This window comes from Daucus carota, chromosome 9, assembly GCF_001625215.2.
Source record: "Daucus carota subsp. sativus chromosome 9, DH1 v3.0, whole genome shotgun sequence".
Taxonomy (NCBI): domain Eukaryota; kingdom Viridiplantae; phylum Streptophyta; class Magnoliopsida; order Apiales; family Apiaceae; genus Daucus; species Daucus carota.
Genome location: NC_030389.2, coordinates 23,425,895 through 23,497,983, shown reverse-complemented (window position 1 = coordinate 23,497,983; position 72,089 = coordinate 23,425,895). Strand labels below are relative to the sequence as shown.

Genomic DNA, 72,089 nt, shown 5'->3' with positions numbered 1-72,089 from the left:
AATACCATGCATAACTCCGTACGTGTTGACACTTAGTGCACTGGTCTGGTTCACAAGCGACTAACACTGAAGTCAAACATTGTACCTTCTTTGTCAGCAAACATTGATCAGTCGGTTCCGGGTTAGTTTATGCTTCATTTTGTTGATTATAAATAATCAACCAAGATATCCTGAAATATCTTGCTTCAGGGGTTGCTTTGAAATCTTTCGAGTACTTGGACAACATCTTCATTGCTTCCACAATCTTGAATACTTCAATCTTTATTCAATCTTTATTCTTCACTGAGGCATGAACATATTAATGAACTTCTTCCAGTGAACTTATTCCTTCAAGACTGTAGATGACTTCTTCAACCTTTGTCTTCGTATCTTCCGATTCCGGTGCAGGCGTAGTGTTATTTACTTGTCCTGTTCTATTGTTGAGTTATCATCCCTATGTAACAGATAGGGTTGTCTTTACATTTAGACTTACAAATTTCATCAAACACCTTACCTACATCTCCTTTTTCATCCTTTTTACAGCAAAATGACGACCAGTGCTTTTGATTTCGATGGCGCTCGGTTTGTAACAAATAACTATGCTGCTATCCTGGATAATGATGAAGCTCCAAGCGAGTTTCATCTCATTCAAGACTTCCTGGCTCACAGTGAGCTAATGCACGCTAGAGCTCAGCTTCTCACTTTCTGGAGAACAGCAAACTATAATGACGGCGATGAACATGGCTCTCCTTCTCTCACTTGCCAGTATGTGGGTCAGGAGTATTTTGTATATCCTGAGACAATACACAAAGCTCTTCATCTCACAGAACACAACAAGTTCAATGCATCTGTTTCCACTCAAACTCTGAGAGATATGATGAACTTCTTCGGCTATTCTGGCAGTACAGAAAGAATGGGGGATCTCAAACGCCCAAATCTCTGTAAAGAATGGAGTTTCTTCTATGACTGCATTACCAGAGCCTTCGGGAACAAGTGCAGTAATTTTGATGCTGTTCCTCTCTTTAGCCAGAAAATCGGGTACTCTCTCATTCACAATCTCAAATTTGACATTGCAACACCTGTTTTGAGAATTATTGGTGAGCGAAGGAAAGAGATCAGGAATATAGTATATTATGCTAGATTCTGCCAGGTTATATTCTCTTATTGTTTTCCTAATGTTCCATTGCCTGAAGATAATACTGACCTACCTTATAAAATCACTAAAAGGGCATTCACTGATTTAATTAAAAAGGATAGCAAGAAACCCCAACTTCCTGTATTTGCAATTCCTGTCACAGTACTGGACAAGTTGAAACTGGCCTTACCAGAGAAATATGGTCCCTTATTCTCTGATGAGAATATCCCACAACCTTCATCCTCTACTCCACATGATGTGCCAACCTCTAGTCCTTCCCAACAAGGGCCAGTTGTAAAATCTGACCTCCCTTCTCCAAAGAGTACCTTTAGATCCTCTAAGACCTCACCACAACCTTCTCTTTCAACACAGCCTAGAAGAAAGAGGAGTTTTCTTCAACCTCTTTCTGACTCTGATGATGAAGATATACCACCTCCATCACCTCCACCAGTCAAAAACCCAAGAAAGAAAGTCATGGCCACAACTATCACTGATCTGACTGTTGACCCGCCTCAATCAGAAGATACTCTTCAGGCCTTGGTTCCATTCTCTGATCAACCACAGGCTACAGATCCTGTACTGGTTGAACCAATCTCTGCCATGCCACTTGAGGAGCCTGGTACTACAGCTGCCATTCCTATGTTAGAGACTACTCCTGATTTATCACATAAATTAGATGATCTTCCAGCAGCAACTCCAACTCTTAATCAGGATACTCTGGTTGAAGCAGAAGTTCAGGAAAAACCCATCTTGCACTTGAATCAGGAATCTCTGATTCAAGTTGAAGAACATGATGCAGCTCATGTTCAGGAGATCTCTTATGCTGCAAATTCTGATGCAGCCACAGAAACTCTGCCTTCTCAAACTCTGAGCATTTTAGCAGTTGATGATGATGAGGCTGAGGAAGTCACTTCTATTCAGACTCCAGTCCAAGTCCCAAGCTCTGATCCTCCTCAACCCGCAGCACAGCCTTCAATATCTGAACTTCTCAAAATCTCTGCCAAAGTTAAAATCTGCCAAGTTGCATATCATCATGGTATGTGCAGAGATGTGCCTCCATCTCTTGAAACTAGGGTTGCTGGTATTGAAGCAACTCAAGCTTCTATGCTCCACACTTTATCTGAGCTCAACTCTTCTGTTGCACAGTTAGTTGCTCTTCTCACCCCTGCTGATGTCAAAAAGGGGGAAAAAATATAAAAAGACAAATGCTCTAAGGAACAACACTTGTCAAAGAAGAAGCCAGATGATGACAAGGATGGAAAGGGAGTTGATGATGGAAACTCTGAAAAACAAGTTGTTGTTTTGAAATATACTCAGGCTGAGGGAAGTAGGAGTAATAAGGATGGAAAATCTGAAGCAGTCTATAAATCAAAGCAAGTTTTTAAGGAATTGACTATAGGTGATCCTTTAATGCCTATAGTTGAACAACAAGGAGAAAATCTGATCTCTGAATCAGATAAATTAATTGAAGCTGGAGATCCAGAATCTCAGAAATTCTGTCAAACTCTGAAGTTCAGAGGAAGAGAAACAACCCTGTTCTACAAATCTCCATATCTTCAAGCCATAGATGAAGCTGTTGCCAGGAAAATCTTTGAAAAGGAGAATCCAGGAGTAGACATTGAAGCCATCAGACAAGAAGAAGAGAGATTAGCAGCTGAGAAGATGAAGATCAGCAAGCTAAAGTCTGATAAGAAGCAACCAATCTCTGATTCCTCAAGGAAACAATCAAGACCAAAAGAAAAAGGGATTGTGATTGGAGAAATTAATTATTCTGATATCAACAGACCCAGAACCAGAGCTCAAGCAAAGTCTGAGATTGAGTCTAAAGATAAAGGGAAGAAAGCTGTTGATGGTGTTCCTATCACAAATAAGACTTCAATTGTCAAGACTGCAACAGAAGCTCCTTCTCAAAGACTGGTACAGTTAAGCAAAGCTACAAAGATAATCTCTGATGTGTCTGGTATAGTTGAAGAAGAAGAAGAAGTTGGACTGACCAGGAAAAGGAAGATTTCAGAAACAGTGGTCAAATCAGCTTCTGACCTAAACTTAACATCTGACATTGCTCAAGTTAAGGTTCAAGAAGTAAAAGAAAAATCTGATAAGTCAGAGCCTGTAGAGACAAAAGCTTCATGGCTAAAGTCAAGTTCTGATGAATCTCAAGATCAGAACAAGAAGAAAAGCCTCTTTGGAAGTCTTGGAACCAGTCTATACAAAGAAAGCTCAATGCTGACCAGAATAAGACTTCATGGAACCAGAGGAAAAGAAGCATATGACACAACTGGATTGGTTCATTGGAAAGAAAAGCTGAAAACCAGCTCAGCTGTCAACTTCAGAGATCCATATCCTCTGACTGACAGAGTTGGTGAAGTTGTAACCCAGAAGGATCTTGACAAGATAGAATCAGTACAAATTCTGATGGATACTCATGATGGTACATGAGAAAAAGAAAAGATAGCAATCTTTCTCAACACTGGCAGAGTATACAGAATTTCAGAAGCTGATTTATTGCTGAAATCTCTAAGGGAACTTGAGCATATTCACTATATGCTTGAGATAAAGAATGAAGCAACCCAGAGATGGTCTGTTCTGATGAAAAGGACTATTGTTGAAAAGAGAAGATTGTATGGAATAAGACCTGATGAAGAGTACATTCCCAAGATATCTCAAGATGATGGTTCTGAGATTGAAATGCAGAAAAATAGCTCTGTTATGGAGACTATAGCTAATACCAGAATCTTGTGGTACAATAATGATGCAGATAGACAAAGGGTAATTCAGCTGGGAGAAGCAATGAGAAGAAGCAAGGCAAATGCCTTGAGATCAGATATATACCAAACTGGGGAAGACACTGAAGAGCTCAGTAATGTTAAAGCCCAGATGATACAAGCTCTGAAGCAGACAAAAGCTTCATGGCTAAAGTCAAGTTCTGATGAATCTCAAGATCAGAACAAGAAGAAAAGCCTCTTTGGAAGTCTTGGAACCAGTCTATACAAAGAAAGCTCAATGCTGACCAGAATCAGACTTCATGGAACCAGAGGAAAAGAAGCATATGACACAACTGGATTGGGTCATTGGAAAGGAAAGCTGGAAACCAGCTCAGCTGTCAACTTCAGAGATCCATATCCAATGACTGACAAAGTTGGTGAAGCTGTAACCCAGAAGGATCTTGACAAGATAGAATCAGTACAAATTCTGATGGATACTCATGATGGTACATGAGATAAAGAAAAGATAGCAATCTTTCTCAACACTGGCAGAGTATACAGAATTTCAGAAGCTGATTTATTGCTGAAATCTCTAAGGGAACTTGAGCATATTCACTATATGCTTGAGATAAAGAATGAAGCAACCCAGAGATGGACTGATCTGATGAAAAGGACCATTGTTGAAAAGAGAAGATTCTATGGAATAAGTCCTGATGAAGAGTACATTCCCAAGATATCTCAAGATGATGGTTCCGAGATTGAAATGCAGAAAAATAGCTCTGTTATGGAGACTATAGCTAATACCAGAATCTTGGGGTACAATAATGATGCAGATAGACCAAGGGTAATTCAGCTGGGAGAAGCAATGAGAAGAAGCAAGGCAAATGCGTTGAGATCATCTATATACCAAACTGGGGAAGACACTGAAGAGCTCAGTACTGTTAAAGCCCAGATGATACAAGCTCTGAAGCAGATAGAAGAAGATCTAATAAATCAGTTTGTCAGAGAAAGCTATGGATATAGACTGATTGCATAAGTAGTAACTGCTGGTTTTGTAAGTTGAAATTAGTTCTGTGAATTAATTGTTAATGCATTTGTCCTTAGTTATTTTTGACATCATCAGTATATATATAAAGTAACTTGTTCATTCTGTCTAATGTATAAGTTGGGGGAGATTGTTACATATTTGATGATGTCACTGGTATCTAACTTGTTTAGTGTGCAGAAATGAAGATCAGAGTTTAACCAGAAATCAGAGTTTATCGACTGCCAGTTGGATCAGAGTTTAGCTATGATTAGAGTTTGCAGGCGGCTGATTTCTAGGAGAAGATCTGGATAAGCAAGAAAGATAAAGATTAAGGAAGATTGTGCAGATCAAGACAGCAGAAGGATAGCTACTGATTAGATTATTTTAGGAAGTAGATAATTATAAAATCAATCAGTAGATATCATGTAACTGTGTATATAAACACAGCTTAGGGTTTACTCTAGATGAGTTGAATATCGAGCATTATTCTTGTAACCCAGCAGCTCTTAGTGATAAGTTATAAATCACTAAGAGAGTATTTGTAAGCTACTGTGTTTTGTGAATAAGAGTTTAGTTAATTTATTCTCTTATTCGTGTGTTTTGTCTTGATTGTGTTCACTATATACAATAATATAGTGGTTTTATTCGGCCTAACATAAGACCAACAAGGAAAAAGAAATTTTTTGCTCGGTGTTGAAGAATTTCAAACTCCCATATAGTTGTGCTTCTAATATTAGCAGGTACGTGCACTCAAGTGAGAGAAAGATCACCGGGTATAAGAGCCATGACGCACATTTTATACTTCACTATTTGTTGCCATTTTGTGTGAAGAAAACATTGAAGCCAGAGGTTGTGTTGCCATTAATTAGATTAAGTCACTACACCATATTTGGCCTGTTGCAACGGCAAAAGTCAAAAATGTTGCTAAAAATGTTGCTATAGGGAAAAAGTAGCTATGCTGTTGCAACATTTTCTGAAAATGTTATCTAAAACTGAAAAGTGTTGCACGCATGGTAATTTTTTCACAGATTTTAAAATTGTGATACCAATTGTAACATTTTTTATTAACGTTACAATAGTTTGCAACATTTTGGTGAAATTGGTACCAAAAAAATAGGCCGGCTCTTTAATTTTATGTTCGCGGGTACAATGAAATAAACCCCCAAAATAAACCCCCAAAATTACAATTTCACTCCACTCCACTTTCCTCTCTTAGTGTGCTCTCCTCACTCACCGCGCTCTTTCCACTCGCTCTCTCCACTCTCCTCACTCACCGCGCTCTCTCCACTCTCGCCGGGCTCCTCTCCTCTCTCACGCTGCTCTCTCCTCTCCTCTCTCACACTGCTCTCTCCTCGCTCAGGCTGCAAATCTTCAAATCAATCAGGTAATATTCATATTTTTGTCCTAATGCTTGTCTTAATATTTCGATTAGAGCTTTGTGTTGATATTTTGTGTCTTAAAATTCGTTTCTTTTGAGGGTTTTTTATCTTGGTTTGTGTTCTTCTCTGTGTTCTGATTTTATATCTTAATTTGTTTGATTAGGGGTAGGTTGGAGATTTATCAATGTTGTTGTGTATCTAATATGTTTTTTTGTTCGATTTTGTGTCTTATTTATGCTGCTATGTATCTACTATGTTGCTCTGTTCGATTGTGTATTTGATTGAAACTTTAAATTTTGTGCCCTTTTTTTGCCTCTGTTTATGCTTCTGTATAGTGCTCTGTATTTTGTTAAGTATTTTCCTATGTTTCTCTGTATTTGAATATGTATTGGGTGTTATTAATGAATTATGTATTTAAAAAAATATGTAGAAAATGGATGTTGAAGGAAGTAAATGGGTAACTCTACCCAAGTACAGTGATGGATATAGGAAAGGGGTGGGAGATTTTATTACAAATGCATTTAGGAAATATGCATTAGGCAATGAGTTGAAATGCCCTTGTAAAAAATGTGGTAATCGGTATTGGACGAATGAAAAGGCTATACATGAGCATTTGATTTGCAACGGTCCTAGTGTTCAATCTATAGAATGGATTTATGAAGTATCAAACTTTAAAATAATAGAAGAAGATGAGATGGACACTGATATAGGTGTGGGTTTAGGAGGTGATTTTGAGGCAATGATACGTAACACGTATAGGAATACAGATGAATATGATCCACCAGTTAGAAAAGGACTGAACGATTATGCAAGGAATTTTTACAAGCGTGTTGAGGAGGGTCGACAACCTTTACATCCAGATTCGAAAAAATTTACCCACTTAAGTTTCATTGTGAGGCTTTACCATCTGAAGTGCATCCATGGTTTTAGTGAGTCGGCATTCACTGATTTACTTGCGTTGATAAAGGAGGTCTTTCCTAATGTCAACATACCCGTAACCTTCAATCATGCAAAAAATATGATTAGAGACTTACGCCTCGATTACCAAAAGATCCATGCTTGTCCAAAAGATTGTATGTTATTCTGGGCTGAAAATGAGAAATTGGAGTCTTGTAAAACTTGTGGAACTTCACGCTGGAAGGTAGTGGATAATAAGAACACTTCAGTTGAGAATAGGGATAGCTCAAAAGAATATAAAATCCCAGCAAAAGTGTTGAGATATTTTCCCTTAAAACCGAGGCTGGAAAGAATGTTCTTATGCAGTGATTTCTCTAAGTCAATGGTATGGCATGCTTTAGCACGAAATAAAGATGGCCGGTTAAGGCATCCATCTGATGCCCAAGGCTGGAAGTCCATGGACGCTAATTATCCACAATTTGCATCTGAAATCCGAAACATTAGACTAGGCTTAGCTTCAGATGGATTTAATCCCTACCGTTCCATGAATATATCTCACAGCACCTGGCTAGTTGTGCTACTAAATTACAACCTTCCCCCATGGTTAATTATGAAGCCGGAAAATTTGATACTTTCAATTATAGTTTCTGGCCCCATTGCTCCTGGTAAAGAAATCGATGTATACATGCAGCCACTGATTTCAGAGTTGAAGGAATTGTGGAATGTTGGAGTTCAGACTTACGATGCTAGAGTTGATAGCACATTTAAGCTACATGCAAGTCTCTTATGGACGATAAACGACTTTCCGGGATATGGTGTTTTATCAGGATGGAGTACCAAAGGTAAACTAGCATGTCCTTCGTGTCATTATCAAACCTCATCACAATATTTAAAATATAGCAAGAAGGTTGTCTATCTTAACCATAGAAAATTTCTGCCTCTCTCTCACAAGTGGAGGTCTGATAAGAAGAGGTTTAATGGTGAAATAGAAGTGGAAGAAAGCCCTGAATTGTTGACTGGAGTGGAGGTTGAGGAGCTACTACATGGTTTTCAGAATAATTTTGGGAAGCAAAAGAAGAAGACTAAGGGCTGCTCATCATCAAATTGCCCTTGGAAGAAAAAATCTATTTTTTTTGAATTGCCATATTGGAGTAGTAGTATGGTTAGGCATAACCTTGATGTTATGCATATAGAGAACAACATTGTCGATAAAATTTTGGGGACTTTGTTAAATATTGGCGGGAAGACAAAAGATCATCTTAATGCACGTAGAGATTTAGAAGAAATGGGGATACGAAAGACTCTTCATCCTATCAATACTGGTGATGACAAACACTTGGAGATTACGGCTGCCAGCTTTGATATGACAAAACAAGAAAAAGAAACCTTCTGTTCAGTTTTAATGAATGCAAAATTACCATATGGGACAGTATCTAATATCAGTTGTTGTGTCCATATGAAGGAGCGGAAGATTTCTTGTTATAAAAGTCATGACGCGCATTACATTCTCCAATGTCTATTACAATTTGCTGCTGCAAAAACACTAAAGCCAGAGGTAGCAATACCTCTTATCAGGTTAGGTGCTTTCTTCCGGGGTATTTGTGGTAAAGTGATCGAGTTAGATGAAGTTGGGAAGTTGCAAGAAGAAATTATCGAGATACTTTGTCAACTTGAAATGATTTCCCCCCCCCCCCCGGCATTTTTTGATATAATGGTTCATTTACCGATCCACTTGTGTAAAGAAATTGAATGGGGGGGGACCGGTGCACTTGAGGTGGATGTATGGAATAGAAAGATATCTGTGCAAACTCAAATCTTACGTTCGAAACAGGGCCAGACCAGAAGGATGTATCGCAGAAGGCTACCTGGCAGAGGAGTGTTTGACATTTTGTTCAAAATTTTTAAGTGTTCATGATAAAAATAAAATTGATGAGGACTGTTGTCAAGGAGCTGGATATCCTATCGGAACTCGAAAAAACAAAGATGGAACATCAATACAGTTGGACAATGAAACTTGGACAAATGCTCATCGAAACATATTATTCAATTGTGACAATATGGAAGTCGAGAATCTAAGAAAGTAAGTCGTTATATATGTATAATATATATATATATATATATATATATATTACTAGTTGATGCTTATATAATTAACTATGCTAATTATGTATTATCGTGAGTGCAGTGAACACCATAATTTGGTTGAAAAGGATGCAAAGTTAAAGAGATTTAAAAGAGAAAGAACGCACACAACTGAATTTCATAAGTGGTTGAAAGAGGTGGTGGGAATGAAAGATAATGTTTCATCAGAATTGTCCTCCTTGGCAAAAGGTCCTCATCGAGCAGCTAAGAGGTTCACTAGTTACATGGTGAATGGATTTAGATTTCACACAAAACGCAGAGATGATAGGTGTACATCACAGAACAGTGGAGTCTTTGTCACAGCTTTAACCACTAGTTATGCGAGTGTGAAAGACAATAATCCTATAGTTGGGGATGTAGGTTATTATGGTGCAATTGAAGACATTGTTGAAGTCCATTACTGGGGTGCATTGACTGTTGTTTTATTTAAATGCTGTTGGTATCAAAAAGAAAAGGATTGCTATGGGTTAACACGAGTAAACTTCAATAGGTTGTGTCATAAGAATGATCCATTTGTTCTCGCCACCCAAGTGCAACAGGTTTTTTATATCGAAGATCCTACTGTAAGGGATGTTCATTTTGTTGTCAAGAAAATGGCCAAGGATCAATTCTCAGAAGTAGAAGATAAATTGAGTGCGGTTGATGATGTTAGTGACACAGGTTATTTGGCAAGAGGAGAAATACCAACTGTAAATGATATAAGTTGGTCTAGAGATGACATTCCTATGAAAACAATTCTTGTATCACCTGATGAAGAATGATAAAATTTTAATTTGAGTAATCAATTTTACTTTGTAAAATTCTTGTATTATTTGAAGAAATTCTTGTATTATTTGAAAAAATTCCATGGTTTGTATTATTTTACTTTGTGTTAATAGGTTTTGACACTCTATTTTTGCATTGTTACCTCTGATTCATTAGAATTTGTAGTTGTGTTCTGATATTTTTGTGGCTTTATTTTGGACAGGATGGCTGAAAAAGATTATGTCCTAAAGTTCTATCATAAGGGAGAATTTATGAAAACAACATATGTAGGAGGGACAACCTCGGAGGTACCTGAGTTTGTTGATGCTAATAAGATGTCCTACTCTATTGTCATGGAGTATGTGAAGGAGCTGGAATACACTGAAATTGGTGGACTTTATGTGAAGATGGTGCCACATGGTTGGTATCTAATATCCAACGATAACGATCTAATTCGGTTCATTGATGGAGTTAAAGGGGATAAATTGGAATTTTATATTGATACTGTGGTTGACAAATCCATACAACCACGCGAAGAAATGCAACCACATGTTATCGTGCGGCCAAGAACACAATTTTTTAAAGGTAATTTATTTTATTTGTTTCTTATTTCCATGTTAAGCAAATTTACACTAACGACTGATTGCACAAACAGGTTTAGCATCAAAGCGTACGTTTGTGACCATACAAGGGCTACAAAAAGGGAGGAAAAAGGGAAAATTGGCCAGTGAAAAAGCAAGTCCAGAAATTGAACCTTGGGACCAAGAGAAAATGCTTCCAAGGGTCAGTAATTACTGTAAATTGATTTTTTACAGTAAATATATGAGATTTTTTTGGCAAATTGAGATGTGCTAAATGATATATATATATATATATATATATATATATATATATATATATATATATATATATACATACCAGATCACAGCGTACGAACGAGAAAGATTGTTGCAAATTCAGGAAAACAAAAAGAAGGTAGATGAGCTTGGATTAAGGGAGATAGCACATGGCCTTAATTTTGTGACAGGGAAAACAGTGAGTAATGAAAAAGAAGAGGATGACTTGCATTTGGATAAAGAGTATGTTCTGGAGGATGATGGCTTGTCAGAGGAGGAAGAGGAGGCTGAAAATGTCAAGCCAAAGAAAGATACAAAAAAGAAGGAGTTGAAGCGAAAGAAGGGGGACAAGCCACCGACTAATCCTGCAAGACCGAGAACTCGTTCAACAGCTCCTCTGACTAAGGTTTGACTATGGGAGTTTTTTTAATTTTGTAGTAATAAAATTTCAATATACATACATATTTTGCATCATGCATCATAATACTTTCTAATAATGTTGGTAATATTTTGATTGGATGTTAGACTCAAGATGCACCTCCTGCAACTCAAGATGCACCTCAGCCCCCGATAAATAAAACTGTATCCCCTGTCCAAACTGAGATCTTACCACCACCCCCTCCCTTGCCTAAAAATTTCCCACCCCATCTTCTGACAACTGTGTCTACTAACAATGATGGAGTTGGTACGATGGAAGCTTATGTAGAGATGCGACGTCGTCAAAAGGCCCAAGAGGTTGAAAATAACCAAGTGCATGATGTTGGTCAACCATCTAATGATGAGACACTTGAAACTGATGAAGGTATCTAATTATGTCAATTAATTACTTGGTATTGTTAATTACTTGCTTGGTGTTGTCCTTACTGAAATCTAATTTTATTTAGGTGAACCAACAAATAAAAAGCGTAGAGGACCAACATTGATGAATGATGTGTACACAAGGCAGGAGAAGAAGGTGATTAAGCTGAACGAACATCTGCAGGCTATAGCGGATGATGATAAGGTTCTTTCTGAATTTACAAACTTCTTAGGGACATTGGCTAGGTAGTCGGTACCACTTACTTACGTAAGTTGGCATAAATTTCCCGATGAACGGAAAACTGAGTTATGGGAATTTATTAAGGTAAATAGATTATATTATAACTCTAATAACTACGTGGTTAAGTTGATTTTCATGCATCTAATCTTTTTTATATATTGTATAACTAGACAAAATATGTCATCCCTGAGGAAGGAAAAACCTTTGCATTACGGACTGTGTGTGATTTGTGGAGGATATACAAAAGTCGGGTGAAGAAAGAACATTATAACCGTTATGATGATGATGAGGAGAGGCTAAAAAACAAGCCGGAAACAATTTCAGTCGAGGAATTCAAGGTCCTACTGAACTACTGGGGGGATGATGAAATCAAGGTACATAGGCATTTATATATATATATATCACTCACTTATTTGCACCTTCACTTCTGAATATTCTAATTTTAAATTTTCTTGATTCATGACTATATGCTATTTTCACTTCACTGAATTGTTAGAGAAAAGCCAAGACAAATTCGGAGAGTCGGCAAATTATTGTAGAAACTCACACTGCTGGCCGTAAGAGTTTTGCACAAATTGGCAAAAAAATCGTAAGTCATATTAATGCAAGGCCTATAAGTTTTATTTTCTGTTATGGTTGTAGTATACTTTTGTGTACTTGCTATGTTTCTCTTGAATTTTGTTTGCAGAATGTTGAAAATAACATTGCAGCTGAAAAAGCCTTTCCAAAGGATGAAGTTTATTTGGTAACTCGTAAAAGAAATCCAGGACGTAAATACAAGGTATATCATCTTAAATAATTATATGTATTTTTTTTCGTGTTTATTGGCCTTTGTTAACATATTCGCCATCAATATATGTAGATTCCAGTTGGTAAAGAGGATGATGATGGGGCAAATAACGATGATGCAAATAACGGTGATGCAAATAATGGTGATGCAAAGAACGGTGATGCTGAGGCAAATAATGGTGATGCAGATAAGAATGATGCTGATACTATTGTCGAGAAAATTAAAAAACCAGCCCATGGACCAAATTGGCTTCTTGGCAGATCAGGAATATCCAGAAAAAGAAAGAAGGAACATTTGAATTTGGAGAATGCTCAGAGTACTGCTGATCATACTGGTTTAAAAAAGGCTATACGAGATGAACTTTTAGCTGAAATGGAGGAGATGATCGAGAAAAAGGTTCGTGATAAGGTGACAAAGGTATTTTGCAAATTGGGAGAGGTAGATCCTTATTTCAATGACATTGATCTTGAAGCAGTGTTGCGTGCTTCCGATGATGAACTTGATGACAAGGAGGATGGAAATGTAGCTGCTGAACATGGTGATAAATGAGGATTTTTAGTCTCTTTTGTGATGAACTTTTATGCTTTTGGATTAACTTTTGTATGGATGGTTCCTAACTTAGTACCTTAGACTGGTTTCTTTTTTATCTATCAAGTTGATGACTCAGATTGTACTTTGAATTCTACTTAATTTGGTCATTTTTCAAGTTAAGAAATTTTCAGAGTATTGCATATGTATATAGTATTACCATAGATCAGGCCCACCAGTTTAAAAGCGTTACAATACACACGAAACTGTTGCAGAATTGTGTTGCTAAAACAATGAAAAGTATTGCAATTGGTTTAATATTGTTGCACAAAAGTGTTACAACAAAATTTCAAAATATTGGCATGCAACAGTTTTTAAGTACATAGTGTTACAAAGAAATGTTACAATAAATTTATTGTAACACTATAAAATTGTTACCAAAGGCCTCGAAAATGTTACAACAGATTACAATTGAAAGTCTATTGCAATACGTCAAAAATGTTGCAAGAAACTAAATTTCTGTTGCAACAGGGGTCTATTGCAACGGCAGCAAATGCAACACCGAATTTTGGCAAAAATGTTACCAAATGGTGTACTGTAACAGTTTTAGGCCCTAAGGCCACATTTTTTAGCCGTTGCAACAGGTGAAATATGGTGTAGTGCATTTCATAGAGGTTTACGGAACAAAGGCAATCAACTTAGAAGATATCAAGGGGCTGCAACAAGAAATTGTTGAGATTCTTTGTGTTAGGTCCTGGAACGATTGTAGAAGGGGGGGTTGAATACAATCGTCACTTAAAAATAATCGCGGCGGAATAAATCTGATTGGAATGTAACTTGTTAATTAGATTAAGATTAATTAATACAACAATGTTTTAAGTCGTTATATAATTAATATGGTTCATTTTAATGTCCACTAGTTCGTAGAATAAATTTGACAGAAAGTATTCTAAGTCAGCGGAACAAAACAACCGAATGATCAAAGCACAGTAAACTGTGGTTTTAACGAATAGCAACTTTAGCACAACTTGAAAGCTTACAAGCACTTTGAACACTTTGAAATGAAGGAGAATGAGCCATATTTATAGGCAAATCTCAAGAACTAGGCAAGACAATGGTGGCAAAGACAATCTAGAGGTTGCTATGACAATTTGGCACTTTGTCTTGCTGAAAAACATAAGGTAAGACAATCATAAGCATTGTCTATAGCTTAGTAAGACAATCAGAAGTGGTAAGACAATCTCTGGGAAGCGGTAAGACAATCTGGGACACAGTAAGACAATCTGTAGGATTGTCTTACACTCCAAACGGTAAGACAATCATCCTGATTGTCATTGTAGCCACACGGTAAGACAATCAGAATGATTGTCTTGCCAACCATGCGGTAAGACATTTGAAGGGCACGGTAAGACAATCTGTGGGATTGTCTTACCGTGTGTTGGAGGAGGGAAAAGGCACGGTAAGACAATCTGTTTGATTGTCTTACCTTGTTATTTCTTAAGACAATCAAGGAAATTGTCTTTCCTTTTGATTCCAACAAGACAAATGCATATTTCTCTTTAATTAATTAACCAATTAACATCCACTTAATTATATTAAATGCATAAATTCATAAATTAAATTAATTCGAGATAGAATTAATTTAATAAATAAATTACACATCATATATAATTATTTTGAGAAGTGAATTAAATAATTAGATAATCAATTATCCCTTTTCTTCTTCTTCAGAGTCTCCAGTCTTCTGTAGACAATTAAGATCTTCGACTTGAGTGAACTGCCACTTTCTTTTGACGTAGAATATTTAATCAGATGAGCTGATACACAAATGTACTGTCTGGTTCATCTGTAACTAGCTTAATTAAATATTCCTTGTCATTTAAACAGTTAAGCTGTGACTTGTTCGTCGATCCTTCGTCTTCTTAGTTCTTCTTCATTTGTAGACACAATGATGGAATCTTCTGAAGAAATAAAGTATTGAAACTTTATACCTTCTGATCTTCTGGACGTGCTACAAAAGATTATTTGTACACTGAGGCCTGATCATATTAATGAACTTCTTCCAGTGGTTTGCAGCAGCATCCTGAATTTCTTCTGACATAAAATCTTCAATAAATCATTTGACGTTCTTCGTACGGATTCCGGATAACAGTACTTGCTATTTACTTGCTTTCTTATCAGAGTTGAGTTGATTCCTCTGAATTACAAATAGGCTTAACATATGCCTTTCAATCTCCCCCTATTTGTTTGTTAACATAACATTCAAATTATCGAGAGGATAACTCAACTAACTGATAAGACAAAGGATTAAACATTGAAAGATAAATAGCAAAAGTTTCTGGTATTCATTAAACATTTACCAGATTCAAACATAATAAGTAGATTACAAAGGGGGTGTTCTTTTAGAACATATGTTACAATACCCTATATAATCTAAGTATCAACTTCTCCTTCTTCAGTATCAGAACTGTGAAGAATAGGAGTTGAAGGTTCTTCCCTGGATGGCTGAGCAGCAGTAGTGGCTTCACCATGTTTCTTCCTTTCATTAGCTAGAGCCAGTTGATGCATAACTTCCAAATCCACAGGGTCCTCCTGAAAGTCAGCAGGCTGAGTCTTTGTGACTTGCTTCATCTTCCTTGTATATTTGGAAATACCATTCCGAAGACAGTAGTCAGCTATAACTTTATCTGCATCAACCTTCTCTTTCGAAGCGAATCCCTTGGTTCTCAGGAGAGTAGATGCAAGGATCAGTTGGTTCACTGGGTACTTTGGGAAGGACTCATCATTCAGATATAAGGTATTTATGACGTCGTCATTGATGAACTTCAAACAATAAGGATTCTTGACAATCTGAGGGCTATTGAAATCAGCATGTTCCATCAGCTTGTCTCGAAGGAGTTCATTCAAATTAGAGCTTCGCTTGACTTTGTTACGAAGCACCCAGAGCTCAGTTACTGTAAATGACTTTAAGAATTCAACTGAGAGTCTGAATGTCCCGTTTCTCCTTTTGTATATGATGAGTTCCCATTGATCTAGCAGATTCCTGACTGCAACAATAATGTACCACAACTCCAGAGAAAGGGCATGCATGAATAAATCCTCATCAGGGTTTATCTCCCTTAGATCATAGATAAGAGACATGAACTTTCTGTCATCGAAGGGTTCCCTCTGAGGTCCATTGAAAATTCTGCGAGCAATGTCCCAACTCTTACCAACTTTATGCTTCACATCAAGATTCTTCTGCACACAGGCAGCATCATAGATCTTTTGCTTTTCCTTCTTGATTTCCTCTTCTGTAATGAGCTTGTCCTCCAGAAGCTTTTGAAAGTCCCTGAGCTTTCTCTTTCTAGCTTCATTCTCCTGCTTAAACTTTCTCACAAGCTCCTCATGTTCTTGATCCACAGCTTCCTCTTCAGTCTGGAATACATATGCTTCATCAAATGCACCATCTTCGTGATTCTGGCAGTAAGTGGCATCAAACACATCATCATCATCCATTTCCTTAGGAAAGGCATCATAATTGTCTTCCTGTTGATGCATGGGTTGCTTGCCTTTTGACTTTTCAGATTCTCTGCCAGGTGCAGAATCAGAAGTGTTGGTGTTTGTGTTCCCTTTGTTACTTTGATTGGAGCTGTTTCCTTTGTCTTCTCCTCCCTTGTCTCTATTCTCCCCCTTAGTTGAGGGATCCTCTCCAGAGGTTGGAGCATCAGACTTGGAGTTCCTGAGAAGTTGATCTAGTTTGCTGTCGATCTCATCAAATTTAGACATGTAGAGCTCATGATTGGATCTCATCTCGACAGTCAAACAATGAATATCAGCTTTGAGCTCATCCCTGTAAGAACTGGATGGCTCCTCCTCTACTTTCTTCTCTAAGGTGACCAGTTGTGCACCTTTCAATTTCTTATTCTCCGCAATCATCCGGGCAAGTTCAGCTTGTAACCTTGCAATATGTTCCTCAAATGGAGCTGTGTTAGTGTGTGCACTCACCTCACGTACACTCAAAGCTGTTTCACTAGCCTCACGTGCATGTGTATCGCTCGGTGTTTGCCTTTCATCACTCGATTCACTCATAGCTCCAGATGTACCTGTGTATACTACCAATGTTCCCTGAAATGGGTTCAAAGGTAGTGGAGGAACAAATTGTCCTCCGGAAGCCAGTGACGGCAAATCTACTTGCACATTGCCAAGCAGTTCCTGATCATGAAAGAAAGGGTGATCAGCAAAGTTTTCATACATAGTAACTTTATTTTGAAAAACTGTGCTCTCAGAAAGTGTAGTAACCTGTGTATTGGCTTGATTTTGCACTAGCGTGAGTGCTAGAGCAGTGCTAGACTCTGTACAGGATACCGTGGCTGGACGGTCAACTTCAATGGCTTCATTCTGTTGAGAGAATGAATCCAGAGACTGTATTGCCATTTCAGTGTCCAAGCCCTTTTGGGAAGGCGAAGATGAGGCTGCAATTGTCTCCGAGGCTTCGACTCTTTGTTTCTTTTGAGAAGACAGAGCTGCGGGTTGATCCATTAAACTACTCAAACTCCTCTTTCTGGCAACCTTCTTAACAGGTTTTGAAGTAGTGATGTTTGTTGTGTTTGGAGAAGAGAGAGTTTGTTGAACAGAAACATCAGCGGGGTTATGAACCTGTGTGTTGTCAGGTTCATTGCTGGCAGGCTGACAAAACAAGTCAAAGTTACAACCATAATCAGATATATCAATATTAAAGTTAGATGAGAAGTCAGTAAGTACCTGAGCTACCTGTAAGTTATCTCTGAATTCCTGAAGATCAGGATTGATATCTGAATCTGATGGCAGTGGTTGTGAGGTTGATTGTGTTTGTGGAGAGTATTGTGGTTGAGCAGTAGGTTGTGTGGGTGCAGATGAAGATGGTTGAGCTTCGAAGAAGTCAAAAGGTAGAGGCTCATCTTCATATGATGGAAACTGTCGTTGTGGGATAGGTGATTGAACTGGTGATTGGTCAGGGGATTGATCTGGTGATTGTTGATGTTGTTGTTGTTGTTGAGGTTGAGGTGGTTGTTGATCTTGTTGCTGTTGTTGTTGATGTTGTTTTTGAGCCACTTGAACTTGATAAGGAACAACTTGAGCATTGAACCTTTCCAACATAAATGGAGTAACAATGAGTGGTACTGCGTTGTACTTACTTCCTTTAGCCAGCTTGTTGATCAATTTGAGACTGGTCTGTTTGACATTGAGTCTCTCAGCATTGAAGTAGAAGTTCTTGTCCGCTTCAGTCATCTTATCATTTAACAGCAACATCAGGAATCGTGGATAAAAGCATTCAACTTTAACATTAGTTTCCACGTTCCGACTTCCAAGTGGTCCCATCTTCCTCAGAATTTCCTTCAGAATAGTTGTACCAAAATCAATCTGACGATTTTGGATATGTTGTGAAAATTCCTCCTGTCAGTGGGAGAGAACACCTTAGCAAGCGTGTCGAAGAAGATCTCCCATTCTGGCTTCAGTTTTCCCTTCGTCATCTTTGACAAGTGAATTTCCCCTTGATATTGAATAGTCTCAAAGAACTGCATCAACTCAGGTTCTTCAGGAGCATTAACAAAGTTAGCACGGGGGAAACCCAACACACGATTCACATCATCAGCAGAGATTGTGATCGTCCTTCTTCCATTCACGTCACCTACCCTTATATCTCCCATAACTCTATGATTGTCCAGAAGAGTAGTATTTAGAGCCGTGGAGTAGAAGTCATACAACGGTTGGATTTGTAATTCTGCTGAGGCAGTGATTGCAGTACTTGCCAGACATTGTTCATTCAGAAATTTGACCCAGGGTCTGAACCGGGCAGCAACTGCTTCAGGGTCTTGAAATCCGTTGTAGTTAGTCTCCATGATTTTGAATTTTCCAACCATTTTGTTAATTAAAAGGTGAATCAAGCGAGAAGTTTTCAAATAAAATGATAATTCTCAAATATCTCGCAAATTTCACGTAATAATTAATTTAACGATTAATTAATTAATTAATAATTCACAATATTAAGTAATTCCGAATTAAAATTTAATTAATTTATAACGGTTGTAAATCCAAATACAATCCAAGCAAGGGGTCCAAATTAGTCCAAGAGTCTCCAAAAGCTTCACAAAATTCGAAAATCCCAAATTCAAACTTAAGAACCCTAATTTTCGAAAAGCCTCAAATCACAAACTCGAGAGTTTCACTTCGAAATAGACACGAACTCAGTGAATACTTGCTTAACAACTCAATCCAAACCCAAAACGTACCCAATCCAGTTCGATTAGGTCCAGAACTTAGTCGAAAATCCGGCGAAATCGAGGTAAAAATCCGGCAGCAGTTCGGTAGGAGAAGAGTATAAAACCAAACCAGCAAGTTTTGAGAAAACTTGAAAAACGGGAGCAAGAACTAGCAAGTTTGTGGATTAAAACTTGAAAAATCGTGTGTGAGTGTGTGTATATGCGAATGGAGATAAATGTAAGTGAAGAAGATGATAATGGAGGGGGGTAAGACAATATATGTGATTGTCTTGTCGTTTTGAATCTCGGTAAGACAATCTCGTCGATTGTCTTGCCGTTTCAAAACACGGTAAGACAATCGACTTGATTGTCTTGCCGTCCCGAGAGGCGTATGCGAGAAGCTTAACACGGTAAGACAATTGGCGAAATTGTCTTGCCATGTATGTATATACAGTAATTAAAAGAAAAGCGGTAAGACAATGATAGAAATTGTCTTGCTGCATAGAAGATAAAGAAAATAAAGGAAAATGAAATTTAAAACACGGTAAGACAATTAAACGAATTGTCTTGCCGCGTTTTTCATCCAGAAAATTAAAGAAAAAATAGTAAAATTATGATTTTTGATTTATTTTAAAAGATAAAATGTTTTGCACATTAAATCAAAAATCTAATTTAAAAACAATATTATATAATACAAAAATATTTTGTAAAATTCAACTTTAATTAAATATAAATACTTATGAACTTAACTTTAATTCATGAAAATGAATTAACTTAAATTCAAATATTTATGCTTAATTAATTTTGAAAAATACAAAATAAATACAAATAATTATCTAAATGCTTGGAGAATAATACAGGGGAGTAATCAGGCATTTAGAAAATTACAGGCAAACATATGAACATGCATAATTACACAGATAATTATCAAATAATATACAGACAATCATATAAAATCTAATAAACTACCTATAAATACACAGAAAATTCCTAAAATTATATAAAAATATATAAAACATATTAAAAATATATACAAAGAGAATCATGTCATATTTAACATCCCTAGCTCACAAACCAACTTAGAGAAAGTGGATTCATCAAGTGGTTTAGTGAAGATGTCAGCGATTTGATCAGCCGTGGGCACAAAATGTAACACCACTGTACCATTCATGACATGTTCTCGAATAAAATGATACCTGATATCTATGTGCTTGGTTCTGGAATGTTGAACCGGATTGTTGGAAATGGCTATGGCACTTGTGTTGTCACAAAATATTGGAATTTTGTCGACAGAAATCCCATAATCATTCAATTGGTTTCTGATCCACAGTATCTGAGCACAGCAGCTTCCAGCAGCTATGTACTCAGCTTCAGCAGTAGAAGTAGACACTGAATGCTGCTTCTTGCTGTACCAGGAAACCAACCGACGTCCTAGAAATTGACAGCTTCCAGACGTACTTTTCCTATCAATCCTGCATCCTGCATAATCAGAATCTGTATAGCCGGTTAAGTCAAAACCAGTATTCTTAGGGTACCAAATACCTAAACCAGGTGTACCCTTAAGATATCTAAAGATTCTTTTGACGGCTATAAGATGTGATTCTTTAGGATCAGCTTGGAACCTAGCACACAAACATGTTGCAAACATAATATCTGGTCTACTAGCAGTGAGATAGAGTAAAGAGCCAATCATACCTCGATAGCTTGAGATATCAACTTTCTTACCAGATTTATCCTGGTCAAGTTTTGTGGCAGTGGCCATGGGTGTCTTTGCCGGAGAAGAGTCTTCTAGATTGTACTTTCGCAGAAGATCTCTGACATACTTTGACTGGCAAATGAAGATGCCATCTTCCTTTTGGCTTACTTGAAGGCCAAGAAAGTAGGATAGCTCACCCATCATACTCATTTCATAATTGCTCTGCATTAACTTAGCAAACCTCTTGCACAAGTTATCGTTAGTAGAACCAAATATAATATCATCAATATATATTTGAACAAATATCATATTATTATCATGCAATTTGTAAAAGAGAGTTTTGTCTATGACACCTCTAGTGAAATTGTTTTCAATTAAAAATTCAGAGAGAGTGTCATACCATGTTCTTGGTGACTGCTTGAGCCCATAGACAGCTTTGAATAAGAAGTAAACAAAATCAGCAAATTCTGGATTTTCAAAGCCAGTGGGTTGTTCCAGATATACTTCTTCTTCTAGCTTTCCATTCAGAAATGCACTTTTCACATCCATCTGATAAACTTTGAAGTTGGAGTGTGCAGCAAATGCAAGGAATATTCTGATGGCTTCAAGACGAGCAACTGGAGCATAGGTTTCATCATAATCAATTCCTTCTTCTTGAGAATAACCCTTTGCGACCAGTCTGGCTTTGTTTCTTACAACAATGCCATCACCATCTAACTTGTTACGGAAGACCCATCTAGCTCCAATTGTAGACTTTCCTTTTGGCCTTGGAACCAGGGCCCAGACTTCTTGTCTCTCAAATTGATTGAGTTCTTCTTGCATGGCAAGAACCCAATCAGGATCAGCAAGTGCTTCATCTATTTTCTTTGGTTCTAATTGTGATAGAAAACCAGAGAATAGACATTCATTTGTCGTAGCACTTCTAGTCCTTACACCAACATCAGGATCACCAATTATAAAATCAAAGGGATGATCTCTGCTCCAAATCCTTTCCCTTGGAAGTTGTGTCCTAGATGATTCAGCTGTATTGTCAGTAAGCTGATGTGTATGACTAGTTGATCCACCAGCTCCCCCTGAGTTGTTGCCAGGTTGACTTGATGATCCACCACTAGCATCAGTGGAATCTCCAGCATTATTGCCATTTCCTCCACCATTGCCTGGATCATTATCATTATTGATGACATCACCTGTTGCAACCTCAGGTGGCACATCATCATCTGAATCAGAATCTGGATAGTTGTCAAACTTCAGAGATTCAGATGGATCAGCAGATTGTATACTTGGAAGTTTAGTGTCATCAAATGTAACATTGACACTAACTTTCACTGACAGAGTATCAATTACAAAGACTCTATAAGCATTATTAGTATAACCAACAAAAATTGCTTCAGATGCCTTTGGTTCAAACTTGTTCAAGTTCTCTTCTCCATCTTTGAAAACATAACACTTGGCTCCAAAGACATGAAGATGTTTGACATATGGTTTCTTGTTGTTATACAGCTGAAATGGAGTTTTCATATGATCCTTATTGATCAAAGTTCTATTCTGGGTATAGCAGGCAGTAGACACAGCTTCAGCCCAAAAGTACAGAGGAAGCTTTGCTTCAGCAATCATTGTCCTTGCAGCTTCAATCAATGTACGATTCTTTCTTTCGACGACTCCATTCTGCTGAGGAGTCCTTGGTGCTGAATACCGCCTTCTAATTCCCTTTTCAGAGTAAAAGTTGATTAGAGTTTGATTCTTGAATTCTGTGCCATTATCTGACCTTACAGCTTTCACTGGCACACCCTTATCCAATTCAACTAACTTTATATGATCAATAACTGTCAACGGAGTTTCATCCTTGGAAGTAAGGAAGTAAACCCAAGTAAATTTCGAGAAGTCATCCACAATAACCAAGGCATATCTTCCTCCATCAATTGATGCAACATTTACGGGGCCAAACAAATCCATATGCAGTAAATGGAGTGGATCTGTAATGGTATTGATGGTCTTGCCTTTGAGAGATGCTCTCTTCGCGCGCTTTTCCTTTCTGACAAGCTTCACAGAGATCATCAGTTGAGAATTCCAGGGAAGGCAAACCTCTCACTAGATCTCTCTTGACTAGAGAGTTCATGGTTTTGAAGTTGACGTGTGAGAGTTTCTTATGCCATAACCAACTATCTTCAGTAGACGCTTTAGCGTAGAAACAGTGAACTTCGTTTCCTGGTCCTGAAGATAAATCAGCTACGTATATGTTGCCTTTCCTTACGCCACATAGTGAAGAACGCTTATCCTTGATATGTTTGATGATACATATCTCTTTTTCAAAGTGAACATAATATCCTTTGTCACAAAATTGACTGCCACTTAGGAGATTATGTTGAAGTCCTTCAACTAAAGCAACATCCTCTATGATGATTCTTCCAATTTTGTACTTGCCATATCCCACAGTACGACCTTTGCTATTATCAGCAAAACTGACTGTTGGGCCAGCTCCTACTCTTATGTCTTCCAGCAGGGATCTATTGCCAGTCATGTGCATTGACGCTCCACTGTCAAGCACCCAAGTAACTCGAACCACTCCACTGGCACCCTGCACAAGACAACTTGATTAAACATTCTTTGGGACCCACACTTGATTGGGTCCAGTAGACTTAAAGAATTGATTTCTATCAGGTAATACAACAGAGCCTCTTGGACTGATACTTGGTTCAGACTTGACTGAACTTACTTCCGTAACAACAGCCTTATAAACCTTAGTTTTAGGCTTTGGAACATAAGTCTCCTTCCTAACACGAGTAGGACTAGCAGTCTTTGATCTAGCATGCTTGTAGTTTGTGTGTTGTCTAGGTGATGTGTTTTCATTTTTAGCATGCAAATTTTTAAAATAAGCAGACATCAAATTGAAAGCACAAGTCATACAATTATCAACACTACCAGATTTATGACATGCATCAAAAGCAGGAACAACAGGAGTATCAGTCATAGTAGTAGGAACATCAATGGATTCTACTCTAACCTTGTTATCAGATTTAAAGTTTTCAGTAGAATGACATCTATTGTTCTTGTTCTTACTATTCACAAAATTATTAGGCTTGTTGAATTTAGTTCTCTCAGAGTTGACACCTAAACCAGCTTTAGGCAACCTAACATTGCCTTTCACTTTGATTGGTTTCAGTGATGTCAGGATCTCATCTCTAATCTCATTACTCTCTTTCATTTTAAGATCTTCCTGTTTGAGTTCGTATCTAATGACAACAGGAGTTTCTAACAGAGGTTCAGCTACTGAGGATTTAAACAATGGTTGAGGGGAATCTTTCAAAACAAAAGGAATCCCTCTCTCTTCAGCACTCTTCTTAAAGGGAGTAATGTTACTAGCCTTACCTACAGATTTGTTATAGTCAAAACCTATTCCAACAGTTCTCTTGATCTCTTGTTTATCATTAAGTTCTTTGACTATCATGGAGGCATCCTTAAAGGCTTTACATTTCACTTTCTCTTCGTCTAGCTGAAGTCTTAAAGCAATCTCACCTTTCTCTAGAACTTTGACTTTAGCACATTGTAATCCTAAATCCATAGTCAATTGTTCTATTTTAGGTTTTAATACTTTCATCTCATTCATCTTATAAGCATGAATTTCTAAGACTAAAGTATCAATTTTAAGATTGGCAGCTTTCATCTTTTTAATAGCATCATCTCTTTCAAGTCCTAATTGCATAAAAAGTTTAGGGCATGTAGGATCTACCTGAAAGCTTCCAGCAGGAGGAGGTGAAGATGATCCAGCATTAGCCATGAGAGCAACATTCCCAATCTGCTCTTCTTCATCACTATCTGTATCATCCCAGCTTTTCCCTTCTGCTAGATATGATTTGCTCTTGAATCTTTGACCTCCAGAAGTACCCTGATGCTTTCTAACCAATGCATCATACTTCTGCTTCAGCTCATCGTACGAATCTTTTCTCTTTCCTTGAACCTTGGGCTGTTTGCATTCAGTTGCAAAGTGTCCAGGTTCACCACAGTTGAAGCATTTGAATTTGCTTCTATCCACCATCCCAGTCTTGTATCCTCCTTTGCTTGTAGAAGATGAGTAACCTCCTTTTTGAAACCTATTGACAGTAGGTTTGTACTTGTAGGAGGGGTTCTTCCTGAATCTCATGTTTCCAAACTTCTTGGCAAACAGTGATAGAGATTGATCTTCTAACTGTTCAAGCTCTTCCATTGTATAGAACTCTTCGTCACCACTGGAAGAAGTAGTCTGACCCATCTCAGGTACAACAAATTCCTGAGTGGTCTTAGAAGGAACAACAACATCCTTCTTTTCTTCCGGTACAGGTGACTCAACAACTAGAGCTCTCGAATGGTTCTGTGTTTTACCCCAGCCATATCTCTGTTTACTCTGAACTTGCTCCAGTTCATAAGTTTTTAAAACTCCGTAGAGTCTTTCCAGAGAAATCTCATTCAAATCTCTGCTTTCCCTGATGGCAGTGATTCTGTGTTCCAGATGTTCGGGAAGTGTTAAAAGAAACTTCATGTTGACCTCTTTCTTGTCATAGAATTTCCCATTCAGATTTAAATTATTTATCAAATTATTAAGTCTGATAAAAACTTCTGAAATCCCTTCTCCGGGATTGGAACCAAATTGTTCATACTGAGCCATCAGTATCTCTTTCTTGTTTTCCCTAACTTCCTCTGAGCCTTCATTGATAATCTCTAATGTATCCCAGATTTGCTTGGCGTTTGTACAATTTACAACAGCATTGTACATCACTGGATTTAGAGATTCAACCAAAATTAGTTGAAGAGCGTCATTTAAGTTCATCTGTTCACTCTCTTCATCTGTGTACTCAGAAAGTTCTTTCGGAATGACCTGATGAGGTATTAACACACCATCCTCTTCGTGTGCTAATATGACATTCATCGGAGTAGTAACACCTTTGTCCAAAATCCCGATGTATTTTCTGTTCGCTGTTCGGAGGAATAGGAACATGTGCCTTTTCCATAGGCCAAAGTGTTCTTGGCTGAACGGTGGGATTTTAATGCTACTGATCTTTTGGGTACTCATTTTTAAGGATTTAAAGTGAATAGTGTTTGGATGAGAAATGGATTTTTGAAAGAAAAATATTTTAAATCAAAATTAATTTTTTTTTTTAAAAAAATTAATTCGAATTAAAATATTTGGATTTGAAGTGAATAGTGTTTGGATGAGATTTGAATTTTTGAAAGAAAAATATTTTTAATCAAAATTAATTTTTGGAATAAAATTAATTCGAATAAAAAATATTTGGACGTTACAGAGTGTGTATAGGATCTGATACGGTAAAATGGTATCAACCGCTCTGATGCCAATTGTTAGGTCCTGGAACGATTGTAGAAGGGGGGGTTGAATACAATCGTCACTTAAAAATAATCGCGGCGGAATAAATCTGATTGGAATGTAACTTGTTAATCAGATTAAGATTAATTAATATAACAATGTTTTAAGTCGTTATATAATTAATATGGTTCGTTTTAATGTCCACTAGTTCGTAGAATAAATTTGACAGAAAGTATTCTAACTCAGCGGAACAAAACAACCGAATGATCAAAGCACAGTAAACTGTGGTTTTAACGAATAGCAAGTTTAGCACAACTTGAAAGCTTACAAGCACTTTGAACACTTTGAAATGAAGGCGAATGAGCCATATTTATAGGCAAATCTCAAGAACTAGGCAAGACAATGGTGGCAAAGACAATCTAGAGGTTGCTATGACAATTTGGCACTTTGTCTTGCTGAAAAACATAAGGTAAGACAATCATAAGCATTGTCTATAGCTTAGTAAGACAATCAGAAGTGGTAAGACAATCTCTGGGAAGCGGTAAGACAATCTGGGACACGGTAAGACAATCTGTAGGATTGTCTTACACTCCAAACGGTAAGACAATCATCCTGATTGTCATTGTAGCCACACGGTAAGACAATCAGATTGATTGTCTTGCCAACCATGCGGTAAGACATTTGAAGGGCACGGTAAGACAATCTGTGGGATTGTCTTACCGTGTGTTGGAGGAGGGAAAAGGCACGGTAAGACAATCTGTTTGATTGTCTTACCTTGTTATTTCTTAAGACAATCAAGGAAATTGTCTTTCCTTTTGATTCCAACAAGACAAATGCATATTTCTCTTTAATTAATTAACCAATTAACATCCACTTAATTATATTAAATGCATAAATTCATAAATTAAATTAATTCGAGATAGAATTAATTTAATAAATAAATTACACATCATATATAATTATTTTGAGAAGTGAATTAAATAATTAGATAATCAATTATCCGTTTTCTTCTTCTTCAGAGTCTCCAGTCTTCTGTAGACAATTAAGATCTTCGACTTGAGTGAACTGCCACTTTCTTTTGACGTAGAATATTTAATCAGATGAGCTGATACACAAATGTACTGTCTGGTTCATCTGTAACAAGCTTAATTAAATATTCCTTGTCATCTAAACAGTTAAGCTGTGACTTGTTCGTCGATCCTTCGTCTTCTTAGTTCTTCTTCATTTGTAGACACAATGATGGAATCTTCTGAATAAATAAAGTATTGAAACTTTATACCTTCTGATCTTCTGGACGTGCTACAAAAGATTATTTGTACACTGAGGCCTGATCATATTAATGAACTTCTTCCAGTGGTTTGCAGCAGCATCCTGAATTTCTTCTGACATAAAATCTTCAATAAATCATTTGACGTTCTTCGTACGGATTCCGGATAACAGTACTTGCTATTTAGTTGCTTTCTTATCAGAGTTGAGTTGATTCCTCTTAATTACAACACTACGCCATAAGTGGGCTACTGCAATGGTATTTCGAAAGTGTTACAAGCACTTCGTTGCGGTAGCTCAAAAAACTGAGGTCTATTGTAACACGGTGAAATCGGTGTTACAATAGTCGTTAACCTAGTGTTACATGAATGTGATGGTGTTACACGATATGTAACACTAGCAACTGGTGTTACAATAGATAGTATTTTTATTTTTTTCCAATTAAAGTAAATATTTATCATAAAATTACATTTTTAATTATATTCTGGATTATTAATTACTGTAAAATATTATATTTCATATTTTAACTTTTTTTTAAATTTTTTGCATTTTATTTCAAAAACAAATAATTATATATAAAATTAAAAAAGACACTTTTTACTTATATAATAAAATAATCTGTTAATTATTAATACAAAGTAAAATCAAAATGTTATTATCGAGGTGAATTGTCTGGGCGGTAGTTTTCCCCCCAACTGAAAATTAGGCCAAGTCAAAACACACTCACATCACAAAGACACTCTGTCTCGAACATACTCTCCCTCTCTCTTTCTCTCTCGAACACACTCTCTCGGCTCTCAGCTTTCTTCTTCGATTCAAGCATGGATTCAGGCATCGATTAGGTACTTGAATACACAAACACACATGTTTTCTTCGATTTAGTTACTAACACTACGCCATATATGGCCTTCAACAACATCAAAAAAATGATGCAATAACCCCAAAATATGTTGCCATAGCCCGAAAATGGGCTATTGCAACATAAAATTTAAGTTGCTTTTTTCGATGTTGCCCTAGGCTTCTATTGCAACATTATGGTTACCTACTGCAACACGGGCTTTTCTGTCACAATAGACCGCTATTGCAACATCTGACTACCTTATAGCAACAAATATAGGATAGGAATGATAAATCGGAAAACCCTAATTCCGCGGAATGAAGAAGCTCTCAATTGAACTCCCGATTGAAGGCCTGATTCCAAACCCTAATTAATTAAGAGTTGATTTTGAGGGGAGAGGTTCCCGATTTTACCTAATCACCGGTGAGTTTGAGCAGCGGAGATGGTGTATTTGATGGAGAGTTGAGTTTTAGCAGCCGAAGGATGTTTCAACGAAGGCGCAGTGTGAGTGTGTAGAGTTTTGTTTCTGTGCTGAATGACTAACTCAAATGAAACAGGGGGGAAAGTTTGCCGCTTGCTTTTTGAGCACACAACATATCAAATTTTTATTTTGTTTTAATAATTCATTTTATTTTCAATTTTCTTAATTATTTAAAAATATAAATATTTTATATGTTTAAAAATATAATTCAATTACAGTATTATTATTTTATTCATAATTAATTAATTTCAAAATTATTTCTTTTAATATAATTAATTATGTTAAAGAGATGATATAAAAAATAATATTTGTATTCCAAAATTTAGTGTTTTTATGTTTAATATATTACATTTTTCCAATTTATCATTTAAACTTATTTGAGCTTTATTTTATGTAAATTTTATTGTCATATTATAAATAATTATTATACTGACACTCTATGCAACACATATATTCGGCTATTGCAACATCGAACGGACATGAATGGTTATCGTTGCGGTAGGTATGGATTAGTGACTTTAATGCAACATAATTTTGCAACACTCACGTTTATACCATTGCGGTAGGCCATATATGGTGTAGTGTAACACATCGAGTTTTTTCTTGTAGGTAATTAGGGTTCGTCGATTTGGGGTTCTTCGATTAACTGGTAATACATCTTATATTTATAGTTTTTAATCTTGCATTTAGTTGTATATCTTGTATAAACTGTTTTACTAAGAGTTCATATCATGCATTTTAGGGGATTGAAGTTTCTGAGGGGATTTAACTTTTTGAGGGGATTGAAGTTTTATACATTTTAAGGGTTTCATTGGGTAAAAAGCTTTGATTAAGGTAAAAAGCTTTCAATGGGTTTATGTCTTTATATGTTTATGTGTTTAATTTTAATTTTTTGTATTTGCTCGATTGGGTTTATTTTGTGTTCGATTGGGTTTATTTTGAGTATCATTGGGTTGATACATGATATTTAGGTATGGGTTTTCAGAGACTAGATTTGATTGTCATGAGCTTCTTTAGTGTATGTTTAAACCTAATTCACTGCATTTATTTTGTTGATAAATTGATTGTTGTTGGTCGATTCGTGCATATGTGATTAACAGTAGACTTTTGGTATACAAGTGTGTACTTGTCAGTGGTTTACAAAGTGTTATTGTTCAGGTTATTAAGGTGATAAAGAAAGCACAGAGGATTGGGACAGGGTTAGTCCTGCTATTCTTCTCAAAGCAGATGGTTTTGTCTTAGTTGCATTTCAAACATATAATTCTTCGACATTTGGATTCCTCTTTAATTTCTAATTTGATTGTGGAAGAAAGAACACGATACAGTTTACTCCATGTTCATTTCATTAGTCTCAGAGTAGTTTGATTTGTTATGACCGTACAGATTCTAACAATTTTATGGCTACTGGATAATCATACAGTACATATGAACTTTCAAGAATCAGCAAAAATGATTATTCCAGCAATTTTATGGCTCCATATTGTAAGGATTCCAAGGACTAGAAATACAGTTATGCAGTTATGTTCATGGTTCTCATTATTTAAAGAATAATAATAAAGCCAAGGAGTCTGATAATTTTTTAGCTTTTCATGCTTGCAGGCATATGACATACGGTCCAGAATATATTTTATCCAGAGGTAAATATATGTTTAGAACCTGACTTTAGGAAAGGCTATCTAGTATTCTATTGTTTCTCTCAACTAAATATATTTTAATTATAGACTGTGAACCAAGTTATATCCTTTTGGCGAATGTAAATGAATATTTTTAATCACCAATAAGTTTCTCTTGGACAGGTTGATGGTTAAGATGTCTCATATATTTATCATGTAAATAGTCCAATTGTACTGGTACAAATTTGAGTCATATGATTCGGGCGCTTAAAATTGTAGTCTTAGTTTGAGCTCTGAGGTGTAAACTCTGTCGAGGAATTGTACGTATCAAACTTCAGACATATAAAGAGTAGAAGTAGTGTAGCTCAGTTGAGATGATAAGCTCTTGATTTCTTACATCAGATCAAACAAAGGTCCTAAATAAAGGAACAAGTGCGAAGTAATCTAATTACCAGCCTCATAAGCAGGTCCTGTTTTTGCTGATTTGATAAGATAATAACAGACTTAATGGTAATTAAGACATGATTAATTTTTTTGGATCAGGTACCTATCTAAATAAATTTTAATAGTTAAAGAGCGACTTTAATGGGTACTTGTGGAAAGATTGATTTGTCATACAAGATGGAAATATAGTAGGCTGATGTTTAAGTTTAGTTGAATTCATTCATTTTAACTTCTCCCTTTTAGTTTGGGTTGTATAGTGATTTGTTGTTGGCAGTTTTTAATATTAACCTTCAACATAGTTTTTGTCCACTATAACTAATCAGTTCCATTCTTGTTTTTTCACTCTATTATTGTTTAAATATCTTGAGGATCTTTTTATATGTCACACTAAGTTTTTTCAAAAATGCTTGTGGTTTCTTACAATTGCTGACATCAGTACTGCAACTATGCAGGTAACCAAGAATCATTTTAAAGATCTTGCTTACATTTGTGTTAGTGGTGAAGGCACCAGTTTGCAAAAGTTACTTGTTTATACAGACTCTACACGTGACGTAGCAAGCTTGAATCAGAGGAAGAGGAAGTTGAAGAGGTTGAGGATAAAAAAGAAGCGACACAAGAAGAACCTTAAACTAGGGAAGATAGGCAAAAACACAGGACATCAAGTCTGTTAGCTGGCATAAGGCGCTTCAGTTTACATGGATGGTGCTCTCTCTATTGTATACCATGTTATCCACTAGTTTGTTCCACTGTCTAGTTCTTTTATCATAGTTTGGGCATGTATCGGGGTAGTTGTTGAAATAGATGAGAATGATATGGAAATGTAGTTTAATATTGTGTTGTTAGGATTGTTGTCTCACAGAGCATATTTGATATAGGGATTGTTGTTTAAATGGAGCATGTATTTTAAAATTTATATATTAAGTGTTACATTAGCCTCGTTTACTGTTATAGTATCTTAGATTTAGTGTTACATTATTTCTACCTGCTGTTATATTATTGTGAACTTTAGTGTTGCAATAAATAAATATACTGTTACAATAGGTTATGTGGACCCCACGGGTGGGCCCCAAATGTAGGACCCACTTTAAGGCCCTCTTATGGGGCCCACTTTAAAAAAATCAGTCAAGCTATTGTAACATTTTTCAGGTGTTACATTTGGACATTCTGATGTTACAATAAGGTCCTATTGTAATGTTTTTACTGGTGTTACAATAGATCAAACATGTGTTACAATAGACAGGCTATTGTAATGCTCGCAGATGTAACGCCCCGTAGTGTTACAATAGACCAATTGTAACAGTTTATTGGCCTATTGTAACGGCAGAAGTGGCATTACAATAGCCCACTTTTGGCGTAGTGCAAATAGGCTTAACATATGCCTTTCACTTTGTTACGTTGAGATGATTTTTACACAACCTTTCTTTGATATAATGGTCCACTCAATTGTCCATTTATGCCATGAAGTAGAGTATGGTGGACCAGAACACCTACGTTGCATGTTTTCAATTGAGAGATATCTTGGAAAACTGAAATCATATATTCGAAATACAAGTAGGCTGGAAGGATGCATTGCAGAAGGTTACTTGGCTGAGTAATGTGTGACATTCTGCTCAAGATTTTTGGGTGGTGAAGGTAGATTCTCAGATAACTTGAAAAGTTGTTCAGGAGAAGTGCAATATCACATAGGAACACGAAAGAATAAAGATGGAAAAATCTTTAAATTAAAAGAAAGTGACTGGGAAGCATCTCATCCCTACGTCCTATTCAACTCTGGTAATGAGGATATTGGGAAACTAATTGAGTAAGTTCTTAAAGTCTATTTTGTATGTTATTTAATACTTTAAACCTCAATTTTGGGTAGAATAAAATAAATAATACCTTGAGGCATATAAATTATTAGACTGTATGTAACTTGATTTTTTTTTGGGAGCATCATGCTTTAATGAATGGTCATGCTGGTTCAAAAAGATACAGAAGTGAGCATGCACATAATGAGGAATTCTGGCAGTGGTTGAAGGAAGTGGTTCTGAAAAGGGGCCATATTTCAAGAGATTTAGAGGTATTGTCATTGGGTCCCAATCGTAGAGCTAGGAAGTTTTCTGGCTATGTAATAAATGGTTATAGATTTCATACAAAATCTAGGGATTCTCGATGTACCACACAGAATAGTGGAATATTTTTAACTGCTATAACCACCAGTTTTGCAAGTGCAAAGGACCAAAATCCTATAGTTGGAAATGTAAACTACTTTCGATCAATTGAGGAAATAATTGAACTTGATTATTGGGGATCTTTTACAGTGGTCCTTTTTAATTGTTGTTGGTACCAATAAGAGAATGACAACTATGGTCTGACCAAAGTGAATTTCAGTAGGTTATGCCATAAGTCGGATCCTGATGTGCTTGCTTCGCAAGTTCAACAAATTTTTTATGTGGGAGATCCAACTGAAAAGATGATGTATTATGTCATTAAAAAACTACCTAGGGACTGGTCTGATTCTGATATTGGCAATGCAACTGAAGAAGATGTTAGAAAAGCTAATTCTTTGAGGGATGATTTCAGACCGCGATAAAGACTAAAGTTGTTGCTGGGAGCTGGACAAGGGATGATGTCCCCCTAATCCAGATCCCATTTTAATCTTAATTTCATGATTTATGTTCAAGTTTAGTCGATCATTATTTCTGAGAATGTAATAGGCCCTAAACTATTTGAATCGAATCTAATTGCCACTATTTGTATTCTTGTCTCAGCTTTTTAATTGTATTTGGCCTTCTTTATATTTGTTTTAAGTATTTGTCTAAATTTAAATTCATAATTTGGTTTAATTCTTTAGTATAATTCAGAATATGTAGTTGTGTCAAATTTCATAGTGTTGTTTGTTCTCTTTTTTCATATTTGTCTTGAATATAACTAGTTCCCGTGTGTGCTTTTGTTGCAGAATGGGAGAAAAGGAAATTCATGTTAGGTTCTACCATGCTGGAGAGTTTAATAAAACAAGCTATATTGGTGGAGAGTCGTTTACCATAACACGTGTTGAACTCGACACATTCTCTTATACTGTTTTGATGGAGTTTGTTAAAGATTACCTCCATTATACAGAAATCGGAGGAGTCTATAGCAAAGGGGAAAGTGGTGGTTGGGAATTGGTTAGCAATGACAAGGAGTTACTCGAGTTTGTTGACAGCTGTGACCAAGGGGAAGAGGTAGAGTTTTATATCGACAACAACATTGACAAGGATATTCAGCCTCTAACTCAAATGCAACCACATGTCATTGTGCGGCCCAGAAAAACCCTATTTCAAGTTACATGTATACTTGTAGTGTAATCAGAATAAGCAATGATGCATATATCATCTAACGTTGATGCTATTCACACACACACACACACACACACACATATATATATATATATATATATATGCATGTATAATTTGGTACAGTTTCTGCTAAAAAACCAAAAAAGTGTAAATTCGTTACGGCGCATCACCTCAAGCAGCAACAGCTTCAGAAGAGGAGTCGAATGTCATCTCGGCTGAATAAGTGTAATAAAGAAGATGCCACTGCATAGGATAAAATAACTGGCAGAAGGATATTGGATCTCCATCCAGCTGATGGAGAAAATACAAGAGAAAATGAAATAATTGCGACAAAGGTTCTTTGTGCCTTAATTTACAGAAAAATACTTAAAAATATATTAACTATCTTTTAGATATGTGCACATATACTTAATTACTTATAATTTGTTATGCAAAATATACAAATAATAAGTTAAGAATATTAATTTTCTTGATAATCTTCTTGGACTTTCTTTTATGTAATTAGTTTCTGAATTATCTTCCTGCACCTTCACTTATATAATTATTTTATGATTTATATGCATTTTCTTAGAATACATGATAGATGTAGCTTGTTAGCTAAAATTACATATTATCTAGTCATCCCCCTTCATGTCTGCTATTTAATCTCTGTAGTCATAGTTCATTACATATGCCTAATAAATAAGTGAATCAGAACATACTTGTGTGTTAGTACTTTTATAATTTAATTAAAATGTCTTGTGCAGAACCCACCACTTACACAATATGAAAAGGAAAGAAATAGCCAGTTGAAGAAAAATGATGAAAAGCTTGAGGAACTTGGAATGAGGCCGCTAGTAAGTAGCCTAAAAAGTTTTGGTGTCAAGAATATCAAGGGAAAAACAAATGCTGATGATCAGAGTCATGATAAGGAACATGATAATGATGAAGAGTACAATCCGGAAGAAGAGATTGACATTCAGAGTGATGATACGTCGGAGGTTCATGACAATAAATTATAAATTTATCACAATTATGTCTACATATAATTTTTTATATATTGTACTGACCTTAATCTTAAAATGAATGGTAGAAATTAAAAGTTGTTGAGAAAAAGAAGCTTGCCCAAGGTCCGAGGACTCGTTCACGAGCAAATATAAGTTCAACTTTGAAAGATGCAATTCGGAAGGATACACTCAAGAAAGATGCAACTAGGAAGGAACCAAATAAAGCTCGAAAACATAAGGAAAATGAAGTTACAAGTTCCTACCGTCCACCAGCTTTAAAACCTACATGCAGTAAAGTGCTTAAACAGGTGGAAAATGGTGTTGCTACAGGTTCTGTATTTGCTTACTTGGTATTAAGAGAATGCCAGAAAAAGGGTATTGAAATTACACCAGCACCAGAAAGTGCTCTTGAACTGAACTTGGAAAAGTCTACAGCTGAAGTAGAAAAAGAAGCAGGTAACATTACAATTGTATTGTTTCATTACTTGAAATTGATAATTTTGAGGATTTGCACGGATTTTAATATATGTACTATTTTCCTGGTTGAAAATATAAATAGCTCCTAGAAAGCCAAGAGGACGGACAAAAATGGCCAAGGTATATACAAGGAGTGCTAATGACAAAGTGGTCATTACTTTAAATGAAGATTATCAACCCGTTTCAGATGACCAAAAAATTATAACTAAATTGAATAATTATGTGGGGACTTTAGCGAGGGATAATGTGTCTCTTATGTGAATTGGCCTGTAGTTCCGGCAAATTTGAAGACTGAATTGTGGGTATCTGTCTGGGTATATTTTATTACCTAGTCAATTGTGTAAATCACTTTTTATTTTTCTACATATTTCTAATCAGTTTACTTATTCTATTTTGTATGCAATATATTGTAGGCTAACTATGTCATACCCGATGAAGCTCAAAAATAGGTATACACTACACTCAATGACGCTTAGAGGGGTTAAAGTGTCGTACAAAGGTAAAGTATATATTATTCCAGTCTTAAAACTCAAGAAGAAATAATGGCCGAAAAGCCCGAAGATTTTAATATACTCTTAGAGTATTGGGGGATGAAGAAGTCCAGGTACTGAAATAATTTTGGATTTTAAATTATGCAACTCTTATCTTGGTAGAAAATAAACATTGATATATTATTGTAAGTTAAAGGAAGTGATATATTTGGATATTATTATATGTGTGATGTTGCTGAGTATTGTGACCATTATGAATTTTGTTTACAAATTTTAAACTGTGTTATGACTTCTTTAGGAAATGGTAAATGATAACTCGGCCCGTCGCTGCTGTATCACTGATACACACACCATGGGTCCAAAAAGTCTGGCACAAGTTAGGAACAAGATGGTATCTGTCACTCTCTCTCCTGAACTCTAAGATGAACACTACACCATAAGTGGCCTATTGCAACAAATAATTTTAGTGTTACAAGATAAAATGTTACCATAAGTGCCTTAAAATGAATTTTATCTACATATGCCTACACCTTTTTTTAGTGTAACCATAGGTAAACTCTAATGTAATCGTAGATGTAATGAGACATCTATGGTGTAGTGAGAATCATATTAAGTTTTTTGTTAATATTGGTATAAATATATTTTGGCAACTATTTGAGTATGTGACTGTTTTGCATATATATATATATATATATATATATATATATATAGGAGCAGATGCAACACGTGCAAAGTATTGCATATGACATAATGCAACACAAAATGGGATATAATGCAATACTAAATGCTATTGCATATGAGCAGTTACGGTGTTGTGGCTGGACAGCCTAAGGGGTCGAAAGTAAAGTGCTTCATATGTGATGGACAACCTATGGCAGTTGCATGTCCTATGAAATGGTTTGGGCTATGCTTGGTGTGGGCAGTGATGTGAGTAGCGACTTTTAAGAAGTTGCAGAATGCTCCGGCAGGAGGGGCTACTCTGAAGTTTGATCGAGGGCAACGGCTGGCAGGCGAGCCAAAGAGTCTGCACAATTAGGCAACCGAGTGCCCTGGTTTAGTCTAATTGTTTGGGAAATGGGCAACACCGTGCGAGGTTAAAGATGTTGGCAGATCTCAAGTCAATGAGGGCTTTGACTGAGGTGGTGTGGGAGAATTTGTAACGGGCTTTGACCCGGTTTGAACTTTGATTATGGGTGGTGATGATTTTGGGCGTCTAAGGAAGAGTCCAAGGGTTATTGGTCTCAGGACGCAGCAAGGGCGCTGAGTGGATGCTGGCGAGCGCTGGGTTAAAGGGCAGGCCACAAAGAGGTGAAAAGTTGAAGTTGAAAAATTACCCCCATGACATCGACCATGGTGAGCTCCTCAGGCGCTCCTCGGGAGCTATACGGCGCTCCCGAGGCGCTTCTCGGGCGCTCTCGGGCGTTTTGAGTTAAACATGTGTTTAACTTGTAGGATTATCACTAACCTTTGGATTTTGCAAAGATTAGGTGTAATCATGACTGATAATTACCTGTTAATAGCCTGAGCTAAAGATTAGGTTAATCACTTTTCTAGGCTAATCTCTTTTCTAGGCTAATCCCTTGATTAGGGGCCTTTAATAGCTTAAGCATTCTCATTTCTCACTTCTCACTTCTCACTTCACAAGTTCACAAAATCTCTATAGAATTCTCTAAAGCCTCAAGCTTTAACCATCAAGGTTCCTTCGAGCTCAAATGGCTGATTGGGAAGCATAACGCGTGGCCAAGATCTCCAAGGCCAAGGGCATCTCCTCTAAGTCCAAGAGAGGTACTCCGATAATTATAAACTCTTCTTGTTCATCTTTACTTTATTTCATCAATATTATGCGGGATGAATACCCCTCCCTAGATGAGCTAGGTTCTTATGGTTATGCTGCCAATGTTTTGCCCTCATTGGTTAAGGTCTACCATGGATTTCTTAACTTACCCAAGGCTTATTCCCTGGTCTGTGCTGAACCCCTTGGATAGGACCTGCCATTAGGATCCTCTGAACTTTTTTGTATATAGGCATGCTTTACTAGCTGGACTTAGGTTTCCCCTCCATCCCTTCATCCCTAAGCTCTTAGCTGATGTGGGACTCAATCCTTGCCAATTAACGCCCAATGTTTGGCGTATAATCCATTGCTTCATGGCTTAATGCCTATCTAAAGGCCTTTCCATGTCTATCCCATCATTTCATAAAATTTTCCAATTCAAGAACTACCCAACAGGTTCTACGTGTTGGGTTCTTATTAGTCATCGGCCTGACCAGCCTCATATTTTCAACAATTCCTCCATTCCGGGTAACAACCCTCGTTGGCAGAAAGAATTCTTCAAGCTACACTAGGAAGGGGGAGATTGGGGGACTCTATTCAGATCCAAGTTTTGTAAGATCGTTGATGGGAGTGTCGACTCCATCCATCTGTCGGATGTCGAGAAGGCAGCCTATGCTGAATTGGTCAAAGACAATGGCCAATCCAAGTGCTGGCACTACTACATTTCTGAACCTCTTGTAACACCAAAATTGTAACGGTGTTAATAAACAAGTGTCTATTGTAATGGTGTGTACATATTTAACAAAAAATAAAACATATTGTAACGATAGAATTTAAGATGTTGCATTTGCTTCAATTTATTATTGTAAATACAAATTTAATGTAATGAGACATACCTATTTGTAACTGATTTTACTTATTGAAAATGGTGTAATATTAATATATTAAAAAAGGATCCCAAGATACACAAGAGTTTCACTTTTTCATTTATAAAATTTACCGCTAAAAACTTTTGGGCGGCGGGTTAAATTTTTTCAGTGAGCGGGCTTGCTTTTCATCTTCCAAAATTGTGTTTTGATGACACTAGCGGGCTGGTCATATTTTCTTTCTCATTTCTTACTTCTGTTCTTGCCGAACTTCACAAAAACCTAAATTTTCACATCTGAAAACCTCCCCACAAAATCCCATCTGAAAACGCATCTTCAGCCTAATCGAAGCTTACAAGGTGATTTTCTTGTCATATTTGTCTTTTATCTTCTGCGAATCTCTTGTTCTATTGGATTTTTTTACTAAACTGGGTTTGTGCTAATTAACTAATGCTTTTGTTATTTGCCTTTAATCCAAGTAGTTTGTTTGCTCGAGTGATATATGCTTCCTTTATTTTCTATGATTCCTTTGTTTATAGTTCAATTTCTTTTGATTTGTAGGTTTAATTAAATCTTTAATTTTTGTTATCAATGAATTATTTTGGGGTTTGGATTGTAATGTCAAATAATCTGATATCCATACAAGGGTTTAATCACTTAAATTCATGATAATATTTTTGAGATTAGTTTCATGATCTAAAGAGTTGTTAGATTTAAATTTTTGTTTTAGTACAGGGAGCCTTTTAATGAAAATGTGGTGTTACAATAGCCCTATTGTAACGGTTTTTAACCATTTTGTAACAATATTAACCATTACAATAAGTCACAAAATATAGTAGTGTGGGAGCTCCTTGATGAGTTCAATCTTAAAAAGCTCGACCTTTCATGGGTTAGTGATGAAGGTATAAACCTTTTCACCTAGGACTTCTCTCGGGCCTGCCCCATTATTCATAACTTACTTATTTCTTATTTTCCTTTTGCAGCTGCCACACGAATCAATGAGCAGAATGAGCCCCTCCAAGAGGAGACGGGCCGGATGAAATGGCAAAGGTTGTCCAAGGACCTTCGGGTCCCTCGGGAGTTGCCCGCCTTCCTTCAACCTCATTCGGCGGAGGGCGGATCATCTGGTCAGCTTAGGGCTTCCAGGTCTCAAGCCTTTAAACCGGCTTGGGGTTTTTGAAGGACTGATACGGTGCTGGGATCGCCTATTCATGCCTCTGATTGGTCCCATCACTCTATTACCCCAGCCGACTACCATGATATGGTGCTGCAGTCGGAGATAGGAGGGATTGATGGCCTTGGCTCTCAAGCCCTTGCTAATGTGAGTATCTTTTCTTGACACATTGTTTAGGTTTTTCGAGCCTCCCTTAACCCGTCTGTCTACTTGTCTCAGGCCAATGCTCAATTCTAGGCTGCCCTCCATCAGGCTAAAGCTTAGAAAAAAAAAAGCTGAGAGCCACAAGAAGGTTAATGAATCCATGAAAGAAGGCATGGAGGCCCATCAAATCAAGGACAGGGGGACGAGATCGTGGCTAGAGATCAATCGTAGCTGGTTGAAGCTCGAAAGGTTAAGGAGACCATCATCGACAACTGGATGGACTCTGATGAATTCAAGAGGCTGATGGAGAAACAAAATGAGATCTAGGATTTTTTCAGGCTTTCCTCAGCCTTGATGTACTTCTCGGCTCTCTCGTGGAGCTCATTCATGTTGTCAGGGGCCCTCTTGGCTAGTGATCGGTGGAATTTATCATTTGTGGTTCCTTGCGGTAGGGCAATCATTGCTACTTTCTCGTCCAAATCCGGGACCTTAAGCGCCTCCTTGGTGAACCTATTCATATAGTCACGATGGGATTCATTCCTGCCTTGGTGAAGGTTCATACACGAAGCTGAACTCCTAGCATCGGTCTTACTGTTAGGGTTTATACTGAAATATTCGTTTGAAGTATATAACAATTATTTGAGAATCTTGAATGCATGTTTTCACATTGTCTGTATATTATATATTGTAGACAATCTAGTATCAAATGGGATAGCAGAAGATTAGATTGTCAAACTCCTTACATAATATAATTAAGGTTCACAGTCTAAATGGTGCTAGACAAACCATTGGAACGAGTGAAGTATTATTTGGAAATAGTTTATCTTGACTATTTAATAATACTTATATACTTTGTGTATATTGAACGGGATCAAAATAGTAGAATAATTATTTCTTTTATTCTGATAATAAAGAACTAAGATTCTATGATGTTATTATTGCTTAGGTTCTTGATCCGGATAAAGTGATTGACACTTGTATTTAATGCACATGCCTTGATTCATACGTTAAGTAATTTATTTTAAATTACGAATTTATGTATTGGGCAATGACATTATATACAGAGTGGGATATTAACTATAAAAGGAAACCGTGTCCAAAAAATATATTCGGGTGATGATGTCCTCTTGAAAGCTCATAAAGATAATTATGCTTTATTCCTGCACGCAGATTTGTTCTTGCATAATTATAAGGTTGAGTGGATGATCAAGGATAAAAGATATTGATTAAATTAATTGTCAGAAATTAATTTAATTAATGGACATGCGATAACTTAAACATGGGGAATTTATAAGCAATTAATATGGGATCCGAATTAAATAATTAATTTACGGAATTAGGAAAGGTAGTGCAAATATTAATTCTTTAGTGGATTGAATTAATATTTAATGACATTGGGCTTGGCCCGGAATGTCATTGGAAGGCCTGACCTAATGGTCCATGATCCCTACAGTAGCCTATATATATTCTCGTTCTCCTAAAGCTGAAATACACACAAAAAACGAATTCACATCCTAGGGTTTGAGAGAGGCAGCCGTTTTTCTCAAGGAGCCAGCTAGGGTTTTGGGTTTTCGGGGCTTTAAGGAGAGGCACACCTTGGGAGATCGAAGGCCACACTTCGTCCAAGGAGAATCAGGAAATACAGTAGAAGACGTGGATTTGAATCGCTTGCGCCGTAGCGATTAAGGTTAATATCCTGTTCGAACTTTTAATTAGTATCATAAAACGCAGGGTCAAGGTCCGATTGTTCCAACACTTACTCCTAGTAAACTGGCCTATGAAAGCTCGTCTCTGTTAGGTCCAACGTATCGTAGAAGGGTGGTTCAATACGATACTCACTATAATTTAAAATTCTTTCGAATCTTGCGGATAAATAAAGTGCAGTCCTGTAATGGGTTTCGTGTTTCGGATATTTATAGGATCGGTTTCTGAGGATATGAAAATATTAAACCAACACACAATATTTTCCAAGGTATATCTGTATATTGATATACACCATCTTATCTTTTGACTTAGTCAAAAGTTGCTCCACCATCTTGTCTTTTGACTTAGTCAAAAGTTGCTCCACTATCTTGTCTTTGACTTAGTCAAAAGTTGCTCCACCATCTTGTCTTTTGACTTAGTCAAAAGTTGCTCCACCATTGTAAATGCTTCCCTTGTTATCACTCCTTGGACCAAGTTGACTTGAGTTTTCTCCTCCATAGTAAATGCTTCCCTACTTAGCCAAATTAGCTCAAATCTTGAGTTGGCACAATTCATATGTTATGTTACATATTTGATGATGTCACAGGTGTCTAACTTGTTTAGTGTGCAGAAGCAAATATCAGAGTTTAACTGCAAATCATAGTTTAACGACTGCAAGATGGATCAGAGTTTAGCGAAGATCAGAGTTTACAGGCGGCTGATTTTCAGGAGCAGATCTGGATAAACAAGGAAGATAAAGATCAAGGAAGATTGTGCAGATCAGGACAGCATAAGGATAGCTACTGATTAGATTATTTTAGGAAGCAGATAATTGTAAATCAATCAGTAGATATCATGTAACTGTGTATATAAACACAGCTTAGGGTTTACTCTACAGGAGTTAGAAAATTGAAGATATTATTCTTGTAACCCAGCAGCTCTTAGTGATAAGCTATAAATCACTAAGAGAGTTTTTGTAACCTACTGTGCTTTGTGAATAAGAGTTTACTTAGTTTATTCTCTTATTGGAGTGTTCGAATATTGATTGTGTTTACTATATTCATAGTTTAATCGGCCTAACAAGTGGTATCAGAGCGAGGTTTGTTGATATACCTACAGTGAGATCTTAATCACACAATCATGTCTGAAAAATCACAAACTTCAAACAGTAGATATGAGTCAGTTAGGGTTCTGGTCCTCAGGGCATCTGAATATCCTGTCTGGAAGGTTAGGATGGTTATGTTTCTTGAATCCACAGATCCAGAATACCTGGACAGAATTTATGATGGTCCACACATGCCAACAAAGCTCTCTGTTGCAGTTGGAGATGAACCCTAGAAGATGATTCCCAAAGAAAAGAAAGACTATACTCCTGAGGACATCTCATCAATCAGTAAGGATGCAAAAGTGAAACACTTGTTGCATAGTGCTCTAGATAATGCTATGTCTAATAGGGTGATTGGATGCAAAACTGCAAAAGAAATATGGGATGCTTTGGAAATCAGATGTCAAGGAACCAAAGCCATCAAGAAGAACAGAAGGACCATACTTACTCAAGAGTATGAACACTTTGATTCGAAAACTGGTGAATCATTGACTGATATTTATGACAGGTTTGTCAAGCTGCTGAATGACTTATCTCTAGTGGATAAAGGATATGATCTGGAAGACTCAAGTCTCAAATTCCTACTTGCTCTTCCTGAAAAGTGGGATTTGAAAGTAACCATATAAGAGATAATCATGATCTTGAAGAGATGTCTCTGGATGATATCTTCGGGAGATTGAAAACCTATGAACTTGAGATGGAACAAAGGAGCAAACGACATGGAGGAAAACCCAAACCAGTTGCTCTAAAAGTTCAAGGAGAAACAGCTGTGAAAAATAAAGGAAAAGCACATGTCACAAAGTCTGATACTGAGTCATCAAACTCTGATAATGACTCAAACTCTGATATGCCTTCAGACGCTGATGACAGTGATACTGAAATGATGCAGCTAGCAGCATTGATGGTTAAAAGTTTCAAGAAAATGGCTTACAAGAACTTCAACAAAGGGAAGAAATTCTCAAGGAAAGATAGAAACTCTGATAAGAAGGTATTCAAGAAGAATGAAGGCAAGGAAGAAAAATCTGGAAAAGCTGATAAGTTTTGTGGTGAGAAAGGTCATTTTGCAACTGAGTGCAAGAAAGTCAAAAATGAAAAAGGACAAGCTTTTATCACCAAGAAAGGGAGCTGGGCAGACTCATCAAATTCTGAAAAAGAGGTCAACTATGCCTTGATGGCAAACACAAACAACATCACTGAGGCTGTTGAATCTAAGGTACCTCATTCTACTCTTGCTTTTGATACTGAAGATATAACTGAGTTAAGACTGTTTCTTAAAAACTTGCATGTCAGTTATAGAGATCAGACTTTAGAAAATGAGAGATTAAAATCTGAAATCTTGGATATTAAGAAAAGGAATGATTATCTTGAGAAAGAACTTGTTCAGATGCTGGAAGTTCAGAAAGAAAGAGATGATTCTGTGTTTCATTAAGAATGAACTCTTAAAGAAAACTGCCTCTCTTGAATCAGAACTTGCTAAAGAAAAAGAGTTAATCAAAACATGGACTAACTCAAGTAAAACCACTCAGAATATCTTAGAAAGTGGAAACTGGAAGAAAGGACTAGGATACACTGATAAGAATGAAGCTGAGTCATTTAAACATGAGACTGTTAAGATTGATAGAACCAAAGTTGCACCAGTTAGATTTGTTGCATAATCAAAAGCTCAGTTTGATAAACCAAAACAGATCAACATAGGTTTAATGATCAGAAACAGCTTAAGCATAAGCTCAAGGAAGTCAAACAAGAAAACAAGATTAAGGAACCCAGGAAAAACAGAAATGGAAAGGTAGGAATAAACAAAAGTAATAATTATATGCCTATTCCTAATGCTCCTAGGAAAACTTGTCATAACTGTGGTAATCCTAATCATCTTGCTTCTTTTTGCAGGAACAATAAGGACATAAATTCTATGTCTCCCAAATCAGAAGTTAAGACTAGGAATAGTAGATTTAGACCAGAAAATCCTTGTTTTCATTGTGGTAGTTTATGACATTCCATCTACACTTGTAAGGAATACCATAGTTTATATTATGATTATTATGAATTGAAACCTTCTTTGAAGAAAAAGATTGATTCTCCTGGTTTAAACTCTGTTAAAAAGTCTGTTAGCATAAACTCTGATTTAAACTCTGATAAATCTTCCGCTGCTAGTGTTAACAAACTTAATAAGAACAAAGGATCCAAGCAAGTCTAGGTCATTAAAACTAATCATTAGTTGTGTATGTGATTGCAGGGCAACAGGAAAAACATCCTAGTTCTGGACAGTGGATGCTCAGGACATATGACAGGAAATAAAGCCCTGCTATCAGACTTTGTGGAGAAGGCTGGCCCAAATGTTTCTTATGGAGATGACAACATATGGAAAACTTTGGGATATGGCAATATCAATCTTGGAAATGTTATCATTCAATCTGTAGCTCTGGTCTCAGGACTTAAGCACAATCTGCTCAGCATAAGTCAAATCTGTGACAGAGGATATCATGTTGATTTCTTTGAAGAACACTGTGAAGTCATTAGCAAAAGTACTGGGAAAGTTGTTCTGAAGGGATATAGAATGGAAATATTTATGAAGCCCAGCTCTCTTTAACCTCTGAAAGCTCTGCAATCTGCCTACTTGGCAGAGCTAGTATTGAAGAAAGCTGGAACTGGCACAAGAAACTTTCTCATCTGAACTTCAACAACATAAATGAATTGGTAAAGAAAGATCTTGTAAGAGGACTACCAAAATCAGTTTTTACACCAGATGGTCTTTGTGACTCCTGTCAGAAAGCAAAACAGAGGAAATCTTCATTCAAAAGTAAAACTGAGTCCTCAATTCTTGAGCCTTATCATCTGCTACATGTTGATCTTTTTGGACCAGTAAATATAATGTCCATTGCAAAGAAAAGATATACTCTGGTCATTGTTGATGAATTTACCAGATACACATGGGTATATTTTCTACACAGCAAGGATGAGACATCTTCTCTTCTAATTGAACATGTCAAGCAACTGTATAAAATTTCTAAAGATGCAGTAAAGATCATCAGGAGTGATAATGGCACTGAGTTCAAGAATTCTAAGATGGAAGAGTTCTGTAAAGCAAATGGAATCAAGCAGGAATTTTCAGCACCTGGAACACGTCAACAAAATGGTGTTGTAGAAAGAAAGAACAGAACTCTGATTGAAGCTGCTAGAACCATGCTGGAGGAAGCAAAATTGCCAACTTACTTCTGGGCCGAAGCTATGCAAACTGCTTGCTTCACACAGAATGCAACTTTGATAAATAAGCATGGGAAAACACCATTTGAGATGGTCAAAGGCAGAAAACAAAATCTCAAATACTTCCATATATTTGGGTGCAAATGTTTTGTTCTCAAACGTCATCCTGAACAGTTGACCAAATTTGATTTGAAAGACGATGAAGGAATCTTTATTGGCTATCCTCTGTCAACAAAAGCCTTCAGAATTTACAATCTGAGAACAAGAGTAGTCATGGAATCCATCCATGTCTCCTTTGATGATAAGAAAATAACTGGGATGGAAGATTTTGATGAACATGAGCAACTGAGATTTGAAGATGAAGATGCATTCTCTGACTCAATAAACTCTGATTCTGAGATCATATCAGAGTATGTCACTCCAACTCATCAACCTCAAGCACATGTTGAGGGGGAACATTTTCACAATGATCATCTGGATGAAAATAATGAAGACTCAGTAGAGAACGCAAACTCTGATACTGATTCATCAAACTCTGATAACTCTACATCAGAAAATTACTCAGATAACACATGAAGACAGCATGAATCATGGGGGAGAAGCATCAGAGAATCAGACTGACACTGGAAATAGCATGGATCCTGGGGGAGGATCAAATTCCGGAAGTCAACTGCCACATGAAAGGAAGTGGACAAAGTCTCACACTCCAGATCTAATAATTGGAGATCCAGATGCTGGAGTACAAACTAGAACTGCAACAACAAATGAATACCTATTTCATTCATTTCTATCTCAGACAGAACCTAAGAAAGTGGTAGAGGCTCTTCCGGATGCTGATTGGGTAACAGGAATGCAAGAAGAGCTAAATGAATTTGAAAGAAACAAAGTCTGGACACTAGTACCAAGACCAAAGAACAGATCAATAGTTGGTACCAAATGGGTGTTCAGAAACAAGACAGACAGTGATGGCATAATCACCAGGAAGGAATTGACTATGATGAGACCTTTGCTCCAGTTGACAGATTGGAAGCCATCAGAATTTTCTTGGCCTATGCTGCACACAAGAAATTCAAAGTTTTTTAGATGGATGTGAAAAGTGCATTTCTAAATGGGGAGCTGGAGGAAGAAGTATATGTTGAACAACCTCCAGGTTTTGTAGACTCTAAATTTCCAGATCATGTATACAGACTTGACAAGTCACTCTATGGACTAAAGCAAGCACCAAGAGCATGGTATGAAACTCTGGCTCAATTTCTTTTGGACAATGGTTTCAACAGAGGTACAATTGACAAAACTCTGTTTTATCTCAACCATGGTAATGACCTGCTTTTAGTTCAAGTTTATGTGGATGATATCATTTTTGGATCTACTAATCCTAAACTTTGTGAAAGATTTTCAAAGCTTATGCAGTCTAGATATCAGATGAGCATGATGGGAGAGATGAGCTATTTTCTGGGACTACAAGTCAAGCAGACTGATGAAGGCATCTTTATTAATCAGTCTAAGTATACTAAAAATCTGCTAAAGAAATTTGGTATGCAGGATAGCTCAGCTGCTACTACTCCCATGGCAACAACCACTAAGTTAGATAAAAAAACTGGAGCATCAGTAGAAATTACTAACTACAGAGGTATGATAGGCTCACTTCTATATCTGACTGCCAGTAGACCTGATATCATGTTTGCTACCTGTCTCTGTGCAAGATTTCAAGCAGATCCAAGAGAACCTCATCTAGTTGTAGTCAAAAGGATTTTCAAATATCTTAAGGGAACAGTTGAGATGGGACTCTGGTATCCCATAGAATCAGACTTTACACTGATTGGTTACTCTGATGCAGATTTTGCAGGATGCAAAATAGACAGGAAAAGCACAAGTGGGAGCTGTCAATTTCTTGGAGGCAGATTAGTGTCTTTGTTAGGTCCTGAAATGATTGTAGAAGGGGGGGGTTGAATACAATCGTCACTAAAAATCGCGGCGGAATAATCTGATTTGAATTAAACTTGTTAATCAGATTTTAATTAATTAATATAACAATGTTTTAAGTCGTTATATAATTAATAAGGTTCGTTTTAATGTCCACTAAAGTTCGTAGAATAAATTCGACAGGATGTATTCTAGTTTAGTGATTAAAACAACCGAGTGATCAAAGCACATAAAACTGTTGATATAACAATTGCAAGTTACAAACAACTTTAAAGCTTTTACAATGCTTGAACAACTTGGAAATGAAGAAGTGAAGCCATATGTATAGGCAAATCACTTGGAACTAGGTATGACATAGAAAGGAATGACTTACTAGCTTAGGAATGACATTACAAAGCAAAGCCATGCCAAAAGGAAGGAAGGAATGACATTTAAAAGGAATGTCATACTGCCATACACGGTATGACATTAATTCCCTGGCCTTCAAGGGTCATTTGGCATGACATAACTAGCCAAAGTCATAAGCAATCAAGAGGTATGACTTAATAAGTCATAGAGCATCAAAGGGTATGACATTACAAGTCATACAACACAAGACATAAGGACAAAAGGAAAATGTCATTCTGGATGACACGGTATGACTTTTTAAGTCATACCACTGAATGTCATTCAATGACAAACGGTATGACAATCTGTGTCATGCCAGAATAAGTCGTTTCCATAGACACGGTATGACTTTATATGACAAAGTCATTTCACCTGCTAAAGTCGCTTTGCTAGACACGGTATGACATATTTAGACAATGTCATCTCACCAGTTTAAGTCTTATTACTTCACACGGTATGACATTAGTTAATAAAGTCATGCCGAGGTGTTTAATGACTAAAACACTTGATTTTAATTGAATAAATATTCAATAATTACTCACTTAATTATATTAATTCGAAGGAGAAGCAATTTAATAAATATATTATACAACTAATTTAATTATTTTGATAAGTGAAATAATTAAATAAATACTTATAAAATTATATTCCTTTAGCAGCAGAGACTTCTGACATTGTTGAATGCAGTAGATCTTTGTCTTGATCGAACGGCCACTTGTAGTTGATGTAGAACACTTAATCTGAGTAGTTGACACACAAATGTACTGTCTGGTTCATCTGTATCTAGCTGAATTAAATATTCTTTATCAAATAAACATTTGAGACGTGGCTTGTTCGTCGATTCTTTGTCTTCCTAGTTCATCTTCATCAGTAACAATAGTTTAGAATCTTCAGAATAAGTAAAGTATTAAAACTTTATACCTTCTGGACTTCTGGACGTGCTACAAAAGATTATTTGTACACTGAGGCTTGAACATATTAATGAACTTCTTCCAGTGGTGTGCAGCAGCATCCTGAAATTCTTCAGACATATAATTTCAATAAATCACTTGACGTTCTTCGTACGGATTCCTTCAACAGTACTTGCTATTTACCTTGCTTTCTTATCAGAGTTGAGTTGGTACCTCTTTAATTACAAATAGGCTAAACATATGCCTTTCAATCTCCCCCTATTTGTTTGTTAACATAACATGCAAATTATCGAGAGGATAACTCAACTAACTGATAAGACAAAGGATTAAACATGAATTGTAAATAGCAAAAAGTTTCTGGTATTTAATTAAACATTGACCAGAATTCAAAAGATTACATTAGATTACAAAAGGATGTTCTTATTGAACATATATTACAAATCCCTAATGAATATAAAGATCAACTTCTCCTTCTTCGATATCAGAATTGTGAAGGATAGGAGTTGATGGTTCTTCCCTGGTTGGCACTTCAGATGTAGTGGATTCACCACGCTTCTTTCGTTCTCTTGCCAGAGCCAGTTGGTGTAGCACTTCCAATTCCACAGGGTCTTCGCGGAAGTCTGATGGCTGAGATTTTGTAACATTTTTCATCCTTCGAAAGCCTGAGCAACATTCTTTCGAGTGCAGTAAGCAAGAATCACATCATCAGCATCAGACTTATCTTTAGAAGCGAAGCCCTTGGTTCTTAAAAGAGTGGAGGCAAGAGCAAGTTGCTTAGCAGGATACTTTGGCAAGGCTTCTTCGTTGAGATAGACAGTGCTGAAGATCTCCTTGTGAACGAACTTTACACAGTACGGATTCCTGACAACCTGAGGACTGTTGAATACAACACATTCCAGCAGTTTGTCACGAAGGAGTTCGTTCAGGTTGGAGCTGCGCTTTACCTTGTTCCGAAGCACCCAAAGCTCAGATACAGAGAATGATTTCAGAGATTCGATAGATAGTCTGAAAGAACCATTCCTCTGTGTATAGACAATTAGCTCCCATTCTTCTAACAAGTTATTGACTCCCACAGTCAAATAATTCAATTCCAAAGCAAAGGCATGCATAAAGACATCCTCGTCAGGGTTTACCTCTCGAAGATCATAGATCAGAGATAAGAACTTTTTGTCGTTGAAAGGTTCCCTTTGAGGTCCATTGAATATTCTCTTTGCAATGTCCCAGCTTTTTCCGAATTTCCTTTTAATATCAAGATTCTTCTGCTTGCACGCAGCATCATAGATTTTCTGTTTCTCGATCTTGATTTGCTCTTCTGTGATCAACTTGTCCTCTAGAAGTTTTTGGAAATCTCGAAGCTTACGCTTTCTAGCTTCATTTTCAGCTTTGAACTTCCGGACATTCTCCTCATGCTCTAGGTCAACAGGTTCCTCATCCTGAAACTAATAACCCTCATCAAATTTAACTTCTTCTTCTGCTTGATGATAGGTAGCATCGAAGACGTCATCATCATCCATATCATTTGGATAGTCATCATAACTATCAGAGTTGAAAACATTGTCGGACTGATGTAACGGTTCTTTGCCTTTAGATTTAACATATTCTTTGTCAGGGGCAGATCCAGAAGTGGTATTCCCTTTGTTGCTTTGATTTGAGCTATTGCCTCTATCATCCCTGTCACCTTTGTCTTTTCTATTCTCCCCCTTAGTTGAGGGATCCTCTCCGGAGGGTTGATCATCAGACTTGTTGGAGTTCCTGAGGTGTTGATCTAGTTTTCTGTCGATGGTTTCAAACTTAGACATGTAAAGTTCATGATTAGATCTCATCTCAACAACTAACTCATGAATTTCCTCTTTAAGCTCATCCTTGTAAGAACTGGATGGCCTCTCCTCAGCTTTTTCTGCTAGGGTCACCAACTGTGCACCCTTCAACTTTTCATTCTCAGCTATCATTCTGGCAAGCTCAGCTCTTAGCTTTGCCATTTGTTCCTCGAACAGAGTAGGGTCAGTGTGTGCACTCACCTCACGTACACTCATAGCTGTTTCACTAGCCTCACGTGCATGTGTATTGCTCGGTGTTTGCCTTATATCACTCATAGTATTCACTCTTCCTGCTGTACCTGTATATACTACCAATGTCCCCTGAGATGGGTTCAAAGGTAGTGGAGGAACAAATTGTCCTCCGGAAGCCTGTGAGGGCAGATTAACTTGCACGCTGCCAAGTTCCGCCTGATCAGAAAAGAAAGTGTGATCAGCAAAGTTTTCATATATTATACATTGATTTTGAAAATCTGTGCACTCATAAACATAGTAACCTGTGTATCTGTTTGGGCTTGCACTAGCGTGAGTGCTAGCGCAGTGCTTGACTCTGTACAAGGTACCGCGGCCGGACGGTCAATTTCAATGGCCTCAACTTGTAGAGAGAATGGGTCCAGAGACTGTTTATCTGCCATTTCAAAATTTGAGCCTTGTTGGGAAGGCAAAGATGAGGCTACGGGTGTCTCCAAGGCTTCCACCCTTTGCTTCTTGGAGGGGGACAGAGCTGTGGGTTGACTTATTAAACTACTCGTACTCTGTTTCCTTGCAACTTTACGAACAAGTTGCATTGAAGTGTTGGTTGATGTGTTTGGAGAAACGAGAGTTTGTTGAAGTGAATCATCAGCTAGGTTATGAACCTGTGTGTTTTCAGGTTCATTGCTGGTAGGCTGGAAAACAAAATCAAGGTCACAAATAAGATCACAACCATAATCTGACGTATCAACATTGAAATTAGATGATAAGTTCGAAAGTACCTGAGCTACCTGTAGGTCCTGTCGAAAGGACTGCAGCTCCTGGTTGATAGGAGAGTCAGAGTGAAGAGGTTGTGAGGTAGATTGTGTTTGTGGCATGATTTGGGATTGTGTTTTTTGTGGTAGTGGTTCAGATGAAGAAGGTTGATTTTCGAAGAATATGTATTCTTGTGGTTGATCTTCAAATGAAGGGATATGTTGTTGTTGTTGATGAGTAGGGGAGTGATATGAGGATTGGTTGGATGAATGGTGTGATGACTGTGCTTCTTGAGATTGTTGGGGTGAGTTCATCTTCAGTAGGGAGTTCAGCAAAATTCTCCCTCGGAAATCCAAGTATCCTATTCACATCATCAGTGTTGATATGAATGGTATGTCCACACCATGTGCTTCTCCAGACATACGATAATTATCCAACAACGTAGTATTTAATGCTGACGAGTAGAAATCCTGTATCGGTTGAATCTGGAGTTCTGCAGAAGCTGTAATAGCAGTGCTGACGAGCGACTGACTATTCAGAAAACAGACTCACGGTCTAAACCAAGCCAAACTTGCTTCCGGGTCGAAAAATCCATTCAAATTCGTCTCCTCAATTACAAAGCGACCGGCCATTTTTAAAATTAAAAATTGAATTAAGTGAGAATTTTTCAAATAAATAATTTATTCTCAAATTTCTCACAAATTTCAATTAATAATTAAATATCAATTAATTAATTAATTAATAATTTGATTTATATATGTAAAATCGAATTAAAACTTAATTAATCTTAAAATGGCTAGACAAGCTCTCAAACACTGCCTTAATCTCCACACAATCCAAAATAATATCCCCAAATTACCTCCAAAAACCCTAACTTCGAAATTCAAGAAAAGGGGTTTCGAAAACCGTTGAAAAAATCCACCACAAACTGACTAAAACTAACGATTTAGAGTCACAGGAGCACAAAACGGTCACAAACTCGGTCAGAATCGTCCAGAATCGGTGAAAACTCGTGCAAATCGTTCAACTCAGTCCAACTCGCGAATAGGGTTTCGAATTTTTCAAAATTTCAGCAGCAATTCGACTGATTTTGCAATTAAGACGAGTAACCAGCAAGTATAATACACTTGTAAATCGAAACCATCAAGTTTTGGGGTTAAAACTTGAAAACCGAAGCTTCAACAATGGAGGGCTGTATGTATGCGTGTGTGTGTGTAAATGATGAAGTGGAGAAGATGATTAAAAGCGGTATGGCATTTGATAGAAAAGACATGGGCGATTTAGGGGTCGGTATGACATTATAAGGAAATGTCATACCGTGCTCTTGAATATGTCATTCTCGAGCAGGCGGTATGACATTCCTAGAATATGTCATACCGACGAAGGCAGGTGCATGAACAAACTCGGTATGACTTTCTTTTTGGAAATTCATGCCGCGTTGAAGAAGCTTATCGACGAAGCTACAGCCGGTATGACATTTTATAAAAATGTCATACCGAGCTTAAAAACTGATAAATAAAAATAAAAAAATAGAATATTACTCCCTCCGTCCCCCTGAGTTGTATACATTGGGGGACGGGGACGCGACACGGACTTTAATGCTCCTGTAAAGTGTAGTTGTGCAATTTATTTTTAAAATTTTTCTTTTTTGAATTAAAGTTTAGATGTTATATTTTTATACAGAAAAAGAAAATCTCAAAAATAAGTTACGGAACTATATTTTATAAGAGCATTGAAATGCGTGTCGAACAGTTAAAAAGAAACGTATAGAATTAAATGGGACAGAGGGAGTATGATTTTGATTAATTAAAAACAATAAAACCTTTTGCACATTTAATCAAAAATCTAATACACAAAATATATACTATATTAACACATATATTTTGTAAAATTCAACTTTAATTAAATATAAATACTTATGAATTTACCTTTAATTCATTAAAATGAATTAACTTAAAATCAAATATTTATGCTTAATTAATTTTGAAAAATTCAAAATAAATACATATAATTATCTAAATGTATAGAGAATATTACAGGGGAGTATGCAGCACTTAGAAAATTATAGAGAAATATATGAACATGCATAATTATACAGAAAATTATCAGATAATTTACAAACAATTATATAAAATCTAATAAAATAGATATAATTATACAATAAATTCACAAAAATATATAATAATACATAAAATACATATAAAATATATACAAAGAGAATCATGGCATATTTAACATCCCCAGCTCACAAACCAACTTAGAGAAAGTGGATTCATCAAGTGGTTTAGTGAAGATGTCTGCAATTTGATCATGTTAGGCCGACTAAACTCACTATATATAATAATATAGTGAACACAATCCAAGACAAACACAAGTATAAGAGAATAATTCAATAAACTCTTATTCACAAATCTCAGTAGTTTACAAATAATCTCTTAGTGATTTATATCTTATCACTAAGAGCTGCTAGGTTACACGAGTGATATTCAATTGATAACTCATCTAGAGTAAACCCTAAGCTGTGTTTATATACACAGTTACATGATATCTACTGATTGATTTATAATTATCTGCTTCCTAAAATAATCTAACCAGTAGCTATCCTTCTGCTGTCCTGATCTGCACAATCTCTCTTGATCTTTATCTTCCTTACTTAGTCAGATATGCTCCTGAAAATCAGCCGCCTGCAAACTCTGATCATCGCTTAAACTCTGATCCAGCTGTCAGTCGTTAAACTCTGATTTCCAGCTAAACTCTGATATTTGCTTCTGCACACTAAACAAGTTAGATACCTGTGACATCATCAAATATGTAACAATCTCCCCCAACTTGTACATTAGACAGAATGAACAAGTTCTATATATTTACTGATGATGTCAAAAACAATCAAGGACAAATGCATGAAGTAACTGATCTGCATAAATAAGTTAATACTTACAGAATAGGTAGAACTAATTACAACTTACAGATCATAGCAGAACTAATTATCCAATCAGTCTATACCCATAGCTCTCCTTAACAAACTTGGTAATCAGATCTTCTTCAATTTGTTTCAGAGTTTGTATCATTTGAGCTTTGACAGTCTTCAACTCTTCATCTTCATCTCCTGTCTGGTATATGGCTGATCTCAAAGCATTAGCTTTGCTTCTCTTCATTGCTTCTCCCAACTGAATGGCTCCTGGTCTTTCAGCTTCATTATTATAACCCAGAATTCTGGTTCCAGCAATAGTCTCCATAACAGAGCTATTTTTCTCCATATCAATCTCTGAACCATCTTCCAAGGTTATCTTAGGCACATATTCAGCATCAGAACTTATCCCATAGAATCTTCTTTTCTCTTGGATAGTTCTCTTCATTCCATCAGACCATCTTCTGGATGCTTCATTCTTTATCTCAAGCATATAGTGAATATGCTCAAGTTCCCTCAGAGATTTTAACAGTAGATCAGCTTCAGAAATTCTGTAAACCCTGCCAGATTCCAAAAATATAGCAATTTTTTCTTTGTCTTCTCGTCCATCATGAGTGTCTATCAGAATTTGTGCTGATTCTATTCTGTCAAGGTCTTCCTGTGTTACAGTTTCTCCAGCCTTTTTAGTAAAAGGAAATGGATCTCTGAAGTTAGTTGCTGCACTTGTCTGTATTTTCTCCTTTCTGTGACCCAGACCTGTAGTGTCTCTTGCTTCTTTCCCTCTTGTTCCTTTTGCTCTGATCTGAGTAAATAAAGAGCTTTCCTTGTACTGACCTGTACCAAGGCTTCCAAATAAACTCTTCTTCTTAGATTCAGCTGTGTCAACTTGAGCCTTGTCAGAGATTGACTTGATCCAGGTAGCTCTGTCTTCAACTGGCTTCAGCTTTTCTTTCTTCACATCTTCAGCTTGAGCAATGTCAGAGGCTAAACTCTGATCAGTGGACTCAGGAATGATCTCAAGAGTTTGGTTAACTTCTGATTCAGCCTTCCTTTTAGATGGAGCACCATCTATAATCTTTTTCCCTTTTTCACTGGAATCAGATTCAGACTTCTTCTGATAAACTCTGGGCCTATTGATATCAGAGTAATTAACTTCACTGATCACAATTCCTTTTCTTCTTGAAGAAGTTAATTTCCTTGTAGAGGAATTAGTGACCAGTTTCTTGCCATCAGAGCTTACTTTTAGATGATCAGTTTGAGCTTCCTTTTCATCAGACTTTGATTTTCTTGTCTTGTTCTTCTCAGCAGCCAACCTTTCTTCTTCTTTTCTAGCATCTTCAAGTGACACTCCTGGATTTTCTTCTTCAAATAAGTTCTTTGCAACTGCTTCATCAAAATCCAGTTGTGTAGGGGCCTTGTAGAAGAAGGTTGTTTCCTCTCCTTGAAACTTCACTGTGTGACTCAGAATCTTAGATTCAGGATTACCAAGCTTAATTAATTGCTCAGAGAGAGCTCTGGTTTTACTGTCAGCTGGTATCAGAGGTTGAGATTTTGTTTTCTGAGATGGATGAGAACTGCTTCCAGCCTTATCACTCCTCTTTTCTTCAGATTGACTCTGAGAGTGTAAGATTATTTCAGAGTTTAAATTTTCAGACTTCTTCTTATCTTCATCCTCTTCCTCATCATCAGGTTTTCTCTGTTGCTGATCAACCTTGCATTTGTCTTTTAGTACTTTCTCCCCCTTTTTGACATCATTGGGGTTGAGAAATTTCACCAGTTGAGCAACAGAAGAGCTCAACTCAGCCAGAGTTTGCTGCATGGATTGCTGAGTGAATTCTATAGAGGATAGTCTGGCTTCCACAGAGGAAATTGGAGCTCTGTGCATCCTCTTAGAGTAACTGAGAGTACAAACTCTGTTCTCTGTAGGTTTGGAAGGAGGAATTTCACAAACAGGAGCCGTTGATGCAGGTTGAACAGGTGAAGGATCTCTGATTGGAGAAACTTCCCTGACTGAAATGCTTACTCTGTTCTCAGCAGAGACTTCAGCTGCAAGAATAGCTGAGTCAATAGGATGAACAGAAGTGACCTCTGTAGTATCTGTATCATCATCATCATCATCAACTGCAATACTGAGTGTCTGTGAACACAGAGGAGCTGTAGCTTCCTCAGAATTTGCAGCAGATAATATCTCCTGATCAGGAGCTGCAACTAAATTTTCAACAGGGGTCAGAATTTCTTGAGCAATGTCTGGAGTAGTTACAATTGCTTCTGGAGTGGAGACATGTGCTTCTGGAGTATGTTCTGAGAGAGTTATAGCATCTGCTGGTGAGTGTGGCACAAGATCCTCTGACTGAGGAATGTGCTCTGTCATTGGAATGTCAGCTTCTGATGTAGTAGATAGGGGTACTGCAGATAGAGGTTCTACCATCAGAGGATCAGAAACTGTGACCATCTCAAGAGGATTGACTGTGGATTCCTGAGGAGGGTCCACAATAAGATCAGTAATTGTGGAGGTGGGCTTGATCTTCTTCCTGGGCCTTGAGATTAGAGGAACTGGTTCTGGCTCAGGGTCAGAGTCAGAGTCTGATAATCTCTGCAGAAATCTTCTCTTCCTAGGTGGAGGAGATGGCTGTTTGGATGGAGATTTAGAAGACCTCAGTACCCTTGTTGGTGAAGATATTACAACTGGCCCTTTTTGGGAAGGACCAGAGGTTGTGTTTAGATCAGATTTTACAACTGGCCCTTTTTGGGAAGGACCAGAGGTTGGTATATCTTGTGTCTGGTGGGTGGAGGATGGTAAATTCTCATCAGAGAATAATGCATCATATTTATCTGGCATTGCCAGCTTCAGCTTATCCTGAACAGTTACTGGTATAGCAAAAACAGGCAATTGAGGTTTCTTACTGTCCTTTTTGATTAAATCAGTGAAAGCTCGTTTTGTGATTTTAAAGGGTAGTTCAGTGTCAGTATCAGGAATAGGGACCAGAGGAAAACAGTAAGAGAAAATAAGCTGACAAAATCTAGCAAAGTAGACAGTATTTTCATCTTCTAATCTCCTATCACCAATAAATCTCAAAATGGATGGTGCTATATCAAAATTGAGATTATGGATAAGAGCATACCCAATCTGCTGACTGAAGAGAGGAATAGCATCGAAATTGCTGCATTTATTCCCAAAAGCTCTTGTTATACAGTCATAGTAGAAACTCCATTCTTTGCAGAGACAAGGGCGCTTGAGTTCCCCCATCTTATCAGTGTTACCAGAGTATCCAAAGAATTGCATCATATCCTTCAGAGTTTGTGTAGAGACAGAGCTGTGATACTTGGAATGCTCTGGAAGGTGAAGAGCCTTTCGAACCGTTGCAGGAGTTACAATATACTCCTGACCCTCATAAGAGCATGTCAAAGATGGTGATCCGTGTTCACCACCATCATTATATCTTGCTGAACGCCAGAGAGTCAAAATTTGTGCTGGAGAAATAACTTCTGGTTGTGTGAGTGCATACATGAACTCACTGTGAGCAAGATAGTCCTGAATGAGATGAAACTCGGTTGGAGCTTCATCATTTGACAGGATTGCAGCATAGTTGTTGGTGACGAACTTTGCACCAGCATATTCAAAAACTTTGGTCGACATTTTCTGAGAAAAAATCAAGAAAATCGTGAAGTGTAGATGAGATGTTTGATGAAATGCGCACAAGAGCTTTTGAAAATATTATCAGAGAGAGAGAGAGAGATATCGTGTGAAGTGAGAAGAAAATACTCGATTTCTGAGAATATATATGTATGTACGCATGCGGGTGAGATATAAACGCTGTAGTGGGGCACGTGGCAAGTTCTGAACGGTAAAAAAATATGGTAGTGGAGAGGTAATAATGAGTGGCGTGTGAATCTGAACAATTATGCACCATTTACCAATAAAACACAAATAATTACTGTGTTTTTCTCCACTCAGGAATTCAAATGGTTTTTCTACCGTTTGATAATAAAAACTAATATTATCTGACCAAAATATTTATTTTAACTCGGACTTCGATCAAAGGCTGACCATTGACCAGAGTTTAAATAAATGACTTATAAAATGACAAATCAAAGAGTGATCATAGAATCTTGTAATGATGAGAGATAAATATTCAAGGTCTAAACGACACTTGCTCCTCAGAGTTTGCAAATATTTATTGAACTCTAGTCAAAAATTACTCGAAGCCAAGAAAAATTGTTAATCACAGAAGTGGAGTGAGGTGTGTGTTAACATGAATATTCTAATGTTACAGAGATTGTCAAATTTCTCAAATAATATTAGAAAGAATCAGATAATAAGAAAATGTTTTAAACATCTCATAAGCCGACTTTCTCACAAATGGATCAGAGTATATCATTTCTTCTCTTTTGAACAACATTTGTCTTTTGAAAGGGAACTTCTCGTGGTAAGTGAGTCATAACCTTTATCAGACTTTTGTTTGCTCAGAGTATTTCTCCAGTAATCAGAGAATGTGAAAAGTCCCCAAAAATTAACTTAATTTTTGATGCATTTGCTTAATACCAGCAGTGCACTTGGATCTTTCCTTTCACAAATTTTCTAAGATCTCAAAGGAGTACCTGAGATAATTTCTTTTGTTTTTCTTTTCTTTTGATTTTCTTTTCTGAGAAGAAATATCTTGAGGATCCATAACTGAAATATATTAACTCTTAGCTCATAAGAGGAGAAAAGCAGATTCTTTTCTGAGTACATATCTAATATTTAAGAAGTAAGACAGTCTAGGTAACAGAATTAACTCATGTGTTGTGTGTTAAGGATTTCCACAGCTGTAATATCACAAAATTCAGACTTTAGAGAGGCTTATGACTAAATTCAGTTAAGTGCAACATATTCTTCACAGGAATATCTTTCATCATGAAAAATTCAAGTCATCAGAGTTTGTCGGGTCAGAGTTTAAATATCAGAGTTTATCAAATCAGAGTATAATCATCAGAGTCTTGATCAGAGAATAACAGATGCAGTTGTAGATCATGTTAATAATAACAAACATTAACAGATATAGTATTATGCAATGTATCAGAGTTTAGAGAGGACCAGAGATCATCCCTAATTCGTTTACAAGCCTTGTGAATGTTGCTTCAGCCAGAGGTTTGGTGAAGATATCTGCCAGCTGCTGATCTGTTGGAACAAAGTGAAGCTCTACTGTTCCTTCCATCACATGTTCTCTGATAAAATGATACCTTATGCTGATATGCTTGGTCATGGAGTGCTGTACTGGATTTCCTGTCATAGCAATAGCACTTTGGTTATCACAATAAATAGGAATTTGAGTCAGAGTTAACCCATAATCCAGTAGTTGATTCTTCATCCATAAAATCTGAGCACAGCAGCTTCCTGCAGCAATATACTCTGCTTCTGCAGTGGATGTGGAAATAGATTTTTGTTTCTTACTGAACCAAGAAACTAATCTTCCTCCTAGAAATTGACAGCTCCCACTTGTACTTTTTCTGTCTATTTTGCATCCTGCAAAATCTGCATCAGAGTAACCAATCAGTGTAAAGTCTGATTCTCTGGGATACCAGAGTCCCATCTCAACTGTTCCTTTGAGATATTTGAAAATCCTTTTGACTGCTACAAGGTGTGGTTCTCTTGGATCTGCTTGAAATCTTGCACAAAGACAGGTTGCAAACATGATATCAGGTCTACTAGCAGTCAGATATAGAAGTGAGCCTATCATACCTCTATAGTTAGTAATTTCTACTGGTGATCCAGTATCTTTATCTAACTTAGTGGCAGTTGCCATTGGAGTGGTGGCAGCTGAGCTATCCTGCATGCCAAATTTCTTTAGCAAGTTCCTGGTATATTTAGACTGATTAATGAAAATACCCTCATCAGTCTGTTTGACTTGAAGTCCCAAAAAGTAGCTCATTTCTCCCATCATGCTCATCTGATATCTGGACTGCATAAGCTTTGAGAATCTCTCACAGAGTTTAGGATTAGTAGACCCAAAAATAATATCATCTACATAGACTTGAACTAATAGCAGATCATTACCATGGTTGAGATAAAATAGAGTTTTATCAATTGTACCTCTGTTGAAACCACTGTCCAAAAGAAATTGAGCCAGAGTTTCATACCATGCTCTTGGTGCTTGCTTTAGTCCATACAGTGCTTTATCCAATCTGTAGACATGATCTGGAAATTTTGTGTCCACAAACCCTGGAGGTTGTTCAACATATACCTCTTCCTCCAGCTCCCCATTGAGAAAAGCACTCTTTACATCCATCTGAAACACTTTGAATTTCTTGTGTGCTGCATAAGCCAAGAAAATTCTGATTGCTTCCAATCTGGCAACTGGGGCAAAGGTCTCATCATAGTCAATTCCTTCTTGTTGAGAATATCCCTTAGCTACCAGTCTGGCTTTATTTCTTGTAATTATACCATCACTGTCTGTTTTGTTCCTAAAAACCCACTTGGTACCAACAATTGATCTGTTCTTTGGTCTTGGTACAAGTGTCCAGACTTTATTTCTCTCAAATTCATTTAACTCCTCCTGCATTGCTGTTACCCAGTCTGCATCCTTTAAGGCTTCTTCCACTTTCTTTGGTTCTGTCTGAGATAAAAATGAATGAAATAAACACTCATTTGCTGTTGCAGTTCTGGTTTGTACTCCAGCATTTGGATCCCCAATAATCAGATCTGGTGTATGAGACTTTGTCCATTTTCTTTCATGTGGCAGTTGATTTCTGGAACTAGATCCTCCCCCATGATCCATGCCAGTATCATTTTGATTCTCTGATGCCTCTCCCCCATTATTCATGCTATCTCCATGAGCATTCTGAGATTCTGATGCTCCCCCTGAAGATGTGTTCTCCTGATTCTCTGATGCAGAGTGATCAGAGTTTGAGGAGTCAGAATCAGAGTTTGTGTTTTCTGCCGAGTCTGCAACATTTTCATTCAGATTTTCATTTTGAAAGTGCTCCCCCTCAACATGTGCTTGAGGTTGGTGATTAGAAGTGACATGCTCTGATATTGTCTCAGAGTCAGAGTTTATGGAATCAGAGAATGCATCTTCATCTTCAAATCTCAGTTGCTCATGATCTTCAAAATCTTCCATTCCAGTAATTTTCTTATCATCAAAGGATACATGAATGGATTCCATGATTACCCTTGTTCTCAGATTGTAAACTCTGAAGGCTTTTGTTGATAAAGGATAACCAACAAAAATTCCTTCATCAGCTTTTAAATCAAATTTGGTTAGCTGTTCAGGATGATTTTTCAGAACAAAACATTTACATCCAAAAATATGGAAGTATTTGAGATTTGGTTTTCTGCCTTTAACCATTTCAAATGGAGTTTTCCCATGTTTGTTAATCAGAGTTGCATTCTGTGTGAAACAGGCAGACTGCACAGCTTCAGCCCAGAAGTAGGTTTCTGACAGGAATCACAGAGTCCATCTGGAGTAAAAACTGATTTTGGAAGTCCTTTCACAAGATCTTTCTTCACAAGCTCATTTATATTATTGAAGTTCAGGTGAGATAATTTCTTGTGCCAGTTCCAGCTTTCTTCAATACTGGCTCTGCCAAGTAGACAGATTGCAGAGCTTTCAGAGTTTAAAGATAGCTTAGCTTCATAGATGTTGCCATGTCTGTATCCTTTCAGAACAACTTTTCCAGTTCTTTTACTAATGACCTCACAGTGTTCTTCCAAGAAATTGACATGATATCCTCTGTCACAGATTTGACTTATGCTCAGCAGATTGTGCTTAAGTCCTGAGACAAGAGCTACAGATTGAATGATGACATTTTCAAGATTGATGTTGCCATATCCCAAAGTTTTCCCTATGTTGCCATCTCCATAAGAAACATTTGGGCCAGCCTTCTCCACAAAGTCTGATAGCAGGGCTTTATTTCCTGTCATATGTCCTGAGCATCCACTGTCCAGAACTAGGATGTTTTTCCTGTTGCCCTGCAATCACATACACAACTAATGATTAGTTTTAAGGACCCAGACTTGCTTGGATCCTTTGTTCTTGTTAAGTTTGTTAACACTAGCAGCGGAAGATTTATCAGAGTTTATATCAGAGTTTGTGCTAACAGACTTTTTAACAGATGCTGAACTAGGAGAATCAATCTTTTTCCTCAAAGAAGGTTTTAATTCATAATAATCATAATATAAACTATGGTATTCCTCACAAGTGTAAATGGAATGCCATAAACTACCACAATGAAAACAAGGATTCTCTGGTCTAAATCTAGTATTCCTAGTTTTAACTTCTGATTTTGGAGACATAGCATTTATGTCCTTATTTTTCCTGCAAAAAGAAGCAAGATGATTAGAATTACCACAATTATGACAAGTTTTCCTAGGAGCATTTGGAACAGGCATGTAATTGTTGCTTTTGTTTATTCCAACCTTTCCATTCCTATTTTTCCTAGGTTCCTTAATCCTGTTTTCTTTCTTAACCTCCTTGAGTTTATGCTTAAGCTGTTTCTGAGTCATTAAACCAATATTAACCTGTTTAGGAGTATCAGTTTTTGATTCTGCAACAAATCTTACTGGAACTACCTTGGGTTTTTCAATTTTAATGGTTTCTTGTTTATATGACTCAACTTCATTCTTATCAGAGTAACCTAACCCTTTCTTCCAGTTTCCACTTTCTAAGATATTCTGAGTAGTTTTACCTGAGTTAGTCCAAGTTCTGATTATCTCTCTTTCCTTAACAAGTTCTGTTTCAAGAGAAGCATTTTTCTTTAAGAGTTCATTTTTAATAAAGATAGCATCATCCCTTTCCTTCTGAACTTCTAGCATCAGAACTAGTTCCTTTTCAAGATAATCATTCCTTTTCTTGACATTTAAGTTATCAGATTTTAGTCTTTCATTTTCTAAAGTCTGATCTCTATAACTAACATGCAGAGTTTTAAGAAACAATCTTAACTCAGCTATATCTTCAGTGTCAAAAGCAAGAGTGGAATGAGGTACCTTAGTCTCAACAGTTTCAGTGCTGTTGTCCATGTTTGCCATCAAGGCATAGTTGACTTCATCTTCTGACTCTGATGTGTCTGCCCAGCTTCCTTTCTTTGTGATAAAGGCCTGTTCCTTTTCTTTCTTAGCTTTCTTGCACTCAGTTGCAAAGTGACCTTTTTCTCCACAATTGAAGCAGGTGTACTTAGACTTATCAGATTTTCCAGATTTTTCTTCTTTGCCTTCATTCTTTTTGAAGATCTTTTTGTCAGAGTTTCTGTCTTTGGTTGAGAACTTCTTCCCTTTGTTGAAGTTCTTGTAGGCCATCTTCTTAAAGCTTTTTACCATTAGTGCTGCCAGCTGCATCATCTCAGTATCACTGTCATCAGAGTCTGAAGGGATATCAGAGTCTGAGTCAATATCAGAGTTTGATGACTCAGTATCAGACTTTTTGACATGAGCTTTTCCTTTGCTTTTCACAGTTGAATCTTCTTGAACTTTTAGAGCAACTGGTTTGGGTTTCCCACCATGTCGTTTGCTCCTTTGCTCCATTTCAAGTTCATGAGTTTTCAACCTTCCAAAGATTTCATCCAGAGACATCTCTTCAAGATCATGGTTGTCTCTTATAGTGGTTACTTTCAAATCCCACTTTTCAGGAAGAGCAAGTAGAAATTTGAGATTTGAGTCTTCCAAATCATATTCTTTGTCCACAAGAGACAAGTCATTCAGCAGCTTGACAAACCTATCATAAAGATCAGTCAGTGATTCACCAGATTTTGAATCAAAGTGTTCATACTCTTGAGTAAGTATGGTCCTTCTGTTCTTTTTGATGGCTTTGGTTCCTTGACATCTGACTTCCAAAGCATCCCATATCTCCTTTGCAGTTTTGCATCCAATTACTCTATTGGACATAGCATTGTCCAGAGCACTATGCAACAGATGCTTCACCTTTGCATCTTTACTTATAGATGAGATGTCCTCTGGAGTATAGTCCTTCTTCTCTTTAGGAATCATCTTCTGGGGTTCATCTCCCACTGCAACAGAGAGCTTTGTTGGCATGTGTGGACCATCATAAATTCTATCCAGATATTCTGGATCTGTAGATTCCAGAAACATGATCATTCTTACTTTCCAGACAGAATATTCAGATGCCCTGAGGACCGGAACCCTAAGAGACTCATATCTACTGTTTTGTGATTTCTCAGACATGATTGTGTGATTAAGATCTCACTGTAGGTATATCAACAAAACCTCGCTCTGATACCACTTGTTAGGCCGACTAAACTCACTATATATAATAATATAGTGAACACAATCCAAGACAAACACAAGTATAAGAGAATAATTCAATAAACTCTTATTCACAAATCTCAGTAGTTTACAAATAATCTCTTAGTGATTTATATCTTATCACTAAGAGCTGCTAGGTTACACGAGTGATATTCAATTGATAACTCATCTAGAGTAAACCCTAAGCTGTGTTTATATACACAGTTACATGATATCTACTGATTGATTTATAATTATCTGCTTCCTAAAATAATCTAATCAGTAGCTATCCTTCTGCTGTCCTGATCTGCACAATCTCTCTTGATCTTTATCTTCCTTACTTAGTCAGATATGCTCCTGAAAATCAGCCGCCTGCAAACTCTGATCATCGCTTAAACTCTGATCCAGCTGTCAGTCGTTAAACTCTGATTTCCAGCTAAACTCTGATATTTGCTTCTGCACACTAAACAAGTTAGATACCTGTGACATCATCAAATATGTAACAGATCAGCTGTGGGTACGAAATGTAACACCACGGTACCATTCATGACATGTTCTCGAATGAAATGATACCTGATATCTATGTGCTTGGTTCTGGAGTGTTGCACTGGATTGTTTGAAATGGCTATGGCACTGGTGTTGTCACAAAATATTGGAATTTTGTCGACAGAAATACCATAATCATTTAATTGGTTTCTGATCTAGAGAATCTGAGCACAGCAACTGCCAGCAGCTATGTACTCAGCTTCAACATTAGAAGTGGACACTGAGTGTTGCTTCTTGCTGTACCAGGAAACCAACCGACGTCCGAGAAATTGACAGCTTCCAGACGTACTATTTTTATCAATCCTGCAACCGGCTTAATCAGAATTTGTATAGCCGGTTAAGTCAAAACCGGTATTCTTAGGGTACCAAATACCTAAACCAGGTGTACCCTTAAGATATCTAAAGATTCTTTTGACGGCTATAAGTTGTGATTCTTTAGGATCAGCCTGAAACCTAGCACACAAACATGTTGCAAACATAATATCTGGGCTACTAGCAGTGAGATAGAGTAATGAGCCAATGATACCTCGATAGCTTGAGATATCAACTTTTTTACCAGATATATCCTGGTCAAGCTTAGTGGCAGTGGCCATGGGTGTCTTTGCCGGTGAACAGTCTTCTAGATTGTACTTTCTTAGAAGATCTCTGACATACTTTGACTGGCAAATAAAGATTTGTTAGGTCCTTTAAGAACACTATATAAGTTGATATAGTGATCACAATCAGTAACACAGTATGACAATATAAGAGATTGTAAACAATAAACTCTTATTCACAAAGCTTGAATGGTTACAAAAACTCTCTCAGTGATTTATATTGTATCACTAAGAGCTGCTAGGGTTCTTAACAATGTACTCGATAACTCAACTCATATAGAATAACCCTATTCTGTGTTTATATAGACACAGTTACAAAATCAATCTCTGATTTGATATCCTATAAATCAGCTATGTATTCTATCAATCAAAGATTGCTACAGTTTTCTGTTTAGTTTCCATAGTCAGCAAATCACTCCTCCGCTTCTATCCTTTCTTGAAGTATATCCGCTTCTGAGCTCTTTCCACGTGTAAACTCTGACGAGTCTTGACTATGTAAACTCTGATCAGACTTTATTAAACTCTGGTCAGACTTTACTAAACTCTGATCAGCTTCATCAAACTCTGATCAGCTTCCAGCTTAAACTCTGATCACTCCTGTTCTAAAACAAACTTTAAGAACATTAGTAATCATCAATTATATCTAACAATCTCCCCCAACTTGTGCATAAATATGTTATGTGCAAGTTAACAGATAATTGATGATGTCAAAACAGATAAGTCAAATGCAACAGAGTTTAGCTAAATAACAGAAAACTTTTAAAACTCACAGATATTTTACTCCTTAGCTTCATAGACACCATGAGCTGTCTTTAGATATCCTCTGAAGAGTTCTCTTTCAGCTTCTTCAAGTGCTATGATCATCTGTCTCTTGATCTCTCTTAGCTCTGGATCTGAAACTCCAGTTTGGTAAATTGCAGCTCTGAGATCATAAATCTTGTTTCTTCTCATGTCTCTATCCAGCCTGATATTGTAAGCTTTATCAGACTCTTCATTGAATGCAAGAGTACTGATTCCAGCTATTGTTACTATTTTTGCTGAATTCTTCTTCATCTCAACCAGCTGTCCTTGATGATTGAAGTATTTAGGAATAAAAGGTCCAGCATTTTTGTTTCCTGTAATACCCATCTTTCTTCTGATTTGATCTTTGAGCAGATTGGAGATGTGTTGACATGACTTGTTCTTTACTTGAAATATGTGTGAAACATATCTCAATTCCTCCCAGTGTTTAGCATAAAGATCAGCTTCAATTACTCTAAACACTGTTCCATCAGACATGAAGTAGATAAGAATGTTATCTCCTCTGTCATTCTTCACCAGTTGGACTGAATCCAGTTTGTCCATTCTTTCTTGCAATGCTCCAGTCTTGGGAGCACAGAGAGATGAGGGGTCTGTTGACATTGATCCTATACTCTGATCAAATTTTTCATATTTAGATCCTAGCCCTCCTTTATTTCTTCCTGCTTTTTGACGAGAGATTGGTTGAATTGAGCCCTTTTCAAAGTTTATCTCAGTCATCAGACTGGGCTTTGCAAATCCTGGCAATGGAGTAGTTGTTGGTTTGAACACAGCTTGAGCCTTGTCAGAGGTTGTGTCTTTCTTTGCTTCCTTATTAACTTGAGCTGTGTCAGAGGTTAATTTTCCTTTTTGTGATTCTGCAACATGAGCTTTGTCAGAGATTGCAGCTTCTGATTTCTTTTCCTTTACAACTTGAGCCTTGTCAGAGGTTGTAGGCTTCTTCTTAACCCAGCCTTTCTCAAGGTGTTCATCTACTTTGCTTTTTCCCTTGGATGTATACTCATCTTCAGAGTATACCTTTTTGACTGGTAAACTCTGATCAGCAACAGTAGCTTCCTTGATCAATATCCCTTTTTCTTTTGGCTTGGTAGTTGATTTTGCAGGCTTTTGAATTTTTCCAGAGTTTATAGCTTCAACATGTTCTTTCTTCAGTTCAGCTTCCTCTGCAGCAATCAACTCCAAATCCAATTTGGCTTCTGGATTTTCTTGTTCAAAAATCAATCTAGCAAGCTCTTCATCAGTCAATGGTTTATCTGATCCAGCCACTGGTCTTTGCTTTGAGCCAGATGTGACATTATGTGTTGGAGCTGGAGCAGACTTTGTGCTTTGCTTAGACTGTTTTAGACTGTCAGAGTTTGAAACTCTTCCACCAGTCCCTGCTTGAAATCTCTTGTGTTTTGTGAAGTCATCCACATCATCATCATCATCATTCTTCTTTCTCTTCAGAGTTTGAGAAGTAGATTTGCATTTGACTTTAGCTACTCTCTCCCCCTTTTTGACATCATCCTCATCAGGATTCAGAATTGATGTGATCAGAGAAAGTGAAGATTGGATGGCTTCAAGCTGTTTGGACATTTTCTCTTGAGTAGACTCAATGGTGGTCATCCTCTTTTCCAGAGATTCATTTGCAGACACCAGCTTCTTCATGTCTTCCTTTAGAGGTAGCAAATGCCTTTTCTTATCCATATTTTGAGTTTCTTTGAAACTGGCTACCTCTGTTCTGAGAGTGTCTATAGACTGAGATGTCTGAGCATGAGCAGGATGAAATGTCTTTAGATAAAGAACTGTAGCTTTGAGGCTTGACATGACATCAGAGTTTGTAATTTTATTCTCTGCCATAGATAGGAAATCTTCAGCTTTTGTTGGCTCTAGAGAATGCTGGTGGCTCAGCCAGAGTTTATCCCATACTTCACTTGGTGGATCAACCTGAAGATCCCTGGGAAGTGACTCAGAGTTTGTGTTCAGAGTTTGCAGCCTGGCATTATATTGGCTGGTAGACTCCCACTTTTGTTGAAGATGAGACAGAGGGATTTCATCATCATTTTCATCATTGTCATCATCTGAACTTTTATCATCCTCATCATTATCAGATGCAGGATCAACAACTTTCTCAACAGGAACTTGAACAGATTTTACTTGAGCTTCAGACTGTGATTTGATAGGCTCTTCACCAGCCTTAGCAAGAGACTGCAGTGCTTCCAGTGCTACCTTGTCAGATTCTTCAACTACAGCATCTGACTTGTAGTTTTCTGGAGCTGTATCATGAACAATGGCACCCTCAGGAATTTTCATTGGAGAAAAAGGAATTGGAGTGGAGGGTCCATGATCAGATATTGGAATATGAGAGTCAGACACTGTTGTCTCAGCTTCAGCTGTAGCTTGTTCCTTGCATATAATTTCCTCATCTACTTCAGATGAAGTAGAAGATGCTGTAGCAGTTGAGAGTGGAACAGCTTAAAGAGGATGCACCATCAGAGCTTGAGATAGATCATCAGGAATTGTAGTGGATGGTGCTTGTTCTTCCTCAACTGTAAAATCTGTGATCTCTGTTATGGGTACCTTTGCCCTCTTAGGCTTTTTAGCCCTTCTTTTGAATCTAGCAGTCTTTTGCTGAGGACTGACCTGAACAGGTTCAGTGTTTGTTGGAGGAGAAGGTTCAGAGTTTGGTGCATGTGTAGGTTCAAGATCATCATACTCATAGGCTGCAACCAGTCTCCTTCGTTTCTGCTTTTGAGGAGAAGCAGCTTCAGAGTTTACAGGATCAGTGTTTACAGCATCAGAGTTTACAGCATCAGAGTTTGCTGGTTTATCAGACTTTGTCTTCAGAACTTGTGTAGCAACAGAGGTTCTGGTCTTCTTAGTAGAGGGGTTTTCTTCAGACTTTGTAGCCCTTTTAGACCTGGATGCAGAAGTTCTGGGTTGTTTGGGGATTGTAGGAGAGACTGGAGGTTGAGGCTGTTGTGGTTGTGGTTGTTGTTGTTGTTGTACTGGGGGCATATCCATCCTGACTCTAACTTGAGCTGGAATTAGAAGGGGTCTCTGAATTGGATACTTCTCATCTTTGGAGATGAGGTCCTTGAACACCCTTTTATGAAGCCTGAATGGCTTGATCTCATCATCAACATCAAAATCCACCTCACCAACAGTGGCATTAAACAATAATTGACAGAATCTTGAGAAATATATGACTTGTCTATTCTCATGCATTCTTTCACCAATATTTCTAAGAACTAATCTACCAAAATCAAAATTAGTAGAGTAGATCAGAGAATACCCAATCTGCAGCATGTCCATTGGTATGGCATCCCAGTTTGTAGACTTCTTTTGAAAGGCCCTGGTGATGCAGTCGAAGAAGAAACTCCATTCCCTTCTGAGCCCTGGACGCTTCAATTGTCCCAATTTGTCGAGTGATTCACTGTAGCCCAAATCAGTCATCATTGTTCTAAGATTTGCATCTCCATTAGTGATGTAAGCAGTATGCTCTGGCAGGTTGAATGCTGCTCTGACTGTGGCTGGAGTAACAACATACTCCTCCTCTTCATATGAGAACACAATGGTTGGTGCTCCATCTGCACCACCATTGTCATATTGACCCGTTCTCCAAAAATTTATGATCTGGCTTCCAGAGAGTCTGGCAGGAGCGGTAAGGGCGGTAGCAAGGGCACTCTGTGCCAAAAATTGCTGGATGGGATGATAATCCCTTGGAGCGTCGGCAGTGTTGAGAATGGCAGCATGGTTGTTGGGAACAAATTCCACACCTGCAAAGGTAAAAGCTGTAGTGGCCATTAGAACAGAGTTTGTGAAGGAAGGTGTTTGAGAAAGTGTGTAGGAGAAGATTTGAATTTTAGAGAGAAAAGCGTAAGAGTTTGTTGAGAGAGTGTGTGTAAAGATTAAGTGTATAAGTGAATAATAAGCAATAAAATCTGATGTGATAAACTCTTCAGATTTTGTTTAGCTGTACATGCTTGGGCTTTTTGTTCACTTGGACACCTGTCAAATTTTAACTGGTAGATGAATGTTAGTGGCATGGAGAAATGAGAGTAATAATCATGAGCGCAGTAAAACATGTGCAGTTATAAATGCTGATTACACGTTCTCCTATTTAAAATGTTTTTCATGTAAACCCACTAACAATACATCCGTTTGGAACACTCTCTTCACATTCTCTGAATATTTGAACTCCTGAAATATATAAGATTTTAAAAAATCAAGATCAAATCCCTCGAATTTTAAACTCTGAGATTTAAAACAAAGAAATTAAATTTCTAAGTACCTCAGAATAAGACATAATGTTTAGAAAATTCATCAAAAAATCAGAGTTTGTCATAAAGTCCATAGCTCAATAATGTGCTTGTGAAATAATGTGTGTGATTTAACATATTAAATCAGAGACTAAAAAATTTCACAATTTCGTAATTATAAGGTAGACAAGAATAATTTATTTAAACTCTCAAGACATAGACAATAGACATACTCTGATGGAGAAATATATAAAATAAACTAACCCCCTTTTTTTTTTCATCAAAGGACGCTTTTCAGTGTAAATGAATCACGACCTTTAGATATAGTATATCAACAGTATTTCTCCAGTAATCAGAGATTGTGACTGGTCACCATAGATTATAAAATCTTGGCAGTTACTTAATACCAGTAAATGTTTGGGTCTTCCCAGTCACTGTCATATAGACATCTAAGATCTCAAAGGAGTACCATGCTTATTTGCAGGGGTGTGGATAGCATCAGAGTTTATAAACACTGTCTAATTTACTGAGAG

The 72,089-nt window shown here is 37.1% G+C and overlaps 2 protein-coding genes and 1 long non-coding RNA gene across 4 annotated transcripts; all 3 read left to right on the top strand.

The window, feature by feature from the left end:
* The first annotated feature begins 6,658 nt into the window (after positions 1–6,658).
* LOC108198073 (uncharacterized) lies at positions 6,659–10,025 on the top strand. Its single transcript, XM_064085228.1, has 3 exons — positions 6,659–8,697; positions 8,954–9,202; positions 9,308–10,025. Exons 1-3 carry the CDS (start codon positions 6,659–6,661, stop codon positions 10,023–10,025), a joined length of 3,006 nt encoding a protein of 1,001 aa, XP_063941298.1.
* A 17,890-nt stretch (positions 10,026–27,915) lies between these two features.
* Positions 27,916–32,349, top strand: LOC135149358 (uncharacterized). Of its 2 annotated transcripts, XR_010287788.1 has the most exons (5): positions 27,916–28,522; positions 29,609–29,648; positions 29,742–29,833; positions 30,158–30,636; positions 31,509–32,349. It is a non-coding gene; the product is annotated as an uncharacterized LOC135149358 (long non-coding RNA). The 2 variants fall into 2 exon arrangements; XR_010287787.1 differs by having other exon boundaries at positions 29,742–30,636.
* A 2,131-nt stretch (positions 32,350–34,480) lies between these two features.
* On the top strand, positions 34,481–40,586 carry LOC135149500 (uncharacterized). Its single transcript, XM_064085227.1, has 6 exons — positions 34,481–34,708; positions 35,120–35,353; positions 35,446–35,815; positions 39,804–39,866; positions 39,948–40,110; positions 40,316–40,586. The coding sequence occupies exons 2-6, from the start codon at positions 35,198–35,200 to the stop codon at positions 40,584–40,586; spliced, it is 1,023 nt and encodes a 340-aa protein (XP_063941297.1). The 5' UTR covers positions 34,481–34,708; positions 35,120–35,197.
* Positions 40,587–72,089: the final 31,503 nt, after the last annotated feature.

Excerpts from the sequence above, each read along its gene's own strand:
- LOC108198073 (XM_064085228.1), top strand. The coding sequence starts at position 6,659 with ATGGATGTTGAAGGAAGTAAATGGGTAACTCTACCCAAGTACAGTGAT. Across the intron at positions 8,698-8,953 it reads GTAGCAATACCTCTTATCAG|GGCCAGACCAGAAGGATGTA; the intron begins GTTAGGTGCTTT and ends CGTTCGAAACAG. Across the intron at positions 9,203-9,307 it reads GAAGTCGAGAATCTAAGAAA|TGAACACCATAATTTGGTTG; the intron begins GTAAGTCGTTAT and ends TCGTGAGTGCAG.
- LOC135149500 (XM_064085227.1), top strand. The coding sequence starts at position 35,198 with ATGAGGCCGCTAGTAAGTAGCCTAAAAAGTTTTGGTGTCAAGAATATC. Across the intron at positions 35,816-39,803 it reads TGAAGTAGAAAAAGAAGCAG|TGTGGGAGCTCCTTGATGAG; the intron begins GTAACATTACAA and ends AAAATATAGTAG. Across the intron at positions 40,111-40,315 it reads GGTCAGCTTAGGGCTTCCAG|GTTTTTCGAGCCTCCCTTAA; the intron begins GTCTCAAGCCTT and ends CACATTGTTTAG.